This window comes from Sminthopsis crassicaudata, chromosome 1, assembly GCF_048593235.1.
Source record: "Sminthopsis crassicaudata isolate SCR6 chromosome 1, ASM4859323v1, whole genome shotgun sequence".
Taxonomy (NCBI): Eukaryota; Metazoa; Chordata; class Mammalia; order Dasyuromorphia; family Dasyuridae; genus Sminthopsis; species Sminthopsis crassicaudata.
Genome location: NC_133617.1, coordinates 304,072,277 through 304,144,365, shown reverse-complemented (window position 1 = coordinate 304,144,365; position 72,089 = coordinate 304,072,277).

Genomic DNA, 72,089 nt, shown 5'->3' with positions numbered 1-72,089 from the left:
CTTTTTTTTCATTAGTTCCCTTGCAATTCTCGACCTTTTATTCTTCCATATGAATTTTGTTGTTATTTTTTCTAGGTCATTAAAATAGTTTCTTGGGAGTCTGATTGGTATAGCACTAAATAAATAGATTAGTTTGGGGAGTATTGTCATCTTTATTATATTTGCTCGGCCTATCCAAGAACATTGAATGTCTTTCCAATTATTTAAATCTGACTTTATTTTTGTGGCAAGTGTTTTGTAATTTTGCTCATATAATTCCTGACTCTCCTTTGGTAGATATATTCCCAAATATTTGATACTATCGACTGTTATTTTGAATGGAATTTCTCTTTGTATCTCTTGCTGTTGGATTGTGTTGGTAATGTATAAAAATGCTGAGGATTTATGTGGATTTATTTTGTATCCTGCGACTTTGCTAAAATTCTGAATTATTTCTAATAGCTTTTTAGCAGAGTCTTTGGGGTTCTCTAAGTATACCATCATGTCATCTGCGAAAAGTGACAATTTGATTTCTTCATTTCCTACTCTAATTCCTTGGATCTCTTTCTTGGCTCTTATTGCCAAGGCTAGAGTTTCTAGTACTATATTGAATAGTAATGGTGATAGTGGGCAACCTTGTTTCACTCCTGATCTTACAGGGAAAGGTTCTAGTTTATCACCATTACATATGATGTTTACTGAAGGTTTTAAATATATGCTCCTTATTATTTTAAGGAATAGTCCATTTATTCCTATACTCTCAAGCGTTTTTAGTAGGAATGGATGTTGGATTTTATCAAATGCCTTTTCTGCATCTATTGAGATGATCATATGGTTTTTATTAATTTGATTATTAATATGGTCAATTATACTAATAGTTTTCCTAATATTAAACCATCCCTGCATTCCTGGTATAAATCCCACTTGGTCATAGTGTATTATCCTGGGGATGATTTTCTGAAGTCTATTTGCTAATATCTTATTTAAGATTTTAGCATCAATATTCATTAAGGAAATTGGTCTATAGTTTTCTTTCTCAGTTTTCGATCTACCTGGTTTAGGTATCAGTACCATGTCTGTGTCATAGAAGGAATTTGGTAGGACTCCTTCAATCCCTATTTTTTCAAATAGTTTACATAGCATTGGAGTTAGTTGTTCTTTAAATGTTTGGTAGAATTCACCTGTAAATCCATCTGGTCCTGGGGACTTTTTCTTAGGAAGTTGGTTAATAGCTTGGTCTATTTCTTTTTCTGAGATGGGACTATTTAAACTACTTACTTCTTCCTCTGTTAATCTGGGCAAGCTATATTTTTGAAGGTATTCTTCCATTTCATTTAAGTTATCGAATTTATCGGCATAAAGTTGAGCAAAGTAGCTCCTAACTATTGTTCTAATTTCCTCTTCATTAGTGGTGAGTTCACCCTTTTCATTTTCAAGACTATCAATTTGCTTTTTCTCTTTCCTTTTTTTAATCAGGTTTACTAAGGGTTTGTCTATTTTGTTGGTTTTTTCATAAAACCAACTCTTAGTTTTATTAATTAATTCAATAGTTTTTTTACTTTCAATTTTATTAATCTCACCTTTTATTTTTTGAATTTCAAGTTTTGTGTTTGTCTGGGGGTTTTTAATTTGTTCCTTTTCTAGCAATTTTAGTTGTAAACCCAATTCGTTGGCCCTCTCTTTCTCTATTTTATGCAGGTAGGCCTGTAGAGATATAAAACTTCCCCTAATTACTGCTTTGGCTGTATCCCACACATTTTGGTATGATGTCTCATTATTGTCATTTTCTTGGGTGAAGTTATTAATTATGTCTATGATTTGCTGTTTTACCCAATCATTCTTTAGTATAAGATTATTTAGTTTCCAATTATTTTTTTTTGGTCTATTTTCCCCTGGCTTTTTATTAAATGTTATTTTGATTGCATTATGGTCTGAAAAGGATGCATTTACTATTTCTGCCTTACTGCATTTGATTTTGAGGTTTTTATGCCCTAGTATATGATCAATTTTTGTATAGGTTCCATGAACTGCTGAGAAGAAAGTATATTCCTTTCTGTCTCCATTTAGCTTTCGCCAAAGATCTATCATATCAAACTTTTCTAGTATTCTATTTACCTCTTTGACTTCTTTCTTATTTATTTTGTGGTTTGATTTATCTAATTCTGAGAGTGCAAGGTTGAGATCTCCCGCTATTATAGTTTTGCTATCTATTTCCTCTTGCAGCTCTCTTAATTTTAGAGAAATACAAATTAAAGGAAATTTGAGATGCCATCTCACACCTATAAGACTGATTGATAAGTTCAATATTGGAGGCAATGTGGGAAATCAGGGGCATGAATGAATTTTTGGTGGGGTTGTGAACTGATAGATTCCAAATGTATGGAGAGCTATTTAGAATTATTCTTAAATATTATATAAGAATGCATATTCTTTAATCCAGAAATACTGCTACTAGGCTTGTATCCTAAAGAAATCATAAAAAAGGAAAAAAAGACCTACATATACAAAAACATTTATGGAAGTTCTTTTTGTGGCAAAGGATTGGAAAGTGTAGGGATGCCTATCAATTGAAGAATGGCTGAATAAGTTGTGGTACATGAATATAATGGAATACTTTTATAATATGAGAAATGATAAGCAGATGAATTTCAGGAAAAACCTGAAAATCTTTATATGAACTGATACTGACTGAAGAAAGTAGAACTAGGAAAATATTATATATAGTAATAATAACATTTTGCAGTGATGATTCTCAGCAATTCAATGATCCAAGGCAATTCTAAAAGTCTCATGATGGAAAATGCTATCCACATGCAGAGAAAGAAATATAGAGTCTCACATAAGTCAACATGATAATATATGTATATATATGTATACTGTATATATGTATATGCCCCCCATATATATGTATACAAACATGTATGTGTGTATGTGTTTGTGTGTAAAACCTACATCAGATTGTCTCCTGTCTTGGTGAGTAGGGAAGGGAGAAAAATTTGGATCTTGCAGCAATCTCACAAAATTAAATATTTCCAATTATGTTTATCTGTAATTGAAAAGAGTGGAGATCTTTAAAATATTTCTTGAATTAAATACAGGATAAGAAAAAAACAGAATAGAAAAAAAGACAGAAAAGAAAAATAAACAAACAAAACAAAACAAAACAAAACAAAAAACAGTGTCATGTGCCCAGCAGAACATCGGGGAGGACTCAAATATATATAACAATAAATTTCCATTTCAAGAAATCATATATAATAATAGAAGAAATTATATTCATGACTGTCCATCTCTCCTTCCTTGTAGGGTATTCTTTGGTTCTCTGTTGCACACTTTTCACTTTATTCTTTTTCTCCTTTTCATCCAGCCCCACCTCTCCCAAGGAGGCTACACACACACACACACACACACACACACATACATATGCGCATGTATGAGCACATTCATAGACACATACACATTTACACCCACCCACAATCTCCCCCATATATATGTATATATGCATATAGACATAAATAAACCAACATTCATATATTCACACATATACTCACACACATGCATGTGCATCTATTCATAAATAAATATTCATTGAAAACACAATGTAGATTTATTTCTCTCTTGATTGGACCTTGTCTAAGATCATCAGTTTCCATTTGTTCAGTTTTAATCTTTAAGGAATTATTTTCTTTAGTGATCTTTTGTATCTCCTTTTCCATTTAACAATTCTACTTTTTTAAGGATATTTTTTCTTCAGTTAATTTTTGTGCTTCTTTTTCTATTTGAGTAACTCTGCTCTTTAAAGCATTCTTCTCATTGACTTATACTTCCTTTGTCACTTGAGTGAGTCTTTTACCATGTAATTTTTTTCAGTGTTATGTGTGTATTTGTGTATATATGTTTGTGTGTGTATGTCCTTTACCAGGTCGTTGACTTTTTTCCATGATTTTCTTGCATCACTCTCATTTTTCTTCCCAAATTTTCTCTACTTTTTAATTTGATTTTCAAAATTATTTTTTGAGCTCTTCTATGAGTATAGACAAGGCAATAGAATCCTACCTCAGAGGTGGCAAAGGACACCTGTCATCTTGTTCAGATCAATTGTTTGTGAGTTGAGTCCTTCAAAAGCAGTTAATATCTCTGCTGATTCAGTAGCTCACGCAATCTTCTCCTGCTTTACTACAGCTGGGGATATAGTAAAAAGGCCTCACTAGACTGCTTCACTCTTGCCTGATGTGACAGTCCTTCCCTCCAGACCTTAAAAGATGTCTTTGGCTGGAAAATTGTTTGGTGCACATGGGCTGAGAGGTCTGAAAACCATCAATGTTGCTTCTAGGTTTATTCATGGTTTACAGCACTGGACTACTCTCCATTCTCACTCTGGTATAACTGACTTTCCCTGCTGAATTTCTAAGTTGTCTTGGGATGGGAAGTGTTTCATTCCATATTTTTTGGTGGGCTTTGCCACTCATGAATTTGTTTAGAGTCAATATTATCTGTATCTGAAGGAGTTTGAGAAAGAACTCTGGTGAGTTCCTACCGATATCCTGTCATCTTTGACTTAAAAATCCTTTTGACTTAATGTGATCAAAATTATCCATCCTATGTCTCATATTGTTCTCTATCTTTGTTCATTCACAAATTCTTCACCTAGACATAAGTCTGACATGTAATATGATCTGTATTGTTTAAGTTTCCTTGTAATGTTTCTCTTTACATATGTATCTCTTTTGATCTTATCTTGGTAAATAGTATATGATATTGATTTATGCCCAGTTTTTTCTCTACTTCTTTCCACTTATTTTCAACAATTAGACATGTATTTTCTTTTTTGCTAATCTTGGCAATTTATATTTTATTAATATCCTTCCATTTCACTTCAATTATTAAATGTATTGGCATATAATTGGGCAAATAAGTCTTATTTTTATTTAATTTATTTTCATTTCATTTCAGTTCAATAAATTATTTAATTTCATTTCATTAGTGGCATATTAACCTTTTCCATTTAAAAAATTTTCAATTTCTTTTTCATCTCTCAAGTTAACAAATGGTTTGTTTTATTACTCTTCCTTTAATAAAATCAATTCAAGTTTTGTTTATTAATTTAATTTTTTATATTCAGTTTTATTAATCTCAATTTTAGCTTTTAGAATATCCAACTGGATAGTTCATTGGGGATTTAAAATTTGTTCTTTTTTTCTAGTTTTCTTTAAATTGCATATTCGATTCATTGGTTTGTTCTTTCATTATTTTATTTATGTGAATATTTAGAGATGTAAATTTTCCTCTGATTATTGCTTTTACTGCATATCATAAATTTTGATAAATTATCTCATTTATTGCTCTCTTCAATGGAATTATTAATTTGTTCATTAATTCACTTATTCTCTAAGATGAGATTGTCTAGTTTCCAGTTAGTTTTTAATCTAGGTTTCTGTAGTCCCTTATTAAATATAATTCTAATTTCATTTTGATATGAAATATACTTATAATATTTCTGCTTTTCTCCTTTTAACTGTAAAATTTTATATCATAGGGTCAATTTTTGTTAAAATACCGTAAAGCACTGAGAAAAAGTATATTTGTTCATATTCCTACATAGTTATCTCCATATATCTATCATATTTATTTTATTTAAAATCCTACTCACTTCCATGACTTCTTTCTTATATTTTAATTAGTTTTAGTTAATTGTGATAGGGGAAGATTAACCCCCCCCTAGCTATTATAGTACTACTCTCTATTTTCACCTGTAATTTGTTCAAGTTTTTTTTTTTTTTTTTCAAATAGGGTTTTATTTCAGAGAGAAGCTTAGACATCAACAGAAACATGAATATCCCAAAGGCAACATAATCCACATTATGCCTCCTATTGAATTCTAGGCCTAGCTCATTGTCTATCTGTGGTTTCTGTTCATGATACATGCCCTGATGAATAAGGTCTGTAAAAGCCTGTTAATGTCTTCTTTTTTAGTTTCTTTACAAATATTAAGAAAATCTTTCAGATTACTAAAGTGGGGAGTAGGAGAATTTAGGAATGGAATAATAAATTTAGAACACAAAAAGGGCTTTTTAAGGAAACATTAAGGTTAGCAACAAAATTTTGTAAAACAAAAAAAGAATTATTTCTTGATTTGTTAAGAATATTGTTTTTCCCCTTCTCTTAAAGCAATTGGATTAATCCAAGGACACCTTTTTTTCCCCCCTTGTTTTGACTCCAGGACTTGTACTGGATCAACACACCATCTAGCTGCCTCAACAATCTTCTTTTTGATCAACCCTTGAAGTGAAGTGATAGCATCCTATTGATTTGGAAAAAGGATATTGATAATGATCCCAATAAAAAGTATCCTTTTAATTCTTAAAAAGAGAGTTCAGGAAGAAAATGAAGAATTACTATAATTCTGGAAAGTTCACCCTAAACTATATTTTCTTTCTTTTTTCTTTTTTCTTTTCTTTTTCTTTTTTTTTAATTTTTAATAAAAATTTATAATTATAACATTTCTTTAACAGTACATATTCATAGGTAATTTTTTTTACAACATTATCCATTGTAATCCCTTCTGTTCCAAATTTTTCCCCTCCTTCCCTCCACCTCCTCCCCAAGATGGCAGGCATTCCCATACATATTAAATATTTTATAGTATATCCTAGGTACAATATATATGTGCAGAACCAAATTTTATTGTTGTTGTTGTTGTTGCAAAGGAAGAATTGTATTTGGAAGCTAAAAATAATCTGGGAAGAAAAACAAAAGAAAACAAAACAAAACAGTGCTCACAGTTTATACTCATTTCCCAGTGTTCCTTTTCTGGATGTATCTGATTCTGTCCATCAGTGATCAATTGGAATTGGATTAACTCTTCTCTATGTTGAAGATATCCACTTCCATCAGAATACATCCTCATATAGTATCATTGTTGAAGTGTATAATGATCTTCTGGTTCTGCTCGTTTCACTTAGTATCAGTTGATGTAAGTCTCTCCAAGCCTCTCTGTATTCCTCCTGTTGGTCATTTCTTACAGAACAATAATAGTCCATAACATTCATATACCATAATTTACCCAACCATTCTCCAATTTATGGAAATCCATTCATTTTCCGATTTCTAGCCACTATGAAAAGGGCTGTCACAAACATTTTGGCACATACAGGTCCCCTTCCCTTCTTTAGTATTTCCTTGGGATATAAGCCCAGGAGTAGCACTGCTGGGTCAAAGGGTATGCACATTTTCATAACTTTTGGGGCATAATTCCAGATTGCTCTCCAGAATGGTTGGATTCTTTCACAACTCCACCAACAATGTATTAGTGTCCCAGTTTTCCCACATCCCCTCCAACATTCATCATTATTTGTTCCTGTCATCTTAGCCAATCTGACAGGTGTGTAGTGGTATCTCAGAGTTGTCTTAATTTGCATTTCTCTGATCAATAGTGATTTGGAACATTCTTTCATATGAGTGGAAATAGTTTCAATTTCATCATCTGAAAATTGTTTGTTCATATCCTTTGACAATTTATCAATTGGAGAATGGCTTGAATTCTTATAAATTAAATTCAATTCTCTGTATATTTTGGAGATGAGGCCTTTATCAGAACCTTAACTATAAAAATGTTTTCCCACTTTGTTACTTCCCTTCTTATCTTGTTTGCATTAGTTTTGTTTGTGCAGAAACTTTGTAATTTGGTGTAATCAAAATGTTCTATTTTGTGATCAATAATGCTATCTAGTTCTCCCTTGGACACAAACTCCTTCCTCCTCCACAAGTCTGAGAGGTTGACTATCCCATGTTCCTCCAATTTATTTATGATTTCGTTCATTATGCCTAAATCTTGGACTCATTTTGATCTTATCTTAGTATGTGGTGTTAAATGTGGGTCCATGCCTACTTTCTGCCATACTAATTTCCATTTTTCCCAGCAGTTTTTGTCAAATAATGAATTCTTATCCCAAAAGTTGGGATGTTTGGGTTTGTCAAACACTAGATTGCTATTTTTATTCACTATCGTGCTCTTTGAACCTAACCTATTCCACTGTTCAACTAGTCTATTTCTTAGCCAATACCAAATGGTTTTGGTGACTGTTCCTTTATAATATAGTTCTAGATCAGGTACAGCTAGACCACCTTTATTTAATTTTTTTTCATTGCTTCCCTTGAAATTCTCGACCTTTTGTTGTTCCATATGAATTCTGTTGTTATTTTTTCTAGGTCATTAAAATAGTTTCTTGGGAGTCTGATTGGTATAGCACTAAATAAATAGATTAGTTTAGGGAGTATTGTCATCTTGATTATATTCGCTCGGCCTAGCCAACAGCACTTAATGTCTTTCCAATTATTTAAATCTGACTTTATTTTTGTGGCACTGCTTTGTAATTTTGCTGATATAATTCCTGACTTTCCTTTAGTAGATATATTTCCAAATATTTTATACTATCAACCGTTATTTTGAATGGAATTTCTCTTTCTATCTCTTGCTGTTGGATTGTGTTGGTAATGTATAAAAATGCTGAGGATTTATGTGGATTTATTTTGTATCCTGCAACTTTGCTAAAATTCTGAATTATTTATAATAGCTTTTTAGCAGAGTCTTTGGGGTTCTCTAAGTATACCATCATGTCATCTGCAAAGAGTGATAGTTTGATTTCCTCATTTCCAACTCTAATTCCTTGAATCTCTTTCTCGGCTCTTATTGCCGAAGCTAGTGTTTCTAGTACTATATTGAATAGTAATGGTGATAGTGGGCAACCTTGTTTCACTCCTGATCTTATAGGAAAGGTTCTAGTTTATCGCCATTACATATGATGTTTACTGAAGGTTTTAAATATATGCTCCTTATTATTTTAAGGAATAGTCCATTTATTCCTATACTCTCAAGCGTTTTTAGTAGGAATGGATGTTGGATTTTATCAAATGTTTTTTTCTGCATCTATTGAGATGATAATATGTTTTTTATCAACTTGATTATTAATATGGTTAATTATACTAATAGTTTTCCTAATATTAAACCAGGCCTCCATTCCTGGTATAAATCCTACTTGATCATAGTGTATTATCCTGGGGATGATTTTCTAAAGTCTTTTTGCTAATATCTTATTTAAGATTTTAGCATCAATATTCATTAAGGAAATTGGTCTATAGTTTTCTTTCTCAGTTTTCTATCTACCTGGTTTAGGTATCAGTACCATGTCTGTGTCATAAAAGGAATTTTGTAGGACTCCTTCACTCCCTTTTTTTTTTCAAATACTTTATATAGCATTGGAGTTAGTTGTTCTTTAAATGTTTTGTAGAATTCACATGTACATCCATCTGGTCCTGGAGATTTTTTCTTAGGGAGTTGGTTAATAGCTTGTTCTATTTCTTTTTCTGAGATGGGACTATTTAGACTACTTACTTCTTCCTCTGTTAATCTGGGCAAGCTATATTTTTGAAGGTATTCTTCCATTTCATTTAAGTTATTGAATTTATTGGCATAAAGTTGAGCAAAGTAGCTTCTAATAATTGTTCTAATTTCCTCTTCATTAGTGGTGACTTCTCCCTTTTCATTTTCAAGACTAAAATTTGCTTTTTCTCTTTCCTTTTTTAAATCAGTTTTACTAAGGCTTTGTCTATTTTGTTGGTTTTTCATAGAACCAACTCTTAGTTTTATTAATTAATTCAAAAGTTTTTTTTACTTTCAATTTTATTAATTTCACCTTTTAATTTTAGAATTTCAAGTTTTGTGTTTGTCTGGGGTTTTTTAATGTGTTCCTTTTCTAGCAATTTTAGTTGTAAGTCCAATTCATTGGCCCTCTCTTTCTCTATTTTATGCAAGTAGGCTTGTAGAGATATAAAATTTCCCCTTATTACTGCTTTGGCTGTATTCCACACATTTTGGTATGATGTCTCGTTATTGTTATTTTCTTGGGTGAAGTTATTAATTATGTCTATGATTTGCTGTTTTACCCAATCATTCTGTAGTATAAGATTATTTAGTTTCCAATTATTTTTTGGTCTATTTTCCCCTGGCTTTTTATTAAATGTAATTTTAATTGCATTGTGGTCTGAAAAGGATGCATTTACTATTTCTCCCTTACTGCATTTGATTTTGAGGTTTTTATGTCCTAGTATATGGTCAGTTTTTGTATAGGTTCCATGAACTGCTGAGAAGAAAGTATAATCCTTTCTGTCTCCATTTAGCTTTCACCAAAGATCTATCATATCAAACTTTTCTAGTATTCTATTTACCTCTTTGACTTCTTTCTTATTTATTTTGTAGTTTGATTTATCTAAATCTGAGAGTGCAAGGTTGAGATCTCCCACTATTATAGTTTTGCTGTCTATTTCTTTTTGCAGCTCTCTTAATTTCTCTTTTAAGAATTTAGATGCTGCACCACTTGGTGCATATATGTTTAATATTGATACTGCTTCATTATTGATCCTACCCTTTAGCAGGATATAATGCCCTTCCTTAACTCTTTTAATTAGATCAATTTTTGTTTTTGCTTGATCTGAGATGAGGATGGCTACCCTTGCTTTTTGGCTTCACCTGAAGCATAGCAGATTCTGCTCCACCCTTTTACTTTTAGTTTGAATGTATCACCCTGTTTCAGATGTGTTTCCTGTAAACAACATATAGTAGGATTCTGACTTATGATCCAATCTGCTAACTGCTTCCTCTTTATGAGGGAGTTTACCCCATTCACATTTATGGTTAGAATGACTAATTCTATATTGCTTGCCATCCTGTTAACCCCTGTTTATATTTTTCTCCTTTCCTTTCCTCTTACCCCTCTACCCAGTATTAAACTTGTGAACACCACTTGCTTTTCATGGCCCTCCCTTTTTAGTATCCCTCCCCCACCTTAAAGATCCTCCCCTTATTTTACCCCTTTTCCTCACAATTTCTGTATTCTCTTCCCCTTAGCTTACTCCTTCCCTCTCACTTTTCAATGAAGTGGAAGAATTTTCAGCAGAAATCTAATATGTCTATTGATACACACTATGTTCATCTCCTTCCTTTTTTTCTCTCAAATATAATAGGTTACCTTTGCCTCTTCATGAGATGTAGTACCATCACTTTACCCTTTTTTATGATACAATTTCCTTTCCACCTCTAGTTTCTAGGACAAATTATACATATGTTCTTTACATATCTTTATGACAGAAATATAGTTCTCCAAGATTTCTTTTTACCTTTTTTAGAAATCTCTTGAGTTCTGTATTAGAAGATCAAACATTTTTTGTAGGTCTGGTTTTTTCATCAAGAATAGATGGAATTCATTTATTTCGTTAAATGTTCATTTTCTTCCCTGGAAAATGATGCTCATTTTTGCTGGGTAAGTTATTCTTGGCTGCATACCAAGTTCCTTAGCCTTTCAGTATATCATGTTCCAGGCCCTTCATTCTTTTAATGTGGACGCTGCTAGTTCCTGGGTTATCCTTATTGTGGTTCCTCCATATCTGAATTGCTTTTTTCTAGCAGCTTCCAGGATTTTATCCTTTGTCTGATAGTCCTTGAACTTGGCCACTATATTTCTTGGCGTTTTGATTTTAGGGTCCCTTTCAGTAGGTGATCGATGAATTTTTTCAATGTCTATTTTACCCTCTGTTTCCAAAGCGTCTAGACAGTTCTCTTTGATAATTTCCTCTAAAATAGTGTCCAAGCTCTTTTTTTCCTCTCATTTTTCAGGGATTCTGATTATTCTCAAATTGTCTCTCCTGGATCTGTTTTCCAGGTCTATTGTCTTTCTAATAAGGTACTTGACATTCTTTTCAATTGTTTCACTTCTCTGGTTTTGCTTGACTACCTCTTGGTTTCTCCTTGAGTCATTCATTTCTACTTGTTTGAGTCTAATTTTCAATGATGTATTTTGTTCACTCATTTTTTTTTTATATATCTTTTTGTAATTGTCCAATTGAGTTTTTATCTTCTATGGAATTTTTTTCCATTTCATGCATCTTATTTTTAAGAGAGCTGTTTTCTTTTTCCAGCTCACTAATCCTGTTTTCCTTGGAGTTGTTTACTTTTTCCAGCTCACTAATCTTGTTTCTCAATGATTTGATTTCTTTATCCACTCTGTCTTTAAATGCGTGGGATGACTTCTCCAGGCTCTCTTGCCAAGCTTCCCATTTCTCTTCTAGCTCTCTTGTGAGAGCCTTTTTGATTTCCTCTATGAGATTCTTTTGTATTGAGAAGCAGCTCATATCCCCCTTAGGGGATTCCTCTGGTGACAGTCTGTTTTTAGTCTCCTCAGTGTTTGAAGTCTGCTCTCTCTCCATATAGAAGCTGTCAATGGTTAGAGCCCTTTTGAATTTTTTGTTCATTTTGTCAGAGCAGGAATGGAAGAAAACCAATTGACAAGAGAAACAATTAGTCTGTTTTGGGGGGAATGGGGCTGGATGGTGTTAATGGGCTTCCTCTACAGACTGGGGGGAGGGCAGCAGCGAGGCTCTAACAGGACAGTGATGGCTATGCTGTGTCTGTACTCTGAGGCTCTAAGAATGCGCTGAGTCAGTCCAGGTGGGGGTTGGGGATAGCTGGGTTCTGAGAGATAGTAGCTTTCTGGGGGTTTTAATCTTCACCTCCTGTGTTTACACCCTCTCCGCTGATCCTGGCTTGCTGCCAAGATGGAGTATCCACACTGGGGTAAAAGCCTTTTTGCAGAAACGGCAGAGATTGTACCCCTCCCCCTCTGGTCTGAGCTGTGGGAGCTGCCTGTCTTGCTCTGGCTTGCCTGCCCTCAGTCTTCACCCAGTCTGATTGACCCTCCCCTGACCAAACACAGACCTTTTCTGGTGAATTTCAAGGATGTCTTCTCTTGGTGATTATTTGTGGATTTCTTTCTGGGTCAAGCATTAACTCTGAAGCTTGTCATGAAGTAAGTTCTGAGAGAAAACGCAGAGCTCAAGCAACTGTCTGCCTCCATGCCACCATTTTAGCCGGAAGTCCCAATTTGTTCAAGTTTTAAAAATTTATAGATGCAGAATTGATCTGGGAGTTGAATTGGTTCTAGATGTGAGAATTTGAGCTATTTTTGATTCTGTCTTTGTTGCCACCTCTGAGAGACAGTGCTGCCCAGTCTAGCAGCATACAATTCACATTTTAGTTATCCATCCAAAAGAAAAAGGGGAAAATACTGCAGTGAATGAAGAATCCTCTACTTTTTAGTACTGGTTTTTTTTACTTATAGTTGTTCTTTGAATGAGAATGTCAATGGAAGAGATGAAGAATGAAGCTGAAACCACTTCTTTTATTTCTATGCCAATATATGCAGTCATATACCCTTTATTTAATGAATTAGATTGAGTAAATCTTTCTGTAACAGAGACATTAATAATAGTTTTTATCAAGGTTGAAAAAGAAAACCAGATCTCACCCAGGACATCATTTTGAAAATTACAGAGGAAAAAAAAAAAGCTTAAAATTAATTTCACAGAGTCCCTTATTTATATGACAGTTGATGAGGTAGAAAATTTTATATTTGAAACACCAGAACCTGAATTCTAGACTGAATGACAAAAGCAGAAGCATATAAACAGATGCTCAGTTGGATCCCTAATATGATTGATGTCTGAGTAAAGTTCCATTAGACAATCAAGTACATCTCCAGTACTATAAAAGAACACCTTGACACAGTGAACAATGTCTTAAAAATATATCAGAACTATGGGCACCTGAACACCGAAAGAAGTAATTTGTAAAATATTAAGAGAAATTCAATGTCAATAGCTCAAACTAAACATGGAAAGCCAATAATTCACCAAACCAACTAAAAATTTCAGATTTTCAAAACTGTAGGCCTGAAAAATGCATGTGTTCAGAGCTCTGCATTTCAATGATGGTGTTAAAATTCTATAAATTCTATAAATTTTAAAATTTGATTGTATAAATTATCAGAATGTTGAATAGGATTATTGCCATGTTAAACCATATCTTTGTAAAATATAGCTTAATCATAAAATTAAGTGATTTTGTATCACCTTTACTATTATTATTCTCTTAAGAATTACAAACCAAAAAAAAAAAAAAAGTTATGGTTAATGTGTTGTCAAAGAACATTGCTTGAAAGAATTGTAAATATTAGTGTTTGTTTCTGAAATTTTAATTTGAAAGCATTATGCTGCAAGATAATGTCTTTAACAATATTTGGTGATAAATATTCACTAATTTCCATCTGTTAAAAATAGATGGCAAAGAACAGAGACAAGATGGTGGAGAGCAGACAACTATCTCTCTGACCTCCTCCAAGCTTCCTTCTAACATCAGATAAAGCTCTAAATTGGTTTTGAAATGAGAGAACCCACACATATTTTGAATACAACACATTTCTAGAAGAATATATTTTGGAAAAACTTCAGAAAAGTTCTGTTTCAATTGGTCAAGGATAGAGACTCTTGAGCCCAGATGATAGAGCAAGGAGCCTGAGACAGGAATCCAGGGTGGGGAGCCAGGGAGTACTATTATCCACCCACTAGGGAATCTACTGCAAGGCTCTTAAGCTATTCTCTCCAGGTTGCAAGCTGGTGGTTAAGCAGATTTGTTATAAAACACTCAAAAGCAAAAACAAAGGCAAATTATGAGCCTCTGAGGCCTAGAAGAATGCAAGACTTGGCTGTGCTTCCCCAGCCTGGGAAATCAGTCAGCAGAACTGTCCTGGGCAAACTGAAGCATTGCCCTTGGCCTTGAGAGCACATCTCAACCATTAAAAACAAATGAGCAGTAAAGCAAGAAGAACTCTGACAGTAGACAGCTTCTGTGGAGAAAGAGAAGAACAGACCTCAGACTCTGAAAACCCTAAAGATAAATAAACACCAGATGAAGCCACAAAGGATGATTATAAGTTGGTCACCGTTCCATAAGGCTCTCTTGGAAGAATTTAAAAATGATCTTAAAAAAGAGTTAGAAAAAATGGGGAAAGCAAATGAGACCTTTGAAAGAGGGTATGGAAAAGGAAAAACAGGAATTATCCGAAGAAAACTCCTTAAAAATAGACTTGATGAAATGGGGGAAAAAGCATATAACTTATTACAAAATAGATATGAAAAAGAAACCAATTCATTGAAAAACAAAATCTAGGAAATGGAAAAAAATGCAATGAACAAAACACTTCATATAAAAATTCAATTGGCCAAATGCAAAAGGCAATTAAAAAAAACTAACTGAAGAAAATAATTCCCCCCAAATTAGAATTGAATAAATGGAAATGAATAAATCAATGAAACTTCAAAAGCAAAACCAAAAAAAAGTAAAAATAAAAAAAAGAAGAAAATGTAAAATGCCTCAATGCAAAAACAACAGACCTGTAAATAGATCTAGAAGAAACAATTTAAGAATTATTGGATTTCCTGAAAACAATAATGAAAAAAGAACTAGACATCAACTTGGAGGAAATCATTAAGGAAAACTGTCCAGATGTGATAAAAGCAGAGGGTAAAATAGACATTGAAAGAATTCACTGATCATCTCCTGAAAAAAACCACCAAATGAAAACCTCAAGGAACATTGTAGCTAAATTTCAGATTTATCAAATCAAGGAGAAAATATTGCAGGCAGGCAAAAGAAAACAATCAAATACCAGGCAATCACAATCAGGATTACACAAGACTTAGTAGTTTCTACTTTAAAAGATCAAAGGGAATGAGATCTGTTATTCCAAAAAGGAAAGGAAACTTGAATTGCAGCCAAGAATTAATTATCCAGCAAAACAGAGCATCATCTTTCAAGGGAAAAGATGGGCATTCAAAGAAACAGGTAAATTTCATGTATTTCTGATAAAAAGACCAGCGCTGAAGAGAAATTTTGATCTTCAAATACAGAACTAAAGAGAATCATAAAAAGAAAAAGAGGAAAAAAATAACTTTCTTTTAAAAGTTAAAAAGCTAAGTGGAAATCTTCAACATAAAGAAGATCCAACTCACTTGCAGTTGATCAATGATGGACAGAAATAACTATACCCAGAGAAGGAAGACTGGGAAGCGAATGTAAATTGTTAGCACTACTGTCTATCTACCCAGGTTACTTATACCTTCGGAAGCTAATAATTAATGTGCAACAAAAAAATGGTATTTATACACATATATTGTATCTAGGTTATATTGTAACACATGTAAAATGTATGGGATTACTTGCCATGGGGGGAGGAAGTGGAGGGAGGGAGGGGATAATTTGGAAAAATGAATAATAAAAAAAATAAGTTAAAAAGCTTATATCCCTATATGGAAAATCATATGTTTAACTTTTGAGATTTATATCTCTGTTATGGGTATACTTAGAGAGTGTAGATATAATTTGATTTTGTTGTAATGATTTCAAAAAGAAATTAAAAAAGGAGTGGTGATTCTACTGGAAGAAGAAAATGGAGTTAAATGGGGTAAATTGTCTCATGAGTAGGCAAAAGTTACCTATTGTAATTGAGGGAAGGAGGGGATGGGAATGAACATTAGTACAATTCTTATTCTCATCAGATTTGCTTCAAAGAGGAGGGACTTCTGGCCAAGATGGCTGTGTGGAGGCAGACAGCTGCTTGAGCTTCGCATTTTCTCTCAGGACTTACTTCATGACAAGCCTCTGAGTTAATGCTTGACCAGAAAAGAACCCACAAATAATCACCAACAGAAAACATCCTTAAAATTCACCAGAGAAAGTCTGTGTTTGCTTGGGGGAGGGTCAATCACACTGGTCGAAGACTGAGGGCAGGCAGCAAGAGTGAGACAGGCAACTCACACAGCTCAGACTAGAGGGAGGAGGGGTGTGATCTCTTCCATTTTTGCCAAAAGACTTTTACCCCAGTGTGGATACTCCATCTTGGCAGCGAGCCAGGAGCAGCAGAGAAGGTGTAATCACTGGAGATGAAGAATAAAACCCTGGAAAGCTAGAGTCTCTTGGGACCCTGCCACCCCCAAACCCACCCAGAGTGACTCAGTGCATTCTTAGAGACTCAGATTGTAGACTCAGCACAGCCATCACTGTCCTATTAGTGCCTCGCTGTCTTCCTCATTCTGTAGAGGAAGAGAGCTAACAACATCCAGCCCCATCCCCACCCAGAAACAGACCAATTGTTCCTCTTGTCAATTTGTTTCCTTCCATTCCTGCTCTGACAAAATGAACAAAAAATTCTGCTGAAACTTCTTCCACTTCATTGAAAAGAGAGAGGGAAGGAGTAAGCTAAGGGGAAGGGAATCCAGAAATTGTAAGGAAAAGGGGTAAAATAAGGGGAGGAACTCTAAGGTGGGGGAGGGATACTAAAAAGGAGGGCTGTGAAAAGCAAGTGAGGTTCACAAGTTTAATACTGGGTAGAGGGGTAAGAGGGAAGGAAAGGAGAAAAATATAAGCAGGGGTTAACAGGATGGCAAGCAATATAGAATTAGTCATTCTAACCATAAATGTGAATGGGGTAAACTCCCTCATAAAGAGGAAGCAGTTAGCAGACTGGATTAAAAGCCAGAATCCTACTATATGTTGTTTACGTCTGAAACAGGGTGATATATTCAAAATAAAAATAAAAGTATGGAGCAGTAATTATTCTGCTTCAGGTGAAGCCAAAAAAGCAAGGGTAGCCATCCTCATCTCAGATCAAGCAAAAACAAAAATTGATCTAATTAAAAGAGATAAGGAAGGGAATTATATCCTGCTAAAGGGGTAGCATAGATAATGAAGCAGTATCAATATTAAACATATACACACCAGGTGGTGCAGCATCTAAATTCTTAAAAGAGAAATTAAGAGAGCTGCAAAAAGAAATAGACAGCAAAACTATAATAGTGGGAGATCTCAACCTTGCACTCTCAGAATTAGATAAATAAAACCAAAAATAAATAAGGAAGAAGTCAAAGGCGTAAATTGAATACTAGAAAAGTTTTATATTATAGATCTTTGGTGAAAGCTAAATGGAGACAGAAAGGAGTATACTTTCTTCTCAGCAGTTCATGGAACCTATACAAAAATTTATCATATATTAGGACATAAAAACCTCAAAATCAAATGCAGTAAGGGAGAAATAGTAAATGCATCCTTTTCAAACCACAATGCAATTAAAATTACATTTAATAAAAAGCCAGGGGAAAATAGACCAAAAAATAATTGGAAACTAAATAATCTTATACTAAAAAATGATTGGGTAAAACAGCAAATCACAGACAAAATAACTTCACCCAAGAAAATAACAATAATGAGACATCATACCAAAATGTGTAGGATACAGCCAAAGCAGTAAGGAAGTTTTATATCTCTAGAGGCCTACTTGAATAAAATAGAGAAAGAGAGGGCCAACGAATTGGGCTTACAACTTAAATTGCTAGAAAAGGAACACATTAAAAACCCCCAAACAAACATGAAACTTGAAATTCTAAAAATAAAAGGTGAGATTAATAAAATTTAAAGTTAAAAAAGACTACTTAATCAATTATTAAAACAATGAGTTGGTTCTATGAAAAAACCAACAAAATAGACAAAGCCTTAGTAAAACTGATTAAGAAAAGGAAAGAGAAAAAGCAAATTGTTAGTCTTGAAAAGGAAAAGGGAAAACTCACCACTAATGAAGAGGATATTAGAACAATAGTTATGAGCTACTTTGCTAGTGTTTCTAGTACTATATTGAATAGTAATGGTGATAGTGGGCAACCTTGTTTCACTCCTGATCTTACAGGCAAAGGTTCCAGTTTATCGCCATTACATATGATGTGTACTGATGGTTTTAAATATGTGCTCATTTTTTAAGGAACAGTCCATTTATTCCTATACTCTCAAGTATTTTTAGTAGGAATGAATGTTGGATTTTATCAAATGCTTTTTCTGCATCTATTGAAATGATCATATGCTTTTTGTTAATTTGGTTATTGATAGAGTCAATTATACTAATAGTTTTCCTAATATTGAACCAGCCCTGCATTCCTGGTATAAATCGCACTTCGTCATTGTGTATTGTTCTGGGAATGATTTTCTGAAGTCTTTTTGCTAATATTTTATTCAAGATTTTAGCATCAATATTCATCAGGGAGATTGGTCTATAATTTTCTTTCTCAATTTTGAGCCTACCTGGTTTAGGTATCAGTACCATGTCTGTGTCATAAAAGGAATTTGGTAGGACTCGTTCAATCCCTATTCTTTCAAATAGTTTATATAGCATTGGAGTTAGTTGTTCTTTACATGTTTGGTAGAATTCACATGTAAATCCATCTGGTCCTGGGGATTTTTTCTTAGGGAGTTGGTTAATAGCTTGTTCTATTTCTTTTTTCTGAAATGGGACTATTTAAAGGTTGTGATAAAGGCCTCATCTCCAAAAATATACAGAGAATTGACTTTAATTAATAAGAAATCAAGCCATTCTCCAATTGATAAATGGTCAAAGGATATGAACAGACAATTTTCAGATGATGAAATTAAAACTATTTCCACTCATATGAAAAAAATGTTCCAAATCACTAATGATCAGAAAAATGCAAATTAAGACATCTCTGAGATACCACTACACACCTGTCAGATTGGCTAAGATGACAGGAACAAATAATGATGACTGTTGGAGGTGATGTGGAAAAACTGGGACACTGATGCATTGTTAGTGAAGTTGTAAAAGAATCCAACCATTCTGGAGAGCAATCTGGAATTATGCCACAAAAGTTATTAAAATGTGCATACCCTTTGACCCAGCAGTGGTATTCCTGGGCTTACATCGCAAGGAAATACTAAAGAAGGGAAAGGGATCTGTATGTGCCAAAATGTTTGTGGCAGCTCTCTTTGCTGTAGCTAGAAACTGGAAGATGAATGGATGTCTATCAATTGCAGAATGGTTGGGTAAATTATGGTACATGAATGTTATGGAATATTATTGTTCTGTAAGAAATGACCAACAGGAGGAATACAGAGAGTCTTGGAGAGACTTACATCAACTGATGTTAAGTGAAACAAGTAGAACTAGAAGATCATTATACACTTCAACAATGATACTTTATGAGGATGTATTCTGATGGAAGTGGATATCTTCAACTTAGAGAAGAGCTAATCCAATTCCAATTGATCAATGATTGACAGAATCAGTACACCCAGAAAAGGAACAAAGGGAAATGAGTGTAAAGTGTGAACATTTTTTTTGTTTGTTTGTTTTTCTCCCTAGATTATTTTTTTATCTTCCTAATACAATTCTTCCTCTGCAACAACAAAATTCGGTTCTGCACATTTATATTGTACCTAGGATATACTATAATGTGTCCAATATGTATGGGAATGCCTGCCAATCTAGGGGAGGTGGTGGAGGGAAGGAGGGGAAAAATTCGGAACAGAAGGTAGTACAAGGAATAATGTTGTAAAAAAAATACCTGTGTATATGTATTGTCAAAAATATGTTATAATTATAAAATTAATTATAAAAAAAAGATTTGGCTCAAAGAAAGAATATCAGACAAATTTAGCTTCACAGATAAACTTGTTTCACCGTATAGGGAAATACAATGGAAATGGGAAATAAAGGGCAGAGGCTAATAAAAGAAGAAAAGATAGAAAAGGAAAGTATCTATCTATCTATCTATCTATCTATCCATCTATGTCTATGTACATATACATATATATATATATATATGTATGTGTGTACATATATACATTCATATATATATACATACATACATATATATATACATATATACATATATATATACATATACATATATATATATATATATATATATATATATATATATATATATATATATATATATATATATATATATAACAGGAGGTACTGCATAAGGGGACAGCTGATTGAGATAGGAGGTGAGATATAACAAAATATTGAGGAGGAGTGACAAAGTGAAACGGAAGAGGAACAATATAACTGGGCATAAACAAGATTATAGGAAATATAAATATAGTAATTTTATTTGGGAATATGAATGGGTTGAATTTTCCCATCAAATGGAAGTGGATAGCAGATGGGATTAAAAGCTAGAATCCTACAATGTGTTGGTTACAAGAAATCCATTAAAACAGAAGAGACACATTTAGAGTTGGGGTAAAAGGGATAGAGCAGAATATATTATGCTTCAGCTAACATTAAAAAACAAAAACAAAATCAGTGGTAGCAATACTGATCTCAGATCAAGCAAAAGCAAAAAAAGAGATCTAATTAAAAGAGATAAGGAAGGAAACTATATCCTATTTAAAGGTGCCATAGATAATGAAATAATATCAATACTAAACATATATGCACCAAGTGATATAACATACAAACTGCCAGTGTAGAAGAGAGCTGCAAGAAAAACTTGAAATCAAAACTGTACTAGTGGGGGATCTCAACATAGCTCTCTCAGAAGTAGATAAATATAACCACAAAAAACAAAAGAAAGAAGTTAAGGAGGAAAATAGAATCCTAGAAAAGTTAGGGATGATCAAACTTTGGTGAATATTGAATGTCAATAAAAAGGAATATACATTTTTCTTGGCAATACATGGAACCTATACAAAAATTGATCATGTATTAGGGCATAAACTCCTCAAAATGAAAAAATAGTAAATGCATTTTTCTCAGATAATGATGCAATTAAAATTACATGCAATAAAATGCAAGGGGTGTGTGTGGGGGAGCTAAGATGGCGAAGAAGGCATATGTAACTTTCTAAGCTTCTCTCATACCCTCACCACTAAATTCAGCCTCAAAAAAAGTGCTTAACTGGTAAAATTCATGAAGATTGGAAGTACAACAACGTACCATCTTAAGAAAAGATTTGTCCTAAGCAGCAGGAGCAGGCCAGCGCAAGCAGGGATAGAACCAGAGACTAGTGTCCTGAGTGGGGGAGGGGCAGTCTCTGTGGCTGGAAAAGTTACAAGGAGGACTCACAGGTTGGCTGCTCTTCTTTGGTTGCAAAGCAGTACACCAGCAGAGAAATTAAAGCCAAAATAGAGGGTACTCTAAAATATGTCAGAACCTAACAGGATCTGTCTATACCCACCCAAAACTGGAAGTCAGTGACTCAGCACAGACCACAGCACAGTTGTGCAAATGCATTCTGCAGCACAGAGCTTTCTGGGGCAGTCACAAATCTGCACAGCAAGGAGGCGGAGCCCAGGACAGCCTCTAATCTACATAGTGAGGGGGCCCACAGTGCAACTGTGCTCTCCAGGACAGAGATACTTCCAGTGCCATGCAGGGCTATTTGCAGGACAACTGCTAATACCCACAGCCCCATAGTGGGCTTTTTCCTGGGGTAGTGACACTTTCACTGCTCAGTCTCTAGCCCCAGGGAAGTTGCTCCCCACAGTAGGGCTCTTAGCATTCAGCAGCTAGGCTGGTGCTACCCAGGCATGAGTCACTTCCTGTGCTTTTCTGAGAGCAATTCACAGTTAGGCCATTCTTTACAGAACATTGGCAGATAGCTATTGTCTATATACCTATCCCTGCTCTGCAGAGGAAAATGCTAACCTCCTTGCCCTTAGGCAGATCCTAAGGGCTTTTTAAAAAAAAAATGAGTAAGAAGGGCCAACAAATGCTAATCATTGACAGCTTCTATAGAAAAAGAGAGCAAGTATTCAACCCTGAGAAGATTAATAGCATACATTCTCCAGATAAAATCCCAAAGGGGGATGTAAACTGGTCCCCATCACACAAGGCTCTACTAGAAGAAACTGTAAAAAAAAATCTTAAAAAGCGTTAGAAGAAAAATGGGGAAAGGAAAGAGAAGCTATGCAAGAGAGTAACAACTTCCTGAAATGTGAATTGGAAAAGGTAAAGAACTCCCAGGAAGTGCAGGGAAACAGAATTTTTAATTGGAAAAGATAAATAACTCATAGGAAAGTAGGATTTATGAATTGAAAAAGATAAAAACTCCCAAGAAAGTAGAATTTGTGAATTGGAAAAAAAATATAACTCAATAAAATAAATAAATAAATAAATGGGAAAAAAAAAAAAAAAAAAAAAACCTTCCATAGAGCAAAACAACTCATTTAAAAACTCAATTGGCTATATAAAAAAAGAAGTAAAAAAAAAAAGCTAATGAAGAAAATAACTCATTAAAAATCAGAACTGAACAAATAGAAATGAATGATTCATTGAGACATCAAGAATCAGTCAAGGAAAATCAAAAAAAATGGAAAATTAGGAAAAAATGGTAAATATCTCCTTGGAAAAACAGGAGACCTGGAAAATAGACCTAGGAGAGATAAAGTGAGAATTATTGGACTTCCTGAAAATTATGATGAAGAAAAGAGATTAGATACTATTTTATAGGAAATCATCAAGGAGAACTGCCCAGATGTAATAGAATCAGGAAATAAAATAGACATTGAAAGAATTCATCAAACACCTTCTAAAAAAGACCCTAAAATAAAAACTCCATGGAATATTGTGGCTAAATTTCAGAACTATGAGACTGAGAAGAAAAAAATTCAAATACCAAAGAGCTACAATAAGGATCACTCAAAATCTATCTGCTTCCACATTAAAAGATCAAAAGGTCTGGAATCTGATATTCCAAAAGGCAAAAGAACTTGAAATGCAGCTAAGAATAAACTACCCAGCTAAGATGAGCATTTTCTTCCAGGGAAGAAGATGGACATTTAATGAAACAGAAGAATTCCATTTGTTTCTCAGGATAAAACCAGAACTAAACAAAAAAAAAAATTTGATCTCCAACCATAGGACTCAAGAGAAGCAAAAAAGGTAAAACAGAACTCTTGGGAACTGTATTTATGTTATAGATATACATAAAGAGTACATGTATAATTTTATTTTACTGATATAACATAAATAAGGGAAGTAGAAATGGAAAGGAAACATTATCAGAAAAAGGGAAAAGGGGGGATAAAAAGAGGGAAACTACATCCCACAAAGTGGCAAAAAATCATATCTGAGGCAATTTAGGGAGGGGGAAGAACATTGTGTGAATGAATCTTACTCTCATCGGAGTTGACTCAAAGAGAAAATAATAGACATATTTTCTCTTACCTCATTAAAAAGTGGGAGAGGAAAAGGGAAAAGGAAAAGAGAAATAAGGGAAAGGTACAGCAAAGGGGAAGGGATTCAAAGTGGGTGGGAAGAAGACTAAAGAAGGAGAGCTCTGTGATGTAAGTGGTGCCTATAAGTTTAATACTGGGAAAGGGAGTAAGAGGGGGAAGAAAAACAAAAGCATAATCTGGAAATAATAAGATGGCAGGAAATACAGAATTAGTAATTTTAACCATAAATATAAGTAGGATGAACTCTCCCATAAAGCACAGGAAGATAACAGACTGGATCAAAAGCCAAAACCCCACAATATGTTGCTACATACAGAGTAAAGGTAAAAGGCTAGGGCAGAATATATTATGCTTCAGTGAAGTAAAATAAACAGGAGTAACCATCCTTATCTCAGAGATCAAGCAAAAGCAAAAATTGATCTAATTTAAAAGAGATAAGGAAAGAAACTATCTTGCTAAAGGGTAGCATAGACAATGAAGCAATATCAATACTAAACATATGTGCACTAAGTGGTATAGAATCTAACTTCCTAAAGGAGAAGTTAAGAGAGTTGCAAGAAGAAATAAGACTGCAAAACTATAATAGTGGGAGATCTCAACTTTGCACTCATAGAATTAGATAAAACAAACCACAAAACAAATAAGAAAGAAATTAAAGAAATAGAATATTAGAAAAAAATAGGTATGATAGATCTTTGGAGAAAACTGAATGGTGACAGAAAGGAGTATACTTTCTTCTCAGCAGTTCATGGAACCTATTAAAAATTAGCCCTATATTAGGACATAGAGACCTAAAAATTACATGCCGGCAGGCAGAAATAGTAAATGCTTTCTTTTCAGATCATGATGCAATAAAAAACTACATTCACAAAAAAAAAATTAGGGGTAAATAGACTAAAAAGTAATTGAAGACTAAATAATCTCATCTTAAAGAATGATTGGGTGAAACAGCAAATTATAAACACAATTAATAATTTCACCCAAGATAATGACAATGATGAGACATCATACCAAATTTATGGGGTGCAGCTAAAGTGGTAATAAGGGGACATTTTATATCTTAAGAGGCTTACTTAAATAAAATAGAAAAAGAGAAGATCAATTAATTGGGCCTGCAACTTGAAATTCTAAAATTAAAAGGAGAATTTAATAATATTGAAAGAAAAATAAAACTATTAATTAATAAATAAAACTAAGAGTTGGTGTTATGAAAAAAAACAATAAGATAGTTTAGTAAATCTGATTAGAAAAAAGAAAGAAGAAAATCAAATTGTGTCTTACAAATGAAAAGGGGGAACTTTCCACCAATGAAGAAGAAATTAAAGCAATAATGAGTTACTTTGCCCAACTTTATGCCTATAAATTTGATAACTTAAGTGAAATGGATGACTACCTTTGAAAATATAGGCCTCCCAGATTAACAGAGGAGGAAATAAATTGGTTAAATAGTCCCATTTCAGAAAAAACAAATAGAACAAACTGTTAATCAACTCCCAAGGAAAAAATCCCCAGGACCGAATGGATTTTCAGGTGAATTCTACCAAACATTTAAAGAACAACTAACCCCAATGCTATATGAACTATTTGAAAAAAAATAGGGAATCAAGGAGTCCTACCAAATTCTTTTCATGACACAGGCATGGTACTGATACCTAAACCAGATAGGTTGAAAACAGAGAAGGAAAATTACAGACTTATCTCCCTAATGAATATTGATGCTAAAACCCCAGAGTTTTAGCAGGGCTGGCTCAATATTAGGAAAACTATTAGTATAATTGACAATATCAATAACCAAATTAACAAAAACCATATGATCATTTCAATAGATGCAGAAAAAGCATTTGATAAAATCCAACATTCATTCCTACTAAAAATACTTGAGAGTATAGGAATAAATGGACTGTTCCTTAAAATAATCAATAGCATCTATTTAAAACCATCAGTAAGCATCATATGTAATGTGGACAAACTGGAATCATTCCTAATAAGATCAGGAGTGAAACAAGGTTGTCCACTATCACCATTACTATTCAATATTGTATTAGAAATGCTAGCTTCAGCAATAAGAGTTGAGAAAGGGATTTAAGGAATTAGAGTAGTTAATGAGAAAACCAAATTATCATTCTTTGCTGATGCTATGATGGTATACTTAGAGAACCCCAGAGATTCTACTAAAAAGCTATTAGAAATAATCCACACTTTAAAAAAGTTGCAGGACACAAAATAAACCCACATAATTCATAAGTATTCTTATTTATAACTAACAAAATCTAACAGTTAGAGATACAAAGAGAAATTCCATTTAGATTAACTACCAATAGTATAAAATATTAGGAATCTATCTGCCAAGGGAGAATCAGGAACTATATGAGCAAAACTACAAAACACTTTCCACACAAATAAAGTCCGATATAACCAATTGGAAAAATATTAAATGCTCTTGGATAGAGTGAGCAAATATAATGAAGATGAAAATACTACTTAAAGTAATCTATTTATTTAGTGCTTTAACAATGAGAATCCCAAAAACCTATTTTAATGACCTAGAAAAAATAACAATAAAGTTCATATGGAAAAACAAAAGGTCAAGAATTTCAAGGGAACTAATGAAAAAAAAAATCAAACGAAGGTGCCCTAGCTGTACCAGATCTAAAATAATATTATAAAGCAGGTGTTACCAAAACCATTTGGTATTTACTAAGAAATAGACTAGTTGATCAGTGGAATAGGTTAGATTTGAAGAACAAAATAGTCAATAGCATTAATAATCTAGTATTTGACAGACTCAAAGATCCAGCTTTTGGGATAAGAACTCACTGTTTGAGAAAAACTGGTGGGAAAATTGGAAATTAGTATGGCAGATACTAGGCATTGACCCACACTTAACACCTTACACCAAGATAAGGTCAAAATGGGTTCATAACCTAGGCATAAAGAATGAGATTATAAATAAATTAGAAGAACATAAGATAGTTTACTCTCAGACCTTTGGAAGAGGAAGGAATTTATGATCAAAGAAGAACTAGAAATCATTATTGATCATAGAATAAAAAGTTTTGATTATATCAAATTGAAAAGTTTTGTACAAACAAAACTAATGCAGACAAGATTAGAAGGGAAGCAATAAACTGGGAAATATTTTTACAATCACAGGTTCTTATAAAGGCCTCATTTCCAAAATATATAGAGAACTGTCTCTAATTTATAAGAAATCAAGCCCTTCTGCAATTGATAAATGGTCAAATAATATGAACAGACAATTTCTCAAGAAATTGAAAGTATTTCTAGCCATATGAAAAGATCCTCCAAGTCATTATTAATCAGAGAAATACAAATTAAAACAATTCTGAGATACCACTACACACCTGTCAGGTTGGCTTGAATGACAAAGGAAGATAATGTGGAATGTTGGAGGGCATGTGGGAAAAATGGGACACTGATAACATTGTTCGTGGAATTATGAATACATCTAGCCATTATGGAGAGCAATTTGGAACTATGCTCAAAAAGTTATCAAATTGCACATACCTTTTGGTCCAGCAGTGCTTCTACTGGGCTTATATCCCAAAGAGATCTTAAAGAAGGGAAAGGAACCTGTATTATAAGAATGTTTGTGGCAGCTCTCTTGGTAGAGGCCAGAAAATGGAAACTGAGTGGATGTCCATCAATTGTACAATGACTGAACAAATTGTGGAATAGAATGTTATAAAATATTATTGTTCTGTAAAATAATGACCAAAAGGATGATTTCAGAAAGGCCTGGAGAGACTTACATGAACTGATGCTGAGTGAAATGAGCAGGACCAGGAGATCATTATATATTTCAACAACAATACTATATGATGATCAATTCTGGTGGACGTAGCCCTCTTGAACAATGAAATGAATGAAATCAGTTCCAATAAAGCACTAATGAATTGAACCAGCTACATCCAGTGAAAGAACTCTGGGAGATGACAATGAACCACTACATAGAATTACCAATCCCTCTATTTTTGACTGCCATTTTTTATTTCCTTCATTGATTAATTGTACCCTATTTCAAAGTCCTATTCTTTTTGCACAGTGAAATAGCTGTTTGGACATATATACATATATTGTATTTAACATATACTTTAACATATATAACATGTATTGGTCAACCTGCCATCTTGGGGAGGGGGTGGGGAGAAGGAGGGGAAAATTATACAAAAGGTTTTGCAGTAGTCAATGCTGAAAAATTACCCATGCATAAATCTTGTAAATAAAAAGGTATAATAAAAAAATAAAAGGCCAAGGAAAAAATGACCAAAATGTAATTGGAAACTAAATAATCTAATTCTAAATAATGGGTGGGTGACACAACAAATCATAGACACAATCAATAATTTCATCCAAGAGAATGACAACAATGGGACAACATACCAAAATTTGTGGGATGCAATCAAAGCAGTTATTAGAGGAAATGTTATATCTCTAGATGCTTACTTGGATAAAATAGAGAAAGAGAAGATCAGTGAACTGCGCTTGCAAATAAAAAAGCTAGAAAAAGAACAAATCAAAATTCTCCATTTAAATACCAAATTTGAAATTCTGAAAATTAAAGGAGAGATTAATAAATTTGAAAGTAAGAAAACTATTGAATTAATAAATAAAACTAAGAGTTGTTTTTATAAAAAAAAAGGTAAACTTTTAGTTAATTTGATTGGAAAAGGAAAGAAGAAAATCAAATTATTAATTTCAAAAATGAAAAGGGAAAACTTTTCACCAATAAGCAGTAAATTTCAACAATAGTTAGGAGGGGTTTTTTGCCCAACTATATAGCATAATTGACTATATTATTAACCTAGCAAACAAAAATTCTACGATTATCTCAATATATGCAGAAAAAACATTTAATAAAATCCAACATCCATTCATATTAAAATACACCAGAGGATATAGGAATAAATGGAGTTTTCCTAAAATGATTAGTAGTATCTCTTTAAAACCATCAGCAAGCATCATACATAATGGGGACAAACTAGATACATTCACGGGTAAAACTAGGTTGCCCACTATCACCATTACTATTATATATTGTATTAGAAATGTTAGCTTTGGCAATAAGAGAACAAAAATTAATTTATTATTATATTATATTGTTATTAATCTTATTTTAAAACTGTATGTTTATCATTTAACCAATTATAATTTGGGAGACATTTGTATTTTTATAAATTTAACTCATTTTCTATGTATATGAGAAATTAGTGCTTTATCAGAGAAATTAACTATGACAATTATTTTCCAGCTTTCTGCTTTACTTCTAAGCTTGTTGCTTTGGTTATGTTTATTATGCAAAATCTTTTAAATTTAATATAAGCAAAATTCTTCATTTCACATTTAGAAATACTATCTCATATTTGTTTATAAATTCTGTCTCTATAAATATTACAGGAAACTAGCTCTTCTGATTTGCTAATATATCACCTTTTATGTATAAATCATGTACCCATTTTGACCTTAACTTGGTATCTAGTTCAAGATATTGGTCTATACCACTTTTTGTCATACTTTTTCCCCTCCCCATCCCAGTTTTCTCAATAGTTTTTGGGAACTAGTGAATTCTTGTCACCAGAATTGGGGTCTTTGACTTTATTTATCATTAGATTAGTATGGTCATTTGCTTCTGTGTCTTGTGTGCCTAATGTATCTGCTGACCCATCTTTCTATTTCTTAGCTGATATCAGATTATCTTGACATTATTTCGTTATGCTACATTTTGAGATTTGGTCTAAGTATGTTACCTTCTTTTATATTGTTTTTCATTAATCCCCTTGATATTCTTGACCTTTTGTTTATCCCATTGAAATTAATTTTTGTTGTATGTTTTTCCATAGCCCTTTACTGAATGTACTTTCTTTTCATTATGGTAATAAAAAGAAAGTATTTAATATTTCTGGGGGGTTTTGCATTTGTTTGTAAGATTTTTGTATTGTAATACATGATGGATTTTTGTGAAAGTGCTATTTGGAGTTGAGAAAAAATGTTATGTTTCTTTTCCATTGAGTTTTCACCAGAAGTCTATTATAACTTTCTTTACTAAAATTCTACTCATCTTCTTTCTTATCTATTTTATGGTTAAATTTATTGAGTTTTAAGAGGGCAATAAAGTCTTACTAGTTAACCACTATTAGTTTTGTCATCTTTTTGTTTTTTTCATTTGACATTTCAGTTAATAATCTGGAAAATATGTTACTTGTTGCATATAGCTTTAGTGTTGTCATTACTTCATTTTATGGCACCTTTTAGCAACATGTAATTTCCCCACTTATCTCTCTTAGAGAGCTATTCCTTTGTTTGTTTTTGGATTGTTGGAGATTATGATTCCTATCTTTGCTTTTTTTTATTTCAGCTGAAACAATGGATTCTACATCTTATTTTAATTCTGTGATCTTTTCTGCTTTAAGTGTGTTTCTTGTAAATACATTATTGAATCCTTGTTTCTAATTCATTCTACTACTTGCTTCCATTTTTAGGTGATTTCATCTTATTCAAATTCCCAATTATGATTAGTAACTTTTTTTTTTACCTCCATCTTGTTTTCTTTCATTTACAGTTAATCATTTTTTAAATTACCCTGCCCTTTCTCTAGAAGTCTGTTTTGCTTCAGGCTACTACCTCCATTAATCCATTTTCGTTTTATATTCTATTTCTCTTCTCCTCTTATTTATTAGTTGCTTACAATAGATTTTTACACCTAACTGAATGTGTTTGTATTTATTATTTTCTCTTTGAACCAATTCAGATGAGAATGAAGTTCAAGCATAGTCTGATTCTTCCATTTTCCCTTCCATATTAAAGACTTTTCCTTGTTACCCCTGTGTGTGTGTGTGTGTGTGTGTGTGTGTGTTAATTTCCCCCCTTCTTCCTCTTTGTTTTCCTTTTTCAAGTGTATTCCTTTTTTGCACCCATTCATTTTTCAGGGAAAATACTCCTAATATAGTAGACATATTATCTCCATTCTGTAGAGTCCTTTGAACTTCCCTAATCAAAAGTTTTAGAAGTTACATGCATCATCTTCCTACATTAGGAAAGTCAAATTTAACTTTATTTAGGTTCTTATTATTTTTCTTTTATGCTTACATTTTCTTTTGCTTGAGTCTTATACACTTGCTTATTTCTTTTTTTAAATCTGAGTACTAAATTACTAGTCCAACTGCTAAGAAACTGGTTTCAGAGTAAGGAATATTTGACTTCAAATTCTTTTCCTGGTATATATTTACTCTAAAACTATTGACAAGTCACTATAAATTTTTACTACTTTGACAAATCTTTTAAGATTACAAATCAAAAGGTAATTGTTGATATGCATTGTTAGAAGATGTTTCTAACATCAGTGAAATCACAGGTTTGGACCTGGATAATCTCCTTCTTTGAATATATCCTGGAAAGATGTGTTCTTTTGGAAACCATATAACACTCTGGACTTACATTAAAATCACAGCCCAATTCCCTACATGATTTGTTTTAGCATTAACTATTATTAAATCACATGGCACCTTTGCTGTACTTTTACTTTTATTATTTCTTTGAAGGTTGTCATTTTCAATCTGCATCAGATTTTACATTTCCCTTTGGAAATTTTCATCTTCAATTTAACAAGACTTTATTAAGCATCTGCTGTTGTTCAAAGTACAGGGTAAAGCACTTGGAATACTGAAAGATAAAATGTGTTTAAATTACTTTATTTATTTTTTAAAATTAATTTTATAATTATATTTTTTGATAGTATATATGCATGGGTAATTTTTTTTTACAACATTATCCCTTGTACCCATTTTTCCAAATTTACCCTCCCTCTCTCTACTCCCTCCCCTAGATGACAGGCAATCCCATACATGTTAAATGTGTTACAATATATGCTAGATACAATATATGTGTATAAAACCAAATTTCTTGTTGCATGGTAAGAATTGGATTTCGAAGGTATAAGTAACCTGGGTAGAAATACAATAGTGAAAACATTTTACACTCAATTCCCAGTGTTCCTTCTCTGGGTGTAGCTGTTTCTGTCCATTATTGATCAAATAGAACTGAATTAGAGCTTCTTTATGTTGAAGATATCCACTTCAATCAGAATATATCTTCATACAGTATCATTGTTGAAGTGTATAGTGATCTCCTGGTTCTGCTTGTTTCACTCAGCATCAGTTGATGTAAGTCTCTCCAAGCCTCTCTGTATTCATCCTGCTGGTCATTTCTTACAGAGCAAAAATATTCCATAACCTTCATATACAATAATTTACCCATCCATTCTCCAATTGATGGAAATCCATTCATTTTCCATTTTCTAGGCACTACAAAAAGAGCTGCCACAAACATTTTGGCACATATAGGTCCCTTTCTGCTCTTTAGTATTTCTTTGGGATATAAGTCCAGTAGTAGCACTGCTGGATCAAAGGGTATGCACAGTTTGATAACTTTTTGGACATAGTTCCAAATTGTTCTCCAGAATGGCTGGATTCTTTCATAATTCCACCAATAATGCATCAGTGTCCCAGTTTTCCCACATCCTCACCAACATTCATCATTATTTTTTCCTGTCATCTTAGCCAATCTGACAGGTATGTAGTGGTATCTCAGAGTTGTCTTAATTTGCATTTCTCTGATCAGCAGTAATTTGGAACACTCTTTCATATGAGTGGATATAGTTTCAATTTCATCATCTGAGAATTGTCTGTTCATATCCTTTTGACCATTTATCAATTGGAGAATGGTTTGATTTCTTATAAATTAGGGTTAGTTCTCTATATATTTTGGAAATGAGGCCTTTATCAGAACCTTTAATTGTAAAAATATTTTCCCAATTTGTTACTTCCCTTCTAATCTTGTTTGCATTAGTTTTGTTTGTACAGAAACCTTTTAGTTTGATGGATTGAAAATCTTCTATTTTATGATCAATAATGATCTCAAGTTCTCCTCTGGTCATAAATTCCTTCCTCCTCCACAGGTCTGAGAGGTAGACTATCCTCTGTTCCTCTAATCTATTTATGGTCTCATTCTTTATGCCTAAATCATGGACCCATTTTGATCTTATCTTGGTATATGGTATTAAGTGTGGATCCATATCTAATTTCTGCCATACTAATTTCCAGTTGAATAAATAAGAGTAAGAGTTGAATAAGTGCAAGATGATGGAATTACCAAAGGAGAATGTATGAGGAAAAGAAAATTTCACTGGACAGAGCTCTGAGATAAATTTTCTTAAGGGTATGCAGCAAGGGTGGTGATACTGAGATAATAACTGAGATGGTTAGTCTAATTTTAAAATCTTATTAAATGTCTTGCTTAAATTTAGGGATACTATTCCTGGGTGATGTTTTCAGTCTGGCACAGCTAAGCTACCTTTATTTGCATCTTTTTTCCAATACTTCCCTTGAAATTCCTGACCTTTTTTTCTTCCAGATGAACTTTTGTTATTTTTTCTAGATCTGTAAAATAATTTATTGGGCATTGTTATAGTACTAAACAACTAGATTAATTTAGGTAGTATTGTCATTTTTATTATATTTACTCTATTTAGCCATGAGCACTTGTTATTTTTCCAATTGTTTAGATCTGACTTTATTTGTGTAGAAAGTGTTTTGTACTTGTGTTCATATAGTAGCTGACTTTCCTTTCACAAGTAGACTCTCAATATTTTATATTATCAACAGCTATTTTTAATAGAATTTCTTGTTGTATCCCTTGATGCTGGACTTGTTGGTAATATATAAAAATGCTGATGATTTTTGTGGATTTATTTTGTATCCTGCAACTAAAATGTGGATTGTTTCTAGTAGTTTTTTAGTTGATTCTCTAGAGTTCTCTAAGAAGACTAGAACATCACTGCAAAGAATGATAATATGGTTCCCTCCTTGCACATAATAAATTACTTTAATTTATTTTCCTTCTCTTATTACCAATGCTAATATTTTAATACAGTACTAAATAGTAATGATGATAGTGGGCAATCTTATTTCCCCCTGATCTTATTAGGAATGGTTTAATTTGTCCCATTGTTGATGGTTTTAAATAGATGCTACTGATCATTTTAAGGAAAACTCCATTAATTCCTGTACACTATTGTATTTTAATAGAAATGAATTGTGGATTTTATCAAATGCTTTTTCTGCATCTATTAAGATAATCATATGATTTTTATTAGTTTGGTTACTTATATAGTAAACTATGCAATTCTTTTCCTAATATTGAACCAGCCTTGCATTCTGATATAAATCCTACTTGATCATAGTGTATTATCCTGGAAATGACTTTCTGTAATCTCTTTGCTAATATTTTATTTAAATTTTTGTCTCAATATTTATTAGGGAAATTGGTGTATAATTTTAATTGTCTATTTTAATCCTACCTGGTTTAGGTATCAGCACCATATCTGTGTCATAAAAATAATTTGGTAGGTCTCCTTCTTTCCCTATTTTAAAAATAGTTTATATAGCCTTGGCTTAAATTGTTCCTTAATTGCTTGGTAGAATTCACATGTCAATCCATCTGGTCCTGGAGATTTTTTCTTAGGTAGGAGATCAATAGTTTGTTCTATTTCTTTTTCTAAAATGGGACATTTTAAGTAATTTATTTCCTTTTCTTTTAATCAGGGCAATCTATATGTTTATAGATATTCCTTCATTTTACTTAGATTGTCATATTTATTGGCATATAGTTGGGCAAAATAACTCATAATTATTGCTGTAATTTACTCTTCATTGGTGGAAAGTTTTCACTTTTCATTTTTGAGAATAACAAGTTGATTTAAGTAAAGGTGTGTCTATTTTGTTGTTTTTTTCATAAAACCAACTCTTAGTTTTATTTATTAATTCAATAGTTTTCTTACTTTCAATTTTATTAATCTCTCTTTTTATTTTCAGAATTTCAAATTTGGTATTTAATGGAGGTTTTTAATTTGTTCTTTTTCTAGCCTTTTTAGTTGCAAACCCAATTCACCAATCTTCTCTTTCTCTATTTTATGCAAGTAAGCATCTAGAAATATAAAATTTCCCCTAATATCTACTTTGGCTCCATCCCACAAATTTTATATGTTGTCCAATTGTTGTCATTCTTTTAGATGAAATTATTGATTGTGTCTATAATATTTTGTTACTCACTCATTTATGAGATTATATTATTTATTTTCCTATTAATTTTTGATCTATTTTCCCCTGGCCCCTTATTGCATTGAAATTGTATTGCATTATAATTTGAGAAAAGTGCTTTTGCTATTTTTGAATTTTTTTCTGCATTTGATTTTGAGGATTTATGGCCTTTCTTCTGTTATCTTTTATATCTATTTTTCTATTTGGCTAATTCTACTGTTTAAAGAGTTGTTTTCTTCAAAAAAAATTTTCCTTCCTTTTCCAAACTGTTGACCATCTCATGCATACCTCTTAATTCCTTTCTCATTTTTCTTCTACCTCTCTTATTTGCCTTTTGAAGTTTTTATGAGCATTTCCAAGAAGCCTATTTGGGATTGAGACCAATTTATATCACTTTGAGATTTCTTCTGTGGACATTTTGTCCTCATCTGTGTTTGTGTTTTGGTCTGCTCTGTCACCATAGTAGCTTTCTCTGGTCAAGGTTATTTTCTGTTTCTTGCTCATTTTCTTTCCTTTTCTTTTGTTATTTCCTCTTCTGTTTTACTTTTAAGGTGGGACTCTACTCCTGGGGTAAATGCAGTGCTGTCCCAATCTTTCTATGCTGCTTTTAGCTTTGGCTTTGAGTGCATGGCCCCTTGTGTTTTCAAGGAGTATCTTTATTTGCTGCATTTAGAAAACAGCTTAGTTTCTCAGAGTTTGCCTTCTGAGTTGGGACTGGAAATTACCCCATGATTTTCTCCTCTATTAAGCCAGGATAGAGGGTCTTAGTTGCTAATTTACTGTGATTAAGACCCTGTCACTGGCTTTCCCAGAGCCTATCTGACCTGAACTGAAAACCTTTCTCACCTCTATGAGTCTGACCTTTCTTGAAGTTTGTTCAGTCTATCTTAAGCTGGAGAGGGGTTTCATTATGTCAGACTCTGTTCAGAGGCTTGGTTTCATGTAATTTTTGAGAGAACCTGGGAGAGCTAAAGCAGCTTCCTGACTTTATTCGTCCATGTTGGCTCCACCCTTGGAACTTCAAAGATAGTTTGTTTTTGTAAAACTTTGTGATCAAAATTTTTCTCTCTCCTTTTCTTATCTCTCCCCTACAAAAGACAGCAAGCAATCTGATATAGGTTAAATATGTGCAATACATATTGTCGTCATGTGCAAAAAAAAATCAAACCAAAAAAGAAAAAAAAATTACAAAGAAAAAAAAAAGGTCAAAATACTATGCTTCAATTCACATTCAGTATCCATAGTTCTTTCTCTGAATATGATTGACATTTTCCAACCTTAGTCTATCAGGATTACCTTCCAACCTCAACATCTGGGGGCCCCTACAGGGAGAATCTGGCATTTCCAACTTGATTCCTTCCTTGTCAAGTTATCTTGCTGCACAAGAAAAATCAGATCAAGAAGGAAGAAAAAAAACTGCAAAAGAAAATAAAATGCAAGCAAACAACAACAGGAAGAGTGAAAAGGCTAAATTGTGGTCCACACTCAGTTCCCATGGTCCTCTGTCTAGACTTAGATGGCTCTCTTCATCACTGAACAAGTGGAAGTTGTTTGAATCATCTCATTGTTGAAGAGAGCCACGACCATCAAAATTGATCATCATATGGTCTTGTTGTTGTCGTGTATAATGGTGTCCTGGTTCTGCTTATTTCACTCAGCATCAGTTCATACTTGAAACCATGAAATTCCAACTACTTGTTCAACCTAATACCTGATTCTGACATTCAGCACCAATCGCTCCTTACACCACCTACAAGTCACATGTCTCCCCTCTCAGTCTGGACCACACTGGCCATGGCCAGCTCTATACCCCTTGCCAGCCTGAAGCAGTTCCAGAAGATGAGATCTTTATCCCTTTGTTCCAAATGAATCTGGGTCTGGAGTGCTTGAGGTTAGAATGACAGGATCATGGCCCTGAGGCCCTTCGGCCTCCATAGTGCTGTATAACATTGGCTGCCAGATGCCAATCAGTTGCTCTGTGATGACTGGTTTTGGTGAATTGCTTTAAGCAGCAATATCCTGTCACCTGCTTGCTTATGCACTTAATCACTAGAATAGTAAGATTCCTTAGCTAAAACAGTTCCTGAAAACTTCCACTGATATGCTGGTATTGGTTCTAAGTGGGTGGATTACAGATGATACTTAAGAGAGGAACCATCCTGATGGCCTCAATAACAAAGATGTTCCAATGGAAGATATATATTGGGGTGAGAAATCTTCAAACGTGTGAAATAAAGAGGAGGGACTGAATGGGACCAGGGGAAGATTCCTCAGAGAGTAGGTGAGACCCTAGATTCAAGAAGTTACATGACCCACAGAAAGTAGTGCTGTTGAACAGTGGTCAGTGGTTACTTCCTTTTCAGTTTATCCAATGAATTTAAAAATCAAAAGGAAGTGGGATTGTGCCTACGTCTTTTTTTGCTATATAACCCATTCAGGGTTTCCACCATGGGCCACACACCATGCTGGACTTTTCCCAGTTGATACACTTGGACTTCTTGCAAGGGCTGGGAAAAATACTTTCTGTTTGTGTCTGGAGATGCCTTGAGTAATCAATTTAGGTACGAGGGCATCTGGCCCCCTGTCTCACACCAGAGAACATATTCAAGAGATGTTACAAAGGTGAAATTGATAGTCTTTGGCAACAGATTGAAAATGGGAAGTGAGAAATAATGAGGAGTCCAGAATGACCCCTCGATTGTGAATTTGAGGGATAATGAGAATGTTGTTGCCCTTGACAGTAATAAGAAAGTTGGGAAGAAGGTACAGAAGGAAAGTTCCATTTTGAATATAATGATTTTAATATGTACACTCGATTCCTAGTTTGATATATCTAAAAGGCAGTTAGAGATGTGAGATGGGAGTTCAGCAGACAGACTGGTGCAGATGAGGTAGATTAAGGAATCACTAGCATCTAATTTCATTTCAAATTTCATTTGAAAACCATCTCTTCCTATATAACATAATAGAGAGCAGTGAGTTTTGTCTGGACTTGGTAAATGACTGAAAATTACCAACAACAGCTCTTTGACCTTTGGAAAACAATAATAACTTACATTTATATGAGGCCTACTGTGTTTCAGTCACTGTGCTAAGCTTTTTATAAATATTATTTTATTTGAGCCTAACAATGCTGGGAGGTAAATAATATTTTATTATCCACATTTAACAATGAGGAAACTGAAGCAGGCAGAACTTAAGTGACTTGTCTAAGGTCACAAAGCTAGTAAGGGTCTGAGGCCACATTTGAAGTTTTCTGGCTCCAGGACCAACACCCTGAACCATCTAGCTGTCCCTATTTATGAAATAACTGAAATCACTTCTGTAAAAGGATCTATGAAATCCTTTCATGGATCCTGGTCTAAGAATCTATTAATTTGAGTTAGATGATTCTTTAAGGTACCTTCTTGCATTCTGCATAGTATCTTGTACTAATATCACATGCTCTGGGACTAATAACTCAATTACCATTTAACTTAAGTATTAGAAAGTATTAGTCCCTGAGAGATAGCCCCTGGAGCTCTGAAAAGGGCTAGTAGCCATCAGAAATTCAAGTCAAGAGCTCTAGTAGCTACTAAATCCTGTCTGATCTCTGAGAATTTTCCTAATATGGAAGTATGTGACAATATATGATAAAAGTATAAAAATTGATTGAATGAATTACAAAGAACAGCTTTGTTTTTCCATATGCTTGCTCCATCTACCTTCCTGTGTAACCTTGATATCATACTCAGATGCCCTGCTCTTCATCTGAGAAATGCCTTCTTAGATTTTGGATTTAATAAGAGATAAAAATGTTTTTAAACATTTATTAAAAAGTAACAATTTTTTTTGTTTTCCATTCATCCCAGTCAATAAAGGGAGGATTGGGCCAACATAATTATCATCCTGTTTTCAGGATATCTTATCTAATTTGTCAAGAGTACTTGAAAAAGTCTCATGTATCACTGTCTGTTAAAACAAGATGAAAAAGAAAATATTTGTACAAAGAATTAATCCATATGATTCATCCAGCTTATATATGAAAAATGGATTTATCAGCATTCCAACAATTTGCTTGACAGTTTGGGGCATCCTGTGCTGTTATTCCAGATGACAGATAAGTGACTAATTAGGTTGCACTCATTTTGAAGAATCACAAAGCTGAGAGGTAGAAGGGACCTTTGAGAATTTCTAGATATAAACTCATTTTACATAAGAACAATCTGAGCACTCAAGAGTTTATGAAACTTGATCATAATAACTCACGTTATAAATTTCATATAAGTGACATCACTAAGATTTCAATCCAAGTTGCACATTTCAAGCTTCATATATTTATCCATTCAAAAATCCAAATAAAAAATCAAAAAATAATTTTGTCTGTTTGCATTCAGTCACCTTCTGTTAAGACAACCTCAAAAATTATCCTATAAAACAGTGTTTCCCAAAGTATGGTATGTGTAACCCCAAGGGTATGGGAAGAGTTTGGTGGTGGTACACGTTACACCAGAGTTTGATGGGGATATGCACTGTACCGTGCTTAGCTGTGCCTAATTCTACATTCTCATGAGTCAAGTCAAGACAATCTTGTGAGGTGTGAGATGTTCAGGTGTGACATGGCATGAATATACCGCACTTCATTACAGAGAAAACTTACTTCCTTAATAGTTAGTGGTTTATCCAGGCACCTGTATATTTTTAGTTTTTGTGTGATTTTTCTTATAGGAAAGGTTTGTTATGTGCTTTAGTAAGTCCCACTGATTTTGATTATTTTTATATAGAAGGATAAAATTGTTTGTGCTGAGATAACAGATCTTCATAATTTGGTTCCCTGGTTGTTAATTTTAATCTGAGATGTGGCTCCACGTCCAATAGTCTGTTCCATTTTTTCAACTTAATGTCTACAAATGCTGAAAAAGCAACTTCATATAAATATGAAGTTGGAAACGGCAAGATGTATTTTAGAACTTTTTCTGTTAAAACGGATACACATGTTGCATTTGCTACCAGAATGATATTAAAGTACACTCCTTATGTTTATTTCTCAAGAATCCATCTGAAGCCAATTCCAACAATTGCTCTTCTTCTGCATGCAACAAACATTCTGGCATGGTTTTATATTTTATTATGAATAATTTTATTTTTCATTTATTATTATTTTGTGTATATACCAAAAAAAGAAAAAAATATTTTGATTGTTATTAAAATGCATCCTTTTTTTTGATGAGGGGTACTCAGCATTACGAAAATTATAAAAGGGGTACACATATATCCAAAGTTTGGGAAACATTGCTATAAAAGATGTTCAGATTTTCTATGCAACTTGCTTCTCCAGACTTCACCACTATGACTCATCTATTTCCTTATCTCAGAAGATCACTCTACCATGCCAAATGGAAAGATCCTTCTTCCATTAGTAAGATCCTTCTGGGAACCTCCATTTTGGAGATTTGCCAAAGCAAGTTATGATTCATTACTCTTTGGGTTATATTTCTTGACCGCTGATTTTACCATTAAGGGACCTTAACCATTTCCATTTTTCAGCTCCCTTTTAGATCTTAGATTTCCCTTTAGAGTGTACAGTCTTACACAAGGGCCAAAGAACTATCTTTCTTTTTGCTTGCATTTGTATTGCTGATACTTAGTACAATACTCGACACAAAGTAAGCTTTTAATAAATGCTTCTTTACTCCCTATCTTTCTACAAAGTTCCAAAACAATTTTTCAATGAATTTTTAGGGAAACTCTGTTGAAATGGTTGGCATTGCAAAAACACTGCCGTGTTGCTTTTTCTGAAACTAGAAAGCCAAAAAGTTGTGAGACAAAAAGAGTAAATTGTGTTTTTTTTTTTTTAATAATCTACTAGTGAATAGAATTCCTGTTGACCTAGGACTTGCTAATGAGATCTTTAAAATTGTCTAGAGTATAGCTCTATCATTTAGAAGAGCCCCTTCCAGCTTTAAGAAGGTCCAAATGTTTGATGTCAAAAAAAAAAAAAAAAAAAAAAAAACTAAGCTACATGGCTTAGAATGTGTCTTATCACACTGTGTGCTTTCAGAATTTAATATGTCTCCATGCTGCCTTTGTCTACCTCTCATACAGATGAGGGATGAAATAATCACAGCTGTTACACCAGTTGTTAAAGTATTAGTTACTAAGCCAGTAACAGTGCCTCTAGCTAGAGTGTGCCAAGAAAATTTTTGTTATTTTGATATAATTTTAAACCAATATTTCTTGCCAAGAAAGGAGCACACCGTGATGAGAAATTGATGCCAATATGTGTACTCAGGATAGAGACAGCAGGGAGATTGTAAACCTTTTAACCTTTACACAGAATTGCTTGGTATGTCCTGAAGAGTCCCATTTTCTTTATCATTATGAGTGAGTGAGGCTGAAGGGTGGTGAAGGATTTGAGGAGGAAAAGGAGCTGAATTTTCCTTTCAATATTTGCAAGATGGTCACTATTTAGGAGCCTTTTTGGTTACCCTGCAGCTCACATTCTGGTGAGCTGCTAGATTTGGAGGTGAGCATGTTCATGTTTTTTGTTTCAGTGGAATTGTTTGGGTTCTTCAAGACTAACCTCTGGGAATGTGGGAAACTCTGGGATGTCAATATTCCCCTTCCTTTTGGTTGTCTTAGGTGCTATGGTTAGGGTTGGTACTATCCGATGGCCTAAGTGTCAGTGTCTCCATTAAGAGGCAAAGTTCCTGATTACCAGTCTTTCTAATTGAATATTACTCACCCTCCTATGATTTGTCAAAGAAATCATCAGATATACATATATATATATATATATATATATATATATATATATATATATATATATATATATATATATATATATATATATATATACTACCATATCCTATCTCTATACTTTATTTGGCTATTTCTTGTGGCTATAAAGTATGCCATTTTTCCTTCTATTCATAGATTTTTTTTCTCCTTCAAAAACAATTTAAGGTTCCATTCTATATAAATATTTCATAATTCTTTCTAACTGGTAGTGCCCTCTCTCTCTAAATATCTTGTATGTAATTACCTTATATTGTTTATATTACATTTATATTTATTCTATACATAATTATATGCAAGTTATTATTATTATATGTAAGATAATTGAGATAGTTTTTCCCATTATGGGTATTTTATCCCCTTATATATAATAGATGCTTAAAAATTCTTCTCAACTAATTTTAGAGAAAACTAGGGATTATGTCTCTGGTGTAAAATTATCCCAAATTCTTAATCATCTTTTGAATAAAAGTCATATTTTAGCTACAAGCTAAAAAAAAGAAGTAGAAAGTAAAAAGTAGATACTCAGAAAGTTTATCCAGAAGCTTTTCCTCAATATATAGAAATAAGTCTTGACTTGCTTTCTAGAACACATAGAATTGAACTAATTGGTTCTAAAGTTGCCCTGTTCTAAGGGTAAGATCAGAAAGGAAGGGCTTAGTTAGCTTAGTTTCTGGTATTTCTTTGTACAGGTACAAGATTAGCTAACAGATCTAATTAAACTAGCATCTGATTTTCTCAGGTTAAAAAAAATTACTAAACTGGAGAAACAAACTTAGAAATCAATGATTGGTTCTAGCTAGAGAAAAGAATAGTCTATACAACACTTCCTGTCAGAGACAAGATTTATTTCAGTTTCTAGTCCTTATCTTAACAAGAATCCCTTACATTCTGAACCAAGTTTCTAATAGGCATAACCCACCCCTCAAAAAATAAGCAAACCAACAAAAATAAAAACAAACCAAAACATAGTCATTTCTAAGTGTTAGAATATTTTCCTTGAATAAAAAATCAAATCTGTCTCTGAAACTTCTGTTCTCATTTTTTCACTTTTGAACTAAGCAGAACAATTCTAATTTTTTCTTCCCAGTGAAAGTCCTTTAAATTCAGAAAGACAGGAATTGTTCCATCTACCTTGCCACTTAACACTTCTCATATTCAGGATATTACCTTTTTTTTTTTTTTTTTTTTTTTTTTTTTTTTTTTTTTTGTCAAGTCCTGAGGACCCTTTAGATTCTGCTTATCATACTTTTTTTTAAAGTGTGGTGCCTGGAGCAAAATATGTTAACTGACAGGACAGACTATGAAGAAATTATTACCTCTCCTTTTGGATGTCATTTTTCTCTTAATGTAGTCTAGGTTTGCATTAAACTTCTTTGCTGCTCTATCTTGCTCATCATTTCCATACAATATTACCTGTATGCTGGTTATCATCTCCGCATTTTTGTTTCTACCTACCCTCTTCTCAACTTCAATCGTAATCTCTGTCCATGAAAATATGATAGGTGAGTTTTTGTCTTATCTTGAGGCACCCAGATAGCAAATGTTTATAACCCTACACCTAGAATTAAGAAGACCTGAGTTCAAATGTAGACTGAGAAATAAACTAGCTGCACAAAGTTATTCAATCTTAAGTTTCTTCCTAATATTAATAGCAGGATTGTTGTAAATATCAAATGAGACAACATTTCTAAATTACTTGGCACAATGTCTAGCATGTAGTGGGCACTATATAAATGCATATTCCCCTTCTTTCTTCTTGTTCAGAATTAGATCTCCATATTATTTTCTGGCCATTAATTCTAAACTATGCTGCTATGTGTATCCCCTACTGTCATTCTATTTCCAGCCTTCTTATATATTCTGTGCTCTGTTAGAATTAAATTACTTGAGTTCAGAAACTATATTCCAAGTACAATCCTGAAATTATTAGTATATAATTCTCTCTTTCTTTCTCTCTCTCTGTTTCTCACCTATCTATCTACATATCTATCCATCTATTCATCTATCTTGTATTGTTGAATTCTATTGAAATTGTAATAACCCCAAAATATCTATTTTCAAATACATCTATAAATTCTTTTGTTTTGTAATTTTGAATTTGCTTTTTAAACTTCATTGTAAAACAACATATTTAAAGGGGAGAGCCAATTGAAACTCAGACCTGGGGGCATACTTAGGGGACTAACATGAGTATTTGGGGAATCTGCTTCTGGAAATCCATGATTATGTGTAATGTTGAGGTCTGACACTTTATACATAAATCATATAACAGATTCTAGAGGTCTCTAGAGGTCTTGTGAGGTATGTCTCCTTAAGCAATGTCACAGTCCTCTCCAAGAATGCTCAATGTGTCAGAAGGATTGGATGAGATAAGGGATAGGGAGGTTATATTTATCTCTTGTATTAATTTATTTTTTATCTTCCTTGTAAAATAATCGGGATAAATGTAAAACCTGTAATTATACAGCATAACTAACACACTAGCACTTTAAACAACAAGGATGGCTAAGGATTTTACAAATATTACTTACAAAGCAAAATTGGATAATCATATTATTATCAATATATCCATATTTAAACAAAAACAAGTTAACTATAAGTGTTTGCATATCTGGAAAGAAAATAATTAACAAAAAACTTTAAAATGTTATAACTCATAACATAGCCAAAATAATTCAATGTATGGATTGATAAACAATTGTATTTAAATATGCAGTAATTAAACCTGCAGCAATCAACAGGTATATGGATGTAAACTCCACACCTAAGTCAAGTTCGATAGTTCTCTAAAGAATAGTCCTGTGATGCTGTGCATGTTGTAGTAAAACATGTTCAGCAGAGAAGAGCAAATAGTAGATACCTGACATATTCCACAAGGGACTTTTTCATCTGAGGTATTCATTAATGATTGTGAATCCATATGTTGTACTATATTCTAGTAAATAATTCTGCATTTCTGTATAAGGATAGTATAAGAGACTAATGAATACTTTGCTAATTTTTATGTAAACCACATTTATATTCCTTTCAAAGAAGGATATAAGGATATTTTGGAATTACATATCTTGATGAAACCATACTGGCTGTCTTGATCCTGCATTCTTTTCTAGATATTGATTAATCTTCCCTAAAATAATAGAATAGAGATAGCTTCCTGGTCCATGTTTTGAAAACATATATTTATTCTGTTCTTTGAAGATTGGATTATTTTGGAACTTCATCTCTTTTTTTGTCTACATGATCTTTTGGTGCTAAAATTGTTTCAGTGATTAGTTGCCATTAATATTAGCAAGAAATTAAGATTGAGTGACTTTGTGCAGGGTCACATAGCTAGTTAATGTCTTAGTCTGCATTTGAATTCATGTATATACCAATTCCTTCATCTGTCTCTCTGCATTAACTGGATAGATAAAGTGATTTGGATTCATCAAGATCAGTTATATACTTTTTATTACTCCTTATTAATGTTTGCTTTCACTTCTCCATTAGTCTCTTTTACTTGTTTTGTCCATTTTTATACAAAAGAATATTCCTCTTGGCAGAGAAAAAAAAAAGTGAATAGGAATTTAAATAGTTCTACATTCTCTGTTATTCCTTCCACCTAATGCAGAGGTCTTGTTCCTTCTTTGAGCTTTCTTGTTTCAATGAAGTAGTTGAAATGCCTCTCTGCTTTTTCTGTTCTTCATATTCCATTTGAAGATCATCTTATTCTGAATTTGTGTATCTGACACTGTTTTTTAAAGGTCATTGAAAAGGTTTAAGATTTTTTTTTTACCTTGTTACTTAATCTTCCTTTAATTCTCAGTGCATGTCTTTTTAAACATCTAAGTTGATTAGATGTGGAATAAGAGGATTTGGGCTCTTTGTGCATTTTTTTGTTCATTTAGTAAACATTTATTAAGCACCTACTATGTGTTTGGTGCTGTGCTGATCTAATTCACTTCTCTTCAGACTACTTACATCGTTCCTTTATTGAAAAAAAGTTTCTTCTATATAATCAGAATTACTCAAGAGCTGCTCATTTTCACTGCTCTTCTCTGGTCTCCACTTGTTTCACAAAGTTTTTTAGTGCATGGGGTCCTGCCTATTCTTTCACTGAAACTTTGGAATCTTCACTCTTAAAATCTTGGTGCATGTCAGACTAAGCACATCTTTCCTCTCCTATACTAAATAAATTTTAATATGGGCTTCTCAAATTTTCCATCATTTCCATTTTAATCACAGGTTGGTGCAACATCTTTATCAGGATCAGATCCAGAATGGCAATTTGTTACCCTTTTGAAAAATGAAATGATTATTAAGGAAAGCACAAAATTTAACATTGGCTCTGTTTCTGACTGAGAATGAACTCCAACAGATGTTTGCTGAATTTGTATTACTTCATCACCAATGTAGCTTACATGTGTGGCAGTCTAGTGACTTTTTTCCTTGATTTTTATTTGCTCTTCTTCAAGTGATCTGCCTTTTATCATCAATGTCATTTGTATTATATTTGCTATTGATTTTCAAACAAGTGATCTCCATGCCTCACTCAAATTCTATAATTCCTCTTTATCTTAATAAACAATACTTCTCTGCTCCTTCCTTTTATCATGTTAATTTCATGTGTAACAAGGTATATATTTTTGAGCCACATTTTTTTTTCATTTCACAAAATAAAAACAATAACTATGAGATCAAATTTACCCCTTATCTTACTCCTTTAGTTGTTCTGAGAAATAATTTTAGTACTATCATTAATAGTAACAATATAAAAGTGATTTGTAAATGCTAGCTATTGTCATTACCAATAATGATTATTACTATTAACAACATTGATAATATTTTCACATATAATAATTACTGCTAATTATTATTTCTACTAGTGATAATAGCTTATATTTACATGACATTTTAAGGTTCACAAAGGAGTTTACCTATGTGCTATATATTTTGTCTTATTTTATCCTCACAATAACTCTGGGAGGTAAGGGCTATTATTTTCTTTCACAGATGAGAAAACAGGTATAAAGAAGTTAAGACTTGGCCAGAGTCACACAGCTAGCAAAAGATAAGATTCAAATACATCTTCCTGACCTCATGTTCTGAGTTGTATCCACAGTGATTTAATTTTTTTGGATTTTGTTTTCAGGCTTGGTTCCAAGTCATTTTGAGTGTATGTTCTATGATCTAAAGTTGATCTCTAGAATAAATTCTTCATTCAGAGTGACTCAACACTTGGGTACATAAGGGATGGGATAGGATAAGAACATATCCAATGTTATTACAAGTGAAGTTATGTGGACTGGGGTCTAGTGATGATAATTGTGCAATGATATATATTTAGGGAAATTTAATGGCAAATAATAGGATATTTGGAGTCAATAAAAGAAACATGCTTTTAAAACTAAAGTCAAATGACCTAAGTTTTAGTTAATTTTTTTCATGATTTGCCTTGTCTAGATCTTTTATTCTTCCACATTAATTTTTATCTTATGGAGTTCTGTAAAGTATGACTTTACTTATTATAACATTTAAAGTGTAAGTGACTTTTGGCAGAACTATTATTTTTGTCATGTTGGCATGGACAATCAAGGCCTGTCTCTTTTTTAACACAAATATTCTTTTGGTTTGATTTATATGTTAGATATCACAAAGCATGACAATACTAGGAGAACTGTGGCATAAATGCCCTGAAGAACAAAGAAAAGATCCCTTCTTGGTATAAGCAACAAAATTAAACAAATGTACATGGACAATTGCATAAAATGCATTACTGAAAAAATGCGTAGTAAAAAAAAAACAGATGGGCTTCTCTTATAGTGAAAATATAGCTTGAGGTTTCCATTGGTATCTGCTTAATATTAAAATATTTCTTATGCCTTAGGTAAATCTTTAGTAAAGGAGTTATGGAAAGACTTAGAAAACAAATTATATGGGTTGAGATTAGTTTTTAAATGTATGTTTTTCCCACCCTCAAGATATTCATAAATATAATCATGATTCCATGAAATATATTTTTCTAAGTACAGTAATACAGAACTCAAACAAATGTGGCATATAAGCATAAGATATGAAGAAAACTTTAATAAAATTAATTATATTTAAATTGCCACCTGTTTCTCAAAGTACCTTTTTTATGAGTACATCAGGAGTTAGGACCTTGGCATTTCAGTTTGGAAAGATTGTCAGTGCTTGATTTATAGAGGAAATGTTGAACAACTATGTGCAAAATTAATTTCAGTTTAAAAAAGTCTTTCTTCATTTATTTTTTCTGTCTAATAAGAGAACAAAAATCTTACAAAATATAATATTTTGAAAACTCTGGACTAAAAGGTCCATTAAAGTGAACATCATAATTTTTGGTTTCATAATCATAGATTTTCTTACAAAACTGGGGAACCTATTGTTTTATTTTATTAAGCTTTTGTTGTTATTGTTGGTAGTGTTTAGCAAAAATATACTTAAGTATTAATTGAATTGAAGTGCATTGAAATTTTATTTTTGCGATGGAGCCAAGATGATGCAGAGTAGACATGAAGTTGGCTGAGTTCTTTCCATGTTCCCTTACAATCAGTGTTAGATCAAGCCTCTGAATGTATTTTGGAGTGTCAGAACCCACAGACATTTATAGCGTAATAATTTATTGCTTAACATATCTTGCAAAAACTTTAGGAAAGGTATGTTGCCTTGGATAAGGGGAGATCTGGCCCAGAACAGGCATCATGTGGAGTGAACAGGGAGATCTGGTGTGGGGAATCTAGTGTGAGATTCAGCCAAAATAGAGCAGTATTTGGTTACTTTGTTCTTGTTCAAAACACTAGTGGATCAGTAGGCCAGCTGTGAGACCTCCAATGCAACTGCAGAAAGTAAATTGTGAGCCTTCTAATGAGACTTCTAACTACAGTATAAAAGGCAGATTTGGCCAGATCCACCCAGCACAATGGAAAAGCCTGTAAACAACACCAGCCTCAGCCTGAGCCCAGATAAGTCAGTGGGAGGCATGTGTCACTCAGCAAAAGAAATTGGTACAATTTCTCTTGTGTCCTAAAAGCAGAGCTCAACTTTTTAAAATGAGCAATTAGCAAAGAGACATTTGACTATAGAGAAAAGGAAGATCAGAATACAAACCCAGAAGAGGATAGCAAAGACAAAATGCCTTCAGGTAAACCTTCAAAGGGAAATAAGAACAGGTTTCCAGCTCAAAAAGTTCTTCAAGAGTTCAAAAAGGATCTTTAAAAAGAGATAGAAGAAAAAATATCAAAAAAGGAAATTAATTCTATGTAGGGAGAAGTATGTAAAGTTGGGGAAATAGCCACGAGTTTAGAAAATGAAGCACTGAAAGGATGTTTGTGGCAGCCCTGTTTGTGGTGGCCAGAAACTGGAAACTACGTGGATGCCCATCAATTGGAGATTGGCTGAATAAATTATGGTATATGAGTATTATGGAATAATATTGTTCTGTAAGAAATGACCAACATCATGATTTCAGAAAGGCCTGGAGAGACTTACATTACTGATGCTGAGTGAAATGAGCAGGACCAGGAGATCGTTGTATACTTCAACAACAATACTATATGATGATCAATTCTGATGGATGTGGCCATTTTCAACAATGAGATGAACCAAATAAGTTCCAATAGAGCAGTAATGAACTGAACCAGATACACCCAGCAAAAGAACTCTAGGAGATGATTATGAACCACTACATAGAATTCCCAATCCCTCTAATTTTGTCCGCCTGCATTTTGAATTTCCTCCACAGGCTAATTGTACACTATTTCTTTTTGTGCTTTTTGTACAGCAAAATACAGCAAAATAGCTATTTGGACATGTATACATATATTGCATTTAATTTATACTTTAACATATCTAACATGTATTGATCAACCTGCCATTTGGGGGGGGGAATGAGGGGGAAAATTAGAACAAAAGGTTTGGCAATTGTCAATGTTGTAAAAGTACCAATGCATATATCTGGTAAATAAAAAACTATTAAAAAAAAAGAAAAGAAAATGAAACACTGAAATTGACAGAAAAAATTATTTAAAAAATAAATTTGGTAAAATGGAAAAATAAATCAACTCCTTGAAAAATAGAATTGACAAAATGGAAAAAGATAACAACTGCTTGAAAAAATAGAATTGGCATAATAGAAAAAGCAAACATTGAACAAAACAATTTTAAAAGTACATTTGACCAAATGCAAAAAAAGAGGTAAAAAGCTAACTAAAGAAAATAATTCACTAAAAATTAAAATTGGATAAATCGAAGTGAATGATTCAATGAGATATCAAGAACTAGTCAAACAAAACAAAACAAAATGAAAAAAATAGAAGAAATATAAAATAATACATTGTAAAAACATCTGACCTGGGAAAGAGATGATGGAAACACAATCTAAGAATTATTGGACTGACCAAAAGCCAAGATGGAAAAAAAAAAAAAAAAAAGAACTTGGACAATATTTTTCAAGAAATCATCAAGAAAAACAATTCTGATAGTCTTTGAAAGAATCCACAGATCACCTTCTAAAAAGACCTATAAATGAAAGCTCCATTGGCACTAAATTCTAGAATTATCAAATTAAAGAGAAAATACTGGAAGCAGTCAGAAACAATTCAAAAATTGAGAAGCCACAATCAGGATTATACAAGGTCTTGCAGCTTCCACTTTAAAGAATCAAAGGGTCTGGCATATTCCAGAAAGCAAAAGAAATTGGGCCTCAATTAAGAGTCAAGTACCAGGAAAAACTAAGCATTGAGGGGATATGATGGACATTCAATGATATAGGGGATTTTCAGTCATTTTAATGAAAAGACCAGCGTTGAACAGATAATTGATGTTCAAATACAAACCTCAAGAGAAGCATAAGAACATTAAATGTGAGGGCACCTTTGTTTTTTGTTTTTGTTTTTGTTTTTGTTTTTTTTAATAATTTTTTCACAGTATATATGCATGAGTAATTTTTTATAATATTATCCCTTGTATTCATTTTTCCAAATTATCCCCTCCCTCCCTCTACAGGCAATCTCATACATTTTACATATGTTTCAATATAACCTAAATACAATATATGTGTGTAAATACCATTTTCTTGCTACACATTATTAGATTCCAAAGGTATGAGTAACCTGGGTAGATAGACATAACATTCATATACCATAATTTACCCAACCATTCTCCAATTGTTGGACATCCATTCATCTTCCAGTTTCTAGCCACTACAAAAAGAGCTGCCACTAACATTTTGGCACATACACGTCCCTTTCTGCTCTTTAGTATTTCTTTGGGATATAAGCCCAATAGCAGCAATGCTGGATCAAAGGGTATGCACAGTTTGATAACTTTTTGGGCATAGTTCCAAATTGCTCTCCAGAATGGCTGGATTCTTTCACAACTCCACCAAAAATGTATTAGTGTCCCAGTTTTCCCACATCCCCTCCAACATTCATCATGATTTGTTCCTGTCATCTTAGCCAATCTGACTGGTGTGTAGTGGTATCTCAGAGTTGCCTTAATTTGCATTTCTCTGATCAGTAGTGATTTCGAACACTCTTTCATATGAATGGATATAATTTCAATTTCATCATCTGAGAATTGTCTGTTCATATCCTTTGACCATTTATCAATTGGAGAATGGTTCAGTTTCTTATAAATTAGGATCAATTCTCTATATATTTTGGAAATGAGACCTTTATCAGAACCTTTAACTTTAAAAATATTTTCCGAATTTGTTACTTCCCTTCTAATCTTGTTTGCATTAGTTTTGTTTGTACAGAAACCTTTTAGTTTGATGTAATCAAAATCTTCTATTTTGTAATAAATAATGATCTCTAGTTCTCCTCTGGTCATAAATTCCTTCCTCCTCCACAGGTCTGAGAGGTAGACTATTCTCTGTTGCTCTAATCTATTTATGGTCTCAATCTTTATGCCTAAGTCATAGACACATTTTGATCTTATCTTGGTATATAGTGTTAAGTGTGGATCCATATCTAATTTCTGCCATACTAATTTCCAGTTTTCCCAACAATTTTTTCCAAATAAGGAATTTTTATCCCTAATGCTGGTATCTTTCAGTTTGTCAAAGACTAGATTGCTATAGATGTACCCTTTTTTGTCCTTTGTATCTAATCTGTTCCACTGATCGACCAGTCTATTTGTTAGCCAATACCAAATGATTTTGGTGACTGCTACTATATAATATAGCTTTAGATCAGGTACACTTAGACCACCTTCATCTGACTTTTTTTTCATTAGTTCCCTTGCAATTCTTGACCTTTTATTCTTCATTATGAATTTTGTTGTTATTTTTTATAGGTTATTAAAATAGTTTCTTGGGAGTCTGATTGGTATAGCACTAAATAAATAGGTTAGTTTGGGGAGTATTGTCGTCTTTATTATATTCACTCGGGCTATCCAAGAGCAATGAATGTCTTTCCAATTATTTAAATCTGACTTTATTTTTATGGCAAGTGTTTTGTAATTTTTCTCATATAATTCCTGACTATTCTTTGGTAGATGGATTCCCAAATACTTTATACTCTCAACATTTGTTTGGAATGGAATTTCTCTTTGTATCTCTTGCTGTTGCATTTTGTTGGTGATATATAAAAATGCTGAGTATTTATGTGGATTTATTTTGTATCCTGCAACTTTGCTAAAATTCTGAATTATTTCTAATAGCTTTTTGGCAGAGTCTTTGGGGTTCTCTAAGTATACCATCATGTCATCTGCAAAGAGTGATAGTTTGATTTCCTCATTTCCTACTCTAATTCCTTGAATCTCTTTCTCGGCTCTTTTTGCCGAGGCTAGCGTTTCTAGTACAATATTGAATAGTAATGGTGATAGTGGGCAACCTTGTTTCACTCCTGAACATACTGGGAAAGGTTGCAGTTTATTTCTATTGCATATTATGCTTACTGACGGTCGTAAATATATGCTCCTGATTATTCTAAGGAATAGTCCATTTATTCCTATACTCTCAAGAGTTTTTAGTAGGAATGGATGTTGGATTTTATCAAATGCTTTTTCTGCATCTATTGAGATGATCATATGGTTTTTATTAATTTGATTATTAATATGGTCAATTATACTAATATTTTTCCTAATATTAAACCAGCCCTGCATTCCTGGTATAAATCCTACTTGATCATAGTGTATTATACTGGGGATGATTTTCTGAAGTCTTTTTGCTAATATCTTATTTAAGATTTTAGCATCAATATTCATTAAGGGAATTGGTCTATAGTTTTCTTTCTCAGTTTTCAGCCTACCTGGTTTAGGTATCAGTACCATGTCTGTCATAAAAGGAGTTTGGTAGGACTCCTTCATCCCCTATTTTTTCAAATAGTTTATATAGCATTGGGGCTAATTGTTCTTTAAATGTTTGGTAGAATTCACATGTGAATCCATCTGGTCCTGGGGATTTTTTCCTGGGGAGTTGATTAATAGCTTGTTCTATTTCTTTTTTCTGAAATGGGACTATTTAAGCAATTTGTCTCCTCCTCTGTTAATCTAGGAAGCCTATATATTTGGAGAACGTCATCCATTTCACTTAAGTTATCAAATTTATTGGCATAAAGTTGGGCAAAGTAACTCCTTAATATTTCTCTAATTTCCTCTTCATTGGTGGAAAGATCCCCCTTTTCATTTGTAAGACTATCAATTTGATTTTCCTCTTTCTTTTTTTTTGATCAAATTTACCAAAAGTTTATCTATTTTATTGGCTTTTTCATAAAACCAACTCTTCGTTTTATTTATTAATTTAACAGTTTTTTTTTACTTTGAATATTATTGATTTCCCCTTTTAATTTTTGTATTTCAAGTTTAATTTTTGGTTGGGGGTTTATAATTTGGTCTTTTTCTATCTTTTTAAATTGCAGGCCCAATTCGTTTATCTTCTCTTTCTCTATTTTGTTCAAACAAGCCTCTAAAGATATAAAATTTCCCCTTATTACCGCTTTAGCTGCATCCCACCGATTTTGGTATGATGTCTCATTATTGTCATTATCTTGGGTGAAATTATTAATTGTTTCTATAATTTGCTCTTTCACCCAGTCATTCTTTAAGATGAGATTATTCAGTTTCCAATTACTTTTTGGTCTATTTACCCCTAACTTCTTGCTGAATGTAGCTTTTTTTGCATTGTGATCTGTAAAGAAGGCATTTATTATTTCTGCCTTCCTACATTTAATTTTGAGATCTTTATGTCCTAATATATGGTCAATTTTTGTATAGGATCCATGAACTGCTGAGAAGAAAGTATATTCCTTTCTATCGCCATTCAGTTTTCTCCAAAGGTCTATCATGCCTAGTTTTTCTAATGTTCTATTTACTTTTTAAATTTCTTTCTTATTTGTTTTGTGGTTTGATTTGTCTAAATCTGAGAGTGCAAGGTTGAGATCTCCCACTATTATAGTTTTACTGTCTATTTCTTCTTGCAATTCTCTTAACTTTTCCTTTAGAAAGTTAGATGCTATACCACTTGGTGCGTATATTTTTAGTATTGATATGGCTTCATTGTATATGCCACCTTTTAGCAGGATATAGTTTCCTTCCTTATCTCTTTCAATTAGATCAACTTCTGCTTTTGCTTGATATCAGATAAGGATGGCTACCCCTGCTTTTTTGGCTTTACCTGAAGCATAATAGATTCTGCTCCAACCTTTTACCTTTACTCTATATGTATCTCCTTGCTTTAAGTGTGTTTCCTGTAAACAACATATTGTAGGGTTCTGATTTTTGATCCAGTCTGCTATCCGTCACCGTTTAATGGGAGCATTCATCCCATTCACATTTACAGTTAAAATTACTAATTCTGTATTTCTTGCCATCATATTATCCCCAGATTATGCTTTTTCCCTTGATCCCCCTGAACCCCTTCCCCGATATTTAATTTATAGACCCCCACTTGTGATGTGCAGCCCTCCCTTTTTTTAGTATCCCTACCCCCTCCTTCCAAGTCCCTTCCCTTATTCCCCTTTTCTTTTTACCTTTTCCCCTCCCCCCTTTTAATGAGGTGAGAGAGAATTCTCTGAAAACCAAATATGTCAATTATTTACTCTTTGAGCCTCTTCTGATGAGAGTAAGATTCACACAATGTTTCTCCCCCTCTCTAAATTCCCTGAGATATGATATATTTTCTATGCCTCTTCCTGGAATGTAGTTTCCCTCTTTTTATCACTCCTTCCCCTTTTTCTGATACTACCCGCCTCCCTTTAGACTACACCCCCCTTTTTATATCAGTAAAATCAAATTATCCATGTGGACTTTCTATATATCCACAACAGAGATACAGTTTTCAGGAGTTCTGTGTACCTTTTTCTGCTTCTCTTCAGTCTTGTGGATGTAGATCAAATTTTTTGTTTAAGTCTGGTTTTTTTCTTAGAAACATATGGAATTCCTCTATTTCATTGAATGACCATTTTCTTCCATGGAAAAAAAATGCTAAACTTATCTGGGTAGTTTATTCTTGGTTGCAATCCTTGATCTTTTGCCTTTTGGAACAGCAGGTTCCAGGTCCTTCAATCTTTTAATGTGGAGGCAGCCAGACCTTGAGTGACCCTTATTGTGGCCCCTTGATATTTGAATTGATTTTTTCTAGCTGCTTGCAATATTCTTTCCTTTGTGTTGAATTCTGCAGCTTAGTCACAATATTCCGTGGAGTTTTTTTTTGTTGTTGTTGTTGTTGTTTTTTAGGGTCTTTTTCAGAAAGTGTTCGATGAATTCTTTCCACATCTACTTTCCCTTCTGTTTCTATTATCTCTGGACATTTATCTTTTATAATTTCCTGTAAAATAGAATCTAGGCTCTTTTTTTTGGTCATAGTTTTCGGGAAGTCCAATGATCCTCTGATTATCTCTCCTAGATCTATTTTCCAGGTCTATAGATTTTCCCAGTAAATATTTGACGTTATTCTCCAGCTTTTCATTTTTTTTTTTTGTTTGTTTGTTTGACTGATTCTTGGTTTTTCAATGAATCATTCATTTCTATTTGTTCCGTCCTTATTTTTAAGGAGTTATTTCCTTCATTCACAGTTTTTAGTTCTTTTTGTATATGCCCAATTGAGTTTTTAAATGAATTATTTTGTTCTATTGAATTTTTTTCCATTTCCCTAATTTTTTAGAGAATTATTTTTTTTTCCAATTCAGAAATCATATTTTCTTGAGACTTTATCTTTTCCAATTCACAAATCCTACTTTCTTGAGAATTTTTTATCTTTTCCAATTCAGAAATCCTACTTTCCTAAGATTTTTTAACTTTTTCTAATTCACAAATTCTGTTTCCCTGCATCTCCTGTGAATTCTTTATTTTTTCCAACTCAAATTTCAGAACGTTGTTATTCTCTATCATAGATTCTCTTTACTTTGCCCATTTTTCTTCAAACTCTCTTTATTTTTTAATAGTCTTTTCTAGGAGAGAGTTATGTGATGGGGGGCAGGTATCATTCCCCTTTAGGCTGTTATCTGCTGACTCTCTGCTATCAATTTCCTCAGGGTTAGATACCCGCTCTTTCTCTGTGTAGAAGGAATCAATGGTTCTTTTTTGCTTTTTACTCATATTTAAAAAATCTTTTCGGGTCTGTCCTTGGGGTAGGAAATTATTTATTTATTTCTTTACCAGCTTCCTCCCAGACTGGATGGATGCAGTGGCTCCTGCACCTGAGCTAAGAGAGAGCTCTGGGAGAGAGTTCCCCTCCCCCTCCTGGAAGTGTCTCGGAGGTGATTAGTATGGCTGTGCTTTGAGGTCGCTGTGTGTCCTAGTGACTTCCCTGAGGTTTGAGACTGAACAGTAAAGGCGACACAAAGCCCAGCTAATGTGTCCCGTGGGGCGTGGATGTCTGCAGCAGGTGACGTGAAAAGCCCCTTAGTCCAAACTGGAAGTGTCTTCCCAGAAACCTCGGTCCCTAGTTCAAAGATTCTGCTTCTCTGGGACTTCTGCATCTGAGTCAGGGCTGGTGCTCTATCCATTATACCACCTATCTTCCCCTAAATATTATCCCTAAAGAATGACTAGATGAAACAAGAAATCATAGAAGTAATTGATAATTTCATCCAGGAAAATTACAATAATGAGACACTATACCAAAATATATAGGATGAGTCAAAATTTTTAGAAGAAATTTTCTGTCTCTTGATGTTTCCATGAATAGTGCAGATAAAGAGAAGATCAATGAATTGGGCATAAAACTAAAAAAGCTAGAAAAGCAACAAATTTAAAATTCCCAATTAAACACCAAACTTGAAATTTTGAAAATCAAAAGAGAGATTAGTAAAATTTAAAGTAAGAAAATTATTGAACCATAAAATTAGAAGTTGATTTTCTGATAAACCTTTGGTTAATTTGATTAGAAAATGGAAAGAAAGCTAGATTACAAGTAACAAAAATGAAAAGGGTGAACTTGCAACTAATGAAGAGAAAATCAATAATTGAAAGTTATTTTGCCCAATTGTATGCCAATAAAGCTGATAATCTAAGTGAAATGGATGGATACTTACAAATATATAGACCATCCAAATTAACAGATGAGAAAATAAATTACTTAAATAGTTCTATTTTAGAAAAAGAAATCCAATAAACCATTAATGAACTTAAGAAAAAAAATATCCAAAAGTCTACTAGACATTTAAAGAACAAATAATTTCAATGCTATATAAACTATTTGGAAAAATAGTGAAAGAAGTCCTACCAAATATCTGCTGACACAGATATAATGCTGATAGCTAACACTGGAAGGGTCAAAACATAGAAAGAAAATTATAAAAATATTTCCCTAATGAATATTAATACAGATATCTTAAATAAAATATTAGCAAAGAGATTATATTAAATTATCACCAGGAGAATTCACAATGACCAAGTGGGATTTATATCAGGAATGTAGGGTTGGTTCAATATCAGGAAAACTATTAGTATAATTAACCATATTAATAACCAAACTAATAAAAATCATATGATTATCTCAACATTTGCAGAAAAAGCATTTGCCAAAATACAGTACCTATTCCATAATATAAAATATTTGTCAATCTGCGAAGAGAAAGCCAAGAACTGTATCAACACATTTACAAAACACTTTTTATCACACAAATAAAATTATATTTAACAATTGAAAAAATATCATGTACTTATGGGTAGGCCAAGGTAACATAATAAAAATTACAATTCCACCTAGATCAACCTACTTATTCAGTGCTCATACAACTCAAATAGCTAAAAACTTACTTTGTAAAGCTAGAAAAAATAATAAAAAAATCATTTAGAATAACACAATTTCAAGAATTTCAAGAGCCCTAATGAAAAAAAAAATGTGCCAGACCTAAAATGACATTATAAAGTGATTATCATTAAAATGATTTGGTACTAGCTAATGAATAGAATAGTGATTCACTGGAGTAGGTGTAGGGTAGGTTCACAAGATAACAATATTCAATGATTACACTAAGTGTTTGACAAATCCAAAGACTACAGTTTTTTTTTTTGTTGTTGTTGTTTGTTTGTTTGTATTATTGTTGTTGTTTGTTTGTTTGTTTGTTTTTTGGACTATTTGATCACTATTTTAGAAAAATTACTGAAAAACTGGAAAATAGTGTGGCAGACACTAAGACAACTAATCTGACCATGTAAATGTTTTATATATTTTAAAAATAAGACCTTTATCAGACACACTAAACATAAACATTTTCTCCCAATGTTTTGCTTCTCTTCTAATGTTGGCTGCATTGGTTTAGTTTGTACAAAATTATTTAAATTTAATTTAATCAAAATTATCCATTTTGCATTTTTAAGGTTCTCTAATTCTTAACATATCTGAAGAACTAATATATCTGAAAGGCAGACTGTCCCTTGATCTCCTAATTTGATTTAATTATCACCCTTTATGTCCAAATCATGATTCCATTATGAGCTTATATATAGCTCCCATGGTCCTTTTTTGGGTGTAGATGGCTCTCTTCATCACTGAACAATTGAAATTGGTTTGAATCATCTCATTTTTAAAAAGAGCTACATCCAACAGAGTTGATCATTGTATAGTCTTATTGTTGCTGTGTACAATGATCTCGTGGTTCTGTTCATTTCCTTTAGTTTTAGTTGCTGTAAGTCTCTTTAGGCCTCTTTGAAATCATCCTGTTAGTTGTTTCTTACAAAACAATAATATTCCATAACATTCATATACCATAACTTATTCAACCATTCTCCAAATTATAGGCATCCATTCAATTTCTAGCTTCTTGCCACTATAAAAGGGCTGCCACAAACATTTTTGTACATGTGGATCCCTTTCCCTCCTTTAAGATCTCTTTGGGATATAATCCCAGTAGAAACACTGCTGGGTCAAAAGGATACATTCTGCTCCTAACTTTTACCTTTACTCTAAATATATCACTCTGCTTTGTGTTTTTTGTAAACAACATATTGTAGGATTCTGGCTATCAATGCACTCTGTTATCCATTTCCACTTTATGGGAGAATTTATCTCATTCACATTCATAGTTAAAAATGACTAATTCTGAATTTCCCACCATCTTATTTACCCTGTTATTCTTTTCTCTTTCCTTCCCCTCTTTCCCTGCTCTGCAATATTTTGCTTTTGACCACCTCTTCCCACAAACATCCTCCCTCTTAAAGCCCTTTCTTTTTTCTCATATATTTCCCCTACTATTTCTGTTTTCCCTTTTATTAGCCACCTCTTTTCCTTTCCCCTTTCCTCTCTCACTTCCCTATAAGGTAAAACAAGCTTCTCTTTGAAACCAAATATGTCTAATATTCTCTCTTTGAGCCAAATCTGATGAGAGTAAGATTCACACAATGTTCATCCCTCTTCCTTTTTTCCTCAATTGTAAGAGGTATTTTTTGCCTCTTCATGATATGTAATTTTCCTAATTTTACCTATATTCCCTCTTTTTTTTCCAGTACAATCCCCTTTCCATCCCTTGTTTCTTTTATATATAATCACAGTAATATTAAATTATACCTGCACTAAGTACACCCATAACAGAAATATAGTTATTAAGAGTTCTTTCCTTTTTACATTTTTATGCATCTTTTGAGGTCTATATTTGGAGATCAAATTTCTTTTGTTTAGCTCTGGTCTTTTCATCAGAATTAAATGAAAGTCACCTCTGTCATTGAATGTCCATCTTCTTCTCTGAAAGATAATGCTCAGTTAAGCTGGATAGTTGATTCTTTCCTGCAATCCAAGTTCCTTTGCCTTTAGGAATATCAGATTTCAGGCCCTCAGAAATTTTAAGTTGGAAGCTGATAGGTCCTGTGGAATTCTGATTGTGGTTCCTTGATATTTTAATTATTTCTTGCTGGCTGCTTTCAATATTTTTTCCTTGGTCCAATAATTTTTAAATTTAGCTACAATATTCTTTGGAGTTTTCATTTTGGGGTATCTTTCAGGAGGTAATCTGAGGAGAATTCTTTAATGGCTATTTTACATTGACTCTAGGACATCAGGACAGTTTTCCTTGATGATTTCCTGAAATGTGATGTCCAGGCTTTTTTTTTTTTTTTTTTTTTTTTTTCATCATAGTTTCCTGGGAGTTAAATAATCTTTAGATTGTTTCTTCTAGATCTATTTTGCAGGTCAGTTGTTTTTCTAATGTGAGGTATTTTACATTTTCTTCTTTTTTTTTTTTTTTTTGGTTTGACTGATTCTACATGTCTTGAGTCATTCATTTTTATTCATTCAGTTCTAATTTTTAGTGAATTATTTTCTTCAGTTGCATTTTTTAGCTCCTTTTATATTTGACTGATTGAATTTTTAAATAAGTTGTTTGTTCTATGGATTTTCCCTCACTTTACAATTTTTTTCCCCAAGGAGTTGTTTTCTATTTCTATTTTGTCAAATGTATTTTGTAAAGAGTTATATGGTGTTTTTTTTTTTTTTCATTTCACTAAATCTATTTCACAAATAGTGTTTTTAAATAATTTCTATGTTTCCTTTTCCAAACCTTCTTGCAAAGTGCTCATTTCCTTTCCCCATTTTTCTTCTCTCTCTCTCTTTTTAATTCATTCAAGGTAACTTTATTTATTTTTATTATAGGTTTTATTGATGAAACATATGCATGGGTAATTTTTCAACACTGACCCTTACAAAAACTTCTGTTTCAACTTTTCTTCTTCCTCCCTCTATCTCTCCCCTAGATGGCAGGTCTAACTCTTTTAAGATCCTTTTTTAATTTTTCCAAGAGAGCCTTGTGAGATTGGGAACAATTCATATCACCCTTTGGGCCTTCATCTGGAGATGATTTGTTTTTATGTCCTCAGGTTTTAAAATCTGTTCTTTTTTTCCATGGTCAGGGTTCTTTTTGCTTTTTTCGCTCATTTTTTTAATAGTTGAGATTTGCTTTTAGGTCAAAGGGAACATTATCCAAGTTTCCTTTATAAGTGACAGTGCTCTGCTGGGTCAGTATTGACTAACTTCTATGATGGGTAGGTGTGGCCAGATCCTGATATTCTGTGTTTTAGGGGATCACTATTTGCCTTTTGTATTTGTGTTGTATATATGACAGCTAATGTGCAACCAGGACAGAATAATCAATACTGCTGTAGATTTCTTCCAGTAGGTTACCTGCTCATGGAGCCCACACCACTCTGGGTCTCTGCACTGCCTACTTTTGTTTTCCTTGGGGCTGCCTGACTCCAGTACATCTTCCTCCATGCTCAAATATCTTTTTTGAAGATCTATCAAATTATCTTCTTCTGATAATTTGGTACACTCCAAATATTTGTGGATTCTCTCACTCCAAAATCAGTCCAGTTATTTAATTGCCTTTTAATTTGAGAGATATGGAGAGAGATCAGAAAAACAAAACAAAACAAAGCAAAACAAAAAACAAAAAACAAAACAAAACAAAAAAAACATGTCTCTTCTCTGCCCACTTGGATCTGCCCTCAATTTTCACTTTTTGTTATTATTTGTTTGCATTTTGTTTTCTTTCTCATTGTTTTCTCTTTTTGATCTGATTTCTCTTCTCCATGAAATTTGTGGAAATATGTATAGAAGAATTGCACCTGTTTAACACTGATTTGATCACTTGTCATCTAGGAGAGAGGGTGGCAGGAAGGGACAGAAAAATTAGAACACAACATTTTGTAAGGATGAATGTTGAAAAATATACATTAATATATTTGAAAATAAAAATAATTATTTAAAAAAAGAATACAGACCCTTCCTCAATTGATAAATGTTCAAAGAATTTGAACAAACAACTTTTAGATGAAGAAGTTAAAACCATTTCTAGTCCTATGGAAAAAAAATGCTCTAAAACCACTTTGCACCTCTTAAGTTGGCTAAAATGACAGGAAAAGATAATTATAAATGTTGGAGGAAATAATATAAAACTGGGACACGAATACAATGTTAATGGAGTTATGAACTGATCCAGTCATTTTTGGAGAGCAATTTGGAATAATGTCCATAGGGTTATAGAACTGTTCATTCCATTAATTCCTTTAGATCCGTATGCAGATCCAGAGGTTATAATCTCTCCTTTGAGTTTCAGAATTTCTAATTAAGTATTTAATTGGAGGTTGTTAATTTGTTCTTTTTCTTGCTTTTTTAGTTGCATGCCTAATTCATTTATCTCTTCTCTCTCTCTCTCTCTCTCTCTCTCTCTCTCTCTCTCTCTCTCTCTCTCTCTCTCTCTTTAATTCATTTAGCCACTTAGAGATATAAAATTTCTCCTAAGAACTGCTTTGACTGTATCCCATAGGTTTTGGTATATTATTTCATCATTGTCATTTTCTTTTATGAAGATGTGGATTGTTTCTTTAATTTGTTGTTTGACCCACTCATTCTTTAGAATTAAATTATTTGATTTATAATTGTTTTTTAGCCTATATTTTCTTGGCCCTTTATTAAATATAATTTTTATTGCATTGTAGTATGAAAAAAAAGCATTTACCATTTCAGTCTTTGTGCCATTAATTGTCAGGATTTTATGCCCTGATATGTTAGGGGCCAGGACCATTCACAGGAAACCTCAACAGTGACTGCCTCTTCCAGCTTCCCCGACCCGACAGGGCTTCGGATGTCTCCGGCCCTCCTCGTGGAGACGGGAGGAGGGAATCACCAGACAGAGAGCCTAGGTGGATAGAACACAGTAATGTTTATTGATGTTACAAGTCAGTAGTGTCTCTCCAAGCCCTTCCATGCTGGCTCTTTTATAGCCCTCTGACCTCGAGACCGTCGATGGTTTCTTGGGGACTTCTCTGGCATTTCGCAATGGGATCCATTGTCCTCCACCTCTTTCATTTTCACCTGTGGAGACACAAAGACATCCTTTGCCTCTCACAAGGACCTTGTGAGGGCCATTCCAATTTCCTTTCTCATCTTTCCACTACACAGTACTGCCTTCCAGGCACGTCTGTGGGTGCAGATCATTAGTTTGCTCTTTATTATTGTCATTTCTAATGGGGAGATAATGTAAAATTTCATGGCTGGTGTTGTACCATCCTCTCTGACTTGTAGATAGTTCAGAGTAAATACTGCTTTGGCTACTTGTGCTCTAGTTAGCCTTCCAGCAGCTCCCCCTTTTTGTTTAATGAGCGTGCATTCTAGAGATTGATTAGCACACTCCACTATTGCCTGTCCCATAGGGTTATAAGGAATGCCTGTAATATGATGAATGGCAAACTCGTTTAAGAAGGCCTTAAAGCATCGAGAGGTATATGCAGGGCCATTATCAGTTTTTAGAGTGCGAGGTACTCCAACAACTGCAAAGCACTCTAACATATGTTGTATTACACTTTTCGTGGCCTCACTGTTCTGTAGAGTCGCCATTATAAAGCCAGAGAAGGTATCTACCATTACATGAATTAAGGAGGATTGAAAGTGAGTAACGTCCATTTGCCAAAGAGAGTTAGGTAGAAGGAACAGAGAATGCAAATTTTTCACAATCATCTGGATGTAAAGGAATTGAGAAAAAACAGTCTGCTATATCATTGTTTCAGTGAGCATAGTCATAGAATCTTTCTCTGGAATATCTAATAATTTATCAATCAACTCTTCAAGAGTAGGATTGGGAGGAAGAGTGGCTAAAACTGGTTTGTATTCAGGACGGAGGCCCTCCTTAATTAATTGTAAAGTTAAGTGAGGACTGGCCCCAGTTCTTCCAAATGTTCTTTCTACCGTCTCCTGTACTCTAGATATAAATTGTAAAGGCTTCTTGCTAGGTTTCTGTTTAAGTCCTGATATTTTACTTGTCCCATTTTGTACCCCCATTTTTTCAAGGGCTCTAATGTGGACAGTCTGCACAGCTCTCAGCACTTGATCATCAAGCTGGAGTTGAGCTTCAGGAGTAATTCAATTCCCCTGTCCTGTTATCATATTCATGGCCTCCTCAGCATTAACTATATTCATTTCCTCACATATGCTCTCGCACACCTTTGTGCATAGGCCTTAAAGGCAACAAACTCCTCTGGGCTTATAACTGTCTGCATGATTTCTACATAATCATAAGGAAGCCATGGTGCAACTGTAGTAGAGGCAGAAATACACTTCTTTACATAGGTGGAACCTGGTCCAAATTTTTCCACAGCTTCCTTCATATCTTTCAAAAATTTATAAGGCAATGGCCGATAAGCAAGTGCGCGAGTCCCATCATTTAAAACTTGTGTGAACACTGGGAACGCTCCAGGTTTTAAACCCCATTCATCTAAGTCTACATTCTCCCCCTCCTTTAATGCTGCTCTCAAGCTATAGTTAATATACTCTGATATGTACTCCCATTTGTGTGAGGGGATTGCGTAATTGTGGTTTTTTGTTTTTCTTGCTCCTCATTACCTGGTTCCCTAGGAAATATTTCGTGTGGCCTAAAGGGTGGGTCCTTGTTTAATTGTTCTCTCTCCCCTGGTTTCGACAAAAAGCCTGTTTGTTTTTCTCTTGCTCTATAACCCTAATCTGAAGAAGTTCCCCCCTTTTTAGGGTCACGCATCAAAAAGATTCCCCTTTTTCTCCTCTCAGGTTCCTCCTGAAACTTTCCTTTCTCCACCCTTCTGAGGCTATCCCACAGGTATATTGGTGGGGGATCATAGGAGAAATCATTCTCATCCTCACTGTCTGTACCACAAAGGGAGTCACCTACTTGGGTCTCTTGGGAGTCTATAAGTGGTGGGGGTGTAGGATGTAAAGTCGCTCCAACCACCATATACATCAAGAAATCTTGTTTGGAAAGAAAACCTGGGTCTTCTTTGTGGTAGGAGGCCATCTGCTGGCCAACTACTCCCCACCGGTCGGGGTCTATACCGGTGTGTTCTATCCATGGACTGACTTGAAATATTTTTCTGACCCATTCCCTACAAGTTCTTATATTAATCTGTACCCCATTGCTCTTACACAACTTATACAACTGACAGGCGAGTACGCCTGCATCCTCTGGCTCAATACGAGTTTTCACTTGTTTCTGTCCCATACTTCTGCCTTCTAGTGAACTATTCTCTGAGTTAGTTCAACTAGGCTGTCTGGTCTTCTCAATTGCTGACCAGCAGCAATTTGAGGTGAAACAGCGCAGCACTTACCTCTTCCTGGTTCCTGCGATGAATAGACTCTTGGTCCGGCTCCTCCTTCATTCAGGTCCCTGTCCAGGCACCAGTTGTTAGGGGCCAGGACTGTTCACAGGAAACCTCAACAGTGACTGCCTCTTCCAGCATCCCCGACTCGACGGGGCTTCAGACGTCTCTGGCCCTTCTTGTGGAGACGGGAGGAGGGAATCACCAGACAGAGAGCCGAGGTGGATAGAACAGAGTAATGTTTATTGATGTTACAAATCAGTAGTGTCTCTCCAAGCCCTTCCATGCTGGCTCTTTTATAGCCCATTTGTCTTTTTTGCATATTTCCCCATTAGAGTTTGGACTCCTCCCCGATTCCTCCCCAAAGGTGGAGCCAGTCCTTACTGTGCCTCCCCTGCACCCACCCAGATCCTACCATGTAAGTTGCCACGGTGACAGATCCGGGTGACAGATCCGGGTTCCGGCGGGTCCTGACACAAAGGTGTCTCAACTATCCCCCAGGAGGTTCAGGTCCAGAGCCTCTTACACTGATACATGGTCAGTTTTTGTGTAGATGCCATGTACTGCAGAGAAAAAGATGTATTCCTTTCTGTCCCTATTCAATTTTCTCCAGAGGTCTATCATATCTATGTTTTCTAGAATCCTATTAACCTCCCTACTTTATCTTTTGTTTATTTTGCAGTTAGATTTGTCTGATTCTGAGAGGGGAAGGTTGAGGTCTCCAACTAGAGTAATTTTGCTATTTATTTCTTTCTGTAACAGGCTTAAAATTTCCAGGAATTTGCCTGCTCTACACTTAGTGAATATATATTTATTATCATTACTACATTATTTACTATATCCTTTACCAAGATGTACTTTCCTTGCTCATCTCTTTTAATAAGATTTATTTTTATTTTTGCTTTATCTGAGTTCATAATTGCTACTCCTGCTTTTCTATTTTAGTTCAAGAATAATAAATTCTCCTCCAGACTTTTACCTTTACTTTGTATGTGTATCTCTGTGTCAGATCTCTTTCTTGTAAAAAACATATTATGAGATTTTGTTTTTTAATCCATCTGCTATTCCCTTCTGTTTTGTGGGAGAGTTCATTTCATTCATTTTGAGAGTTATGGTTATTAGTTATGTATATCATTCCAGTTTATTTTCTCTTTCCACCCTATCTTTAGTCATGGGCATATTTTTACCCACCTCACCCACTAACTTATCACCTACCAACTCTCCCCTCTTCTTTAAGTAGAGTTTTTTTTTTTTTTTTTAACCCATCCCATCTACTGTCTTGTCTTCTGTCAACTCTTCTCCCCTTTTTAATTTTTTCCCTAGTGTTTCTTCCCTCCTTTTTATCTTGGCCTATCTTTTTCTTTTCCTTTTACTCCTATTTTTAAAGGGCTGAAACTTTTAAAAAGTATGCTTGAATCAGACAACCCAGTACTTAAAGCTAATTACCTATTCAACAATGACTCTATTAGCATATGCTTGGAAAAATGGCCCTTCTCACTTGTTTGGTACTGGCTCAATGTTTGCTGTATACAGATACATTTTACAGATATCATATGCAGAATTAGAGGGTGGGGTGAAACAAACCAGACTCACTGGGGCAGAATGAAGAGGAAAAAGGTGGAGATTCTGGACTTCAGAATGGAGAAGAGATCTTTGGCTAAAATCCTGGCAGTTTAACTGTGGCTCCCCCTTTCTTTTGTTTTTGGAGGAGTGTCTTGATGTCTCTGTTTCTTCTCTCTTTTATTACCTGTCCTTGATGATTAAAGGGTATGCCTGTAAAATCTTACACTGTGCACAAAAGTGTGCAAAATGTTTAGAAGTATACACAGTCCATTATCTGTTTTTATTGCTCGTGGCACACCCATAATTGCAAAAGCTTGCTTAAGGAATTCAGTGACCACTCCTCTGTCTTTTTTGCTGCTGGTATTGTAAAAGTGAATCCTGAAAAGATGTCTACTACAACATGGATAATAGACAGATGACAATGGATTTATAATGGGTCATATCCATTTCCCAAATTTCATCGGGTCTCAAACCATGAGATTTCTTCCCTGGAGGGAGCTTAAGAGCATGGAAAGAAAGACAAGCTGTACAGGCTTTTACTATGCTCCTAGTTTCCTCTCTTGTTATTCCAATTGTAAACGTAAATCTTGAGCAGCTAGATAATATTTAGAATGAGATTCTTGGGCTTCTGAAATTAAGGCGTGTTGGCCAACCTGGTTAGAAGGCTATCTACCTTTGAATTTCCATCAAAAATAGGACCTGGGAGTCCACTATGTGAGATGACATGCAAGATATAAATCTTACCTGGATGCTTTCTCACTTGCTCTTGAAGTTCCTTAAAGAGCTGATATATATTAGAGGCTACAAATTTTATTTGGGCTGTGGCAATTCTTTGTACTATACCTACTGAATAAGCCAAATCAGATATTATATTTATATCTCCTGGATAATAAGAGCTAGAATGATTGCATATAATTCATTCTGCTGAGTAGACTGAAAAGGAGTACTGACTACTCTCTTTATAATTAATTCATGAGAATATACAGCACAAATATTTTTGGATACATCTGTAAAGATTGTTGGTCCTTTAAGAGGAACTTTGGAAAACTTTTCTTCAAGAATCCATTCCCAATTATGTAATAGTCGGGTTATCTTTAATGGAGACCAGTGTGTAAAATTTGGAGCTCTGGCTAATAAAATTACATCTGTGCTGGGATGGTTTCACAGCATACATTAATTTGTACATTAGTATAAAAGGTGTATATCTTGTCCGGTCTTATCCCAGATAATTGTACTGCTCACTTAATGGCTTTAATAAAATTCTAGCCACAAGCACTGGGTAAGGAGGAAGGCTTTGTTCTGGTTGTACTGGGAGGTTCATCATACTGAAGAACTGATGTGGGTGCCTCTTTTGTAGCAAAAACTGATATTTCCAAGGGTTTTTGAGTGACTCTTTCAACCACATTGGATAAAGCCAGTTCAACCAGTTCAACTTCTCTCAAAGCCTCTTGAGCTTCTTTTGTAAGCTGGAATGGTGAGTTTATTTTTTTTTTAATTTTTGTTTTTTATTTTATTCACAGTGAGAAATGACAATTTTTATCTTTTTATGTACTATATGTTTTATTTACAATTTCAAAAATATAAATAATCTCAAAAGTGTGGGTATGATTATGTTTGTCACCTTTTTTTAATACTTTATTTTTTTATTAATTTTATAATTATAACTTTTTTTGACAGTATATATGCATGGGTAATTTTTTACAACATTATCCCTTGCACTTACTTCTGTTCTGAATTTTCCCCTCCTTCCCTCCACCCCCTCCCCTAGATGGCAGGCAGTCCCATACATGTTAAATGTGTTATAGTATACCCTAGATACAATATATGTGTGCAGAACCGAATTTCTTGTTGCACAAGAAGAATTGGATTCAGAAGGAAAAATAACCTGGGAAGAAAAACAAAAATGCAAACAGTTTACACTCATTTCCCAGTGTTCCTTCTTTAGGTGTAGCTGATTCTGTCCATCATTGATCAATTGGAATTTAGTTAGATCTTCTCTTTGTTGATGATATCCACTTCCATCATAATGCATCTTTGTACAGTATTGTTGTTGAAGTGTATAATGATCTCCTGGTTCTATTCATTTCACTCAGCATCAGTTCATGCAAGTCTCTCCACACCTCTCTGTATTCCTCCTGCTGGTCATTTCTTACAGAGCAATAACATTCCATAACATTCATATTCCATCATTTACCACCTATTCTCCAATTGATGGACATCCATTCATTTTCTAGTTTCTAGCCACTACAAAAATGGCGGCCACAAACATCTTGGCATATACAGGTCCCTTTCCCTTCTTTAGTATTTCTTTGGGATATAAGCCCAGTAGTAGCACTGCTGGATCAAAGGGTATGCACAGTTTGATAACTTTTTGGGCTTATTCTTATTGGGATAATTCCAGATTGTTCTCCAGAATGTTTGGATTCTTTCACAACTCCACCAACAATGCATCAGTGTCCCAGTTTTTCCACATCCCCTCTCACATTCATCAATATTTTTTCCTGTCATCTTAGCCAATCTGACAGGTGTTCAGTGGTATCTCAGAGTTGTCTTAATTTGCATTTCTCTGATCAATAGTGATTTGGAACACTCTTTCATATGGCATGGTGAGTTTAAAGCACTGTTTTCCCATTGCAACTGATAGGTAGTCAAGCCTAATACTGGATGCATCCATTGGATAGCTCCTATCAATTTCTAAAAGTCATTTAAGGTGTTTAGCTTCTTAAGGTGTTTAGTTTCTTAAGGAAAATTTTTGTACTTTCATATCCTAAATATTTAAAAGGAGCATATCTTTCAATTTTTTCTAGAGCTATATGCAATTTGTAGTTCCTTAGTATTCCTATGTTCTTTTGTAGACATTCTTCTGACATTTGTTCCTCAGGTTCATCTCCCAATATATCATCCATGTAATGTAATAACATTACTTTTGGAAATGCTTTTCTTACTGGAGTAAGAGCAGCAGCAACATGCATTTGACACATAGTAGGGCTGTTTTTCATTCCCTGTGGCAAAACTGTCCATTCATATATTTTATAAGGATCAGCTACATTAATGCTGGGCACTGAAAAGGCAAATCTTTTCATATCCTCCTTATCTAGAGGGATAGAATAGAAACAATCCTTAACGTCTATAACCCAAAGCGGCTGTTCTCTAGGCAATTGAGTAGGAGATGGAAGTCCAGGCTGAAAAAATTCCCATAGTTTTCGTCTGTTCATTTACTTTCCTTAAATCAGTCAACATCTTCCATTTTCCAGATTTCTTTTTTACTCCAAGGATTTAGAGCAGGTTATAAGTGTCCTTGGTCAAGGTGCTCCTGTACTATATCTAATAAATCTTGAATTTTATCTCTAAGTAAAGGCCACTTTTCTATCCACACTGGTGTATTAGTTTTCCATTGAATAGGAACAAGTGAGAGTGTTGGCAGGCCTTCAATAGCAGTCCTGCCTAAAAAAAAAAAAAAAGAATTCATTTGCAATCCTAATTGCTGTAAAATGTCTCTTCCCCACCAATTAATGGGGATTTTTTCAACTATAAAAGGGGTAAAAACTCCTGTTTTGCCTTCAAAAGTCCATCTCAAAGGGGTAGCACTAACTTCAGCTGCTATTGATCCTCCTATACCAGACACAGGTGTCTGCCTTAATCTTTGGCCAGTGACTGGGCCAATTGGTACTCCTAATGACTATACAATCTGCACCTGTATCTACCAATCCTTCTAATGGTATGCCATTTATATAGATACTGAGCATAAGTCGGTCAGCTGTCACAGTTACTGTCCAGTATATTCTTGGATTTTGTTGCTTGGAGTCAGAATCTGGGCACTATCATCTGATTGCTTATTAGGAGTCTGTATCAGTAAACCTGATGCTACTACTTCTGTAGTCACATATTGTCTACCCGTATTAGTGATGGATATTATCTACACATTCCCCAGTTTCCTACATCAGTGTATGGATGAACATTGTTTTGTAAGTACTCTCAGGAGGTGAAATGGTCAAGCCTACTGTGCCTGGAGGCAACAGATTCATAGGCTGGAGAGGAACAGATTTCACCTCTAAAGTGGGTATTTCAGTTGTCTCAGCTGCGTACAACTCTATTCTCCCTAACTGGAATCCCTTTCTCCCATCAGATTGCTTCGTGCCTGATTGATTATATAATCCCTTTCTCCCATCAGATTGCTTCCTGGCTGATTGGTCATGTCTCAGTACTGAACTTCTAAATCCTCTCTGGGTGTAATCTCAATTGCCATCATGTCCCAAGTATTTTTTGCTTTGGGCCCTGGGTCTAGCCCCCCCCCTTCCTGTTTCCCTGAATCAGTCTACATTCTGATGCCCAATGGAAACCAATGTTGAATTTTGGACATGGGGTATTGGGTCTTGCTCTCCCACCCTGTTTTCTCACTCTGTCTCTATGCCAACATTGAGCTTTCAGATGCCCTACTTTACCACATTTAAAGCATTGACAAGTCTCTCTGGAAGTCTCTTGCCAAAAGGGATCTTGTCTTCCCATGTTGGGATCTTGGGAAATCTGCATCATAGCCTGGCTCTAAAAGGTATTTGTGCCCACTGAGGCACAGCGTCTTATGATCTCCTTTAAAGGAGCATCTTTGCATAGTCCTAGTATAATTCTTCTACAAACCTCATTAGCATTTTTTAGCAAGTTGCTTTATCATAATGTGTGTTATTATATTTTAACCATTAGTTCGTATGACAGCTGTCTGCAGACATCCCAGGTAAACTGCCAGGAGTTTAGCCAAAGATCTCAATTCTGGACTCTGGAATCTCCACACTTCTCCTTGTCCTGCAGCCAAGTGAGTCTGGCTTGTCTCACCCCACCCTATAATCCTTCTTACAATTATCTGTATACACCAAATATTGAGCCAGAACCTAACAGTGAGAAGGGCCATTTTTCCAAATATATGCTAATAGAGTCATTGTCAAATAGGTAATTAGCCTTAAGTGTTCAGTTCTCTGATTCAAGCCTTTTAATTCAATTCTGACTCAATACTTTTTAAGAGTTTCAGCCCTTTACACCTATTTTTATATGTTAGATAAATTTTTATAACCAAATTAGTGATTAAATTATTCCCTCTTAGAGCCAAACTGATGAGATCAAGCTTCAGACAATGTTCATCCCCTGCCTTTCTTTTCCTATATTTTAACAGGTCTTTTGAAGCTCTTCATATGAACTTTCCCATTATTCCTTCCCTTTTCTCTTTTTCCAGTATAGACCTTTTC